This window comes from Poecile atricapillus, chromosome 2 (genome assembly GCF_030490865.1).
Source record: "Poecile atricapillus isolate bPoeAtr1 chromosome 2, bPoeAtr1.hap1, whole genome shotgun sequence".
NCBI classification, from domain to species: domain Eukaryota; kingdom Metazoa; phylum Chordata; class Aves; order Passeriformes; family Paridae; genus Poecile; species Poecile atricapillus.
The window spans coordinates 33,992,799-34,064,887 of NC_081250.1; the positions used below are offsets into that span (position 1 = coordinate 33,992,799).

Here is a 72,089-nt window from a genome sequence, read left to right on the forward strand (position 1 = left end):
TGGCGAAGAGGGGCGGGAGCGGGCGCTGGAGAAGTCCCGTGGCTGCCATCCCATTTCCCTCTGGCTCCTCCAGCAGGCCGGGTGGCTGCAGGAGCGCCCCGGGGCTCGCCCTGCCCTGGGCCCGTGGCCGGGGAGGGCAGTTCCATGGCCGGGAAGGTCAGGTCCATGGCCGGGGAGGGCAGTTCCGTGGCTGGGGAGGGCAGTTCCGTGGCCGGGAAGGTCAGGTCCATGGCCGGGAAGGTCAGGTCCGTGCCGGCTCTCCGCACCCGCCCGGCTCCGGGCCCGGCTCGGCGGCCGCCCAGGGGCACACACGCACCTGTGCCGGCCCGCGCTGCCGGTTCCTGCCCCTGGGCAGCTCCGCGGTCCCGCCTCGGCACCTCTACGCGACTCTTTCCACCCCGTCGAGGGCGGACGGGGATGGTTTTTGGCAGTTTGTATTTCTCTGCTCTATGGGGGCATGGAGGGGCTTTTGCCGGCAGTGGGTGAGGAGGGAGGTGCGTGGCCGGCAGGGCACATGTGAAAAGAGTGCTGTGTCCCCTCGCCCCGGCTGGCGTGTCTGTGTCACTGCACGCGTGCCTCTGGCCTTGTCACACCCTATGCTCACTCCTCTGCTGCAGCGAGGAGGGGAGCGGGGCGTCCTCTCGCATCCCTGAGCGCATCCCACCTCTGGCTTGGCTAGGGCCGCCTTCTTGTGTGGGTGGGACCCCGCAGGGACAGCCCTGGGAACACGTTTCACAAAAATCAACGCACCATCTGCACGGATCTGGGATCATATTCGAGCAGGAAGAGGCAGCTGGATTCGGCTGAGTCCTCAGCACTGCTTAAATGACCTTCGTCCAAGTCGTGGGTGCTCCCAGTACCAGCCAACCACCTACCAGCAAAGCGCTACTCGATGCCGTGATGTGATCCCGTCTTCTCTATTAGCTTTACATTTCACCAAGCACACACATTTTTGCTAAAAGTTTATTTGGTAAAACCCCAGTAAACCCGGGGTCTAGAAAATGCATTCTGGTGCCTAGAATACATTTCTCAGGTATATATAATACGTGCTGTCTTTAATGACGAGAGACATTTGCTACTCTTCATGTTAGATGGAACTAATGTCTTTCTAGCCATACCGTGAACACATTTTCTAAATAGGAATTATACAGTGTTTTCCTTTAAACATAACACCAGCCAAATGCAGACTAGTTGATAACTTGCATCTCTGGGTAAGCATATTACTCCCTTTTTGCTGAATCATGAATTTTTCCAAAGCTTATTGTATTTTATGTCTTCTTTAGATAAGCAGTTACATATGTGACTCTGTTGAAGGCTAAATCCCATTCTTGCATTCGCGACAGCTGACTATACTTCCATGATGCTATTTACTCTGGAATCAGCTAAAAACTGAGACTTGTGGCTCACCAGGAAAGGCGGGAGCGGAGTCAGACCCTAATTAACCCACACACAGCGGACTCCAGCGGTTCACATCTGCCCACGCCTGGACTTAGATCTTCTCATAAGGGGTTCGGACTTCATCTGCCTGAGTGCGCCGGCTTGGAGCCCTTGGGGATGGCCGCCAGCCAGACCACCGGCACTGCCTGGCACTGCCACCCTGTGCTCCCACACGAGTGGATGTGGAGGTATAAACTCTTCCACTCTCGCCATAGACAGAGGGATGGGGGAAGAGCGGGGATGGTTTCAACACAGCAAAAGTCACCCTGTTGTAGTCCTAGAGCCTTTGCAGAGATATCCGAAGAGAATGAGCCAGGCTGGTGCCAAGGGACTGGAGGGGAGCTGAGGGCGAACGCCAAAGTTCCCACGGTCCAAAGACAATTCGCGAAGTCCCGGGAGTGAAAGTATATTTAGTCCAATAATGGCAGAGAAAAGGGAGTGGTTTCATAGCAACCCCTTTGACATGCAAAATAATGAACGGCTCAACAATAAAGGTTCGTCTCTAGCCAAGCATGCCCCTTGGTGTTCTAGGGCAGATACCTAAAGGAAGAAATTCTCCTGTCCCCTCTCACGCAACCCGAGGCCATTTTCCTGCAGACGCAGCTGCCGTGGTGCCAGTGAGCCAACATCCTCGCTCGGAGCCGCTTCCTTCCTATTGTGGAGAAGATACTCGCTGCCTGCCAGCAATTACCAATTGTCATCCACTTTCACAAGACCATATTTCTTTGCATTTTCTCTTGATGCGTGTGGGGACGATGTCAAATCCTCTGTCATCTCCCAGCGCGGCCCGCTGCCACACCGCCCTCCTAAAAAGAAAAAGGAAAAAAAAAGAGAGAAAAGAAGAACCCGACCCCCCCCCCCCGTCCCCTCCAACAGCTGGGTGTAACATAAAGCTACATATCATAGGTCGTGTTGCAAAGGAAACATAAAGGCTGGTGCGCCTTGCTCGCTGAAGTATCTATATCCGCTGAACGCTGCTTCTTGCTGTTGCCAGGTCAACAAATTCTCAGTCCAGGGGCTCTCCCTCGAGAAATCCATCATGCCATGCAGACGTGGATCATATCTGAAACCTGTGTGTGTGCAGACATGAGAAGCTGGACAAGTTGAGAGGATCAGGTCATTGGTGTAGGGACCAGAGGGACGAGGGCACATCCCACTGCCCCGGCCCGGTAACCCACCTGCTTCTGGGGGAACACTGCACTCCAGCTCCCAAATCCGTCAGCAAGTTTTACCCCAGGAATAACGTCACTGTGAGCTGATGAAGGCATGAACAGACACGTCATCACCATTTTGTGTGATGTAGCTATTTGGCAAATAAAGGAGTGGGAGCTTGCTTGACTTACTAATTTTAGCGGGATTCTGAAGGGAGGGTTCCGGGTCTGTGACTACTCTGCAAGTCGCTAAAAGAGAGGTCAGAAGTTTATGCTGATGTTCCTACGAAGTTTGGGCAGTGCCTAGCTAATTAAGTAATCGTAATTTCATAATTAGCTTTCAATCAAACTCTCATTTTCTGTAGATGGCACGACCGTGGCAAATGAAAAAAAAAATCTCCGTTAGATGAAAAGACGAAATTATGTATACAAGTATCTCAATCAGAGAATTAAGATAAAATTGCATTTATCGGGGGGTTGTCTGTGTGATCTATTGTACTACTTTTTTTTAAACAATAACAACAGGATCGAAACCTTAAAAACTGTGAGCAAGAATATCCTAGCTGACATAAAAGTTGCCTGCATATAAAAAGAGAATCCCATATAACTCCACAGCGGAAATCAGTTAGCAAGTATCTTCTGCCCGTTTTCAAACATCAAATGTTCTTGCCATATGTCCGTTCTTATTTGTATACCAGCTAAGAAACCTGAAACGTATATATGCGATATTAAAACAAAACATGAAAGATTTTCTCAGAAATCTGTGAGAGGGGAATGTAGGTCTGAGGCGGGGGTTGAAGGAAGTAAAAAACCTGAGCGATGCTATTGCCAAAAGCTTTAATATTGAACAACACAGCTGAAGCTTTTATCACGGTACGAAATTTACAGCCTAATAATTCAAACCTGTGTGCGCATTGCAAGATGTCTCTTTGCCCTGCTGGGTATCCAAAGAGAGACAGTTTTGCTTCCGAGGTGAGGAGCGTTCCTGCAAGCCGGGGAAGTCTTTGGGAACGACAGGTGACTGGCAACTTGAGGGAGAGAAAGGGTCAAGGAAAGAATAGAAGATAAGGTTATGGAAGATAACGGCTTTTTAGGATCAGAAGAGATTTCTGATACCTAGTGTGGAAATATAACTGTGGCATCTGTAGTCACTAAAGGAGCAAACCAAGAAAAACCGTATCTGATGGAAGAAAAACGTGTGGGCTGAAAGAACTATAGTTTAAGCATTCACAAGTCGGAGATCTCCGAGCATCCTCATCATTAGGGCAGATGATGGGGCTTCCCACATCTCAGCTGCAACGAGATTAGACAGCAAGATGCTGGAGTGATCTGAACTCCTTACAAAAGGAAGGAAGGTGGGACGGAAGGAGAACACCCAATTAAGAAAATACCCACTCAACTTTCCGCAAAATAGAAGCAATCCTGGCACTAAATCTCACTGTATCTTGGAAACGCCTGCCGTGCCCAAAGAGAAAGAAGAGGGCGCCTGCCGTGCCCACCTGTTTGTTGGACAGAGACAGCCTGGGACCCCCGGGCACGGAATGATCGGTCGCTATAGTGCCGGTACATATTTTAAAGCTCAAGGTCAACGCCTCTCCCTCGCCTCTCCCACTTTCCCCGGATACTCCGTCCTCTCCCCGCGCCGTAAATGAAAACACGAATTTCTGCCATGGCATTGGGGTAGCCTGGAGCCGAGCTCTACGTGTGCTTTACCCATCCCCCCTCCCGTCTTTTTTGCCTACTCCTGATGAGATCTGTGACCCAGAAAGGAGCAAAAAGTGTTTCGGGTGAGCTCGGGTGTCCGCCGTCCCGCCGGAGCCACGGGTCTCAGCGCTCCGCGTGTCCCGGCTTGTTGGGGTGGCCCCGCCGGGGGCCGGGGCAGGCTCCCTTCCCCTGTTGACGATAACCATCAGGGATTTGCAAGTGTAAACAGAGCCCCAGAGGCTGCGGGGGGTGGATATCCTTGCTTGGGTTTCGAGTACCGCCCGTGCCAAAGGGAGCGAGGCACCGGGAGGAGCAGCACGGCAGGTTGTGGGGTAGCCCCTGTGGGGCTGAAATCGGTCGGGGGCCGGTCTCGCCGGAGCAGAACCCGGGCGGGGCCGGACTGGCACTGGGAGCCTCCAATAGGGGCGAGAGGGGCCGCGCCCCGGGACGCCGCCACCGGCGCTCGGCGCTCCGCTGCGGGGGCTCGGCGGACGGAGCGGAGGGGCCCCGGCAGCAGCGCTCCGCGGGGGCCCGGGGACAGCAGCGGAGAGGAGAAGAGAGGAGAGGAGGGCAGCGGAGAGACCGAGGAGCCGGGGTAAGCTCCTTCCCGCGGGGCAGAGGGGTCGGGCTGCAATGGCGAGGCTTTCCCACTAGATGTCTGCACAGCTAATGGTAGACGAAAGCTCTGTCCTTTCCCGGGCGTATCCCCCAGAGCCCGACCCTTCAGCCTCTTTCTGAAGTCTGCCACCCCCTTGAGAAATTAAACCCCTTTTCTCCCTACCATCCCGGGTTCTTTTCCTCCTCTTTGTTTCTTTTTTCTTTCAAGAGAGTGCTGGAGTTTTGTCTAGAATAAAATACGGATTTCTCCACAGAGGAAGCTCTCTGGTCTGCGACTCATGTTATTGGAATCCTTTTATGACCTTTGATGCGTTTAAATAACACGGTAAAACTGTGCACACACCTCGGTTTGAACTTTAATCATCCCAAGTCAAGGACATCCAGGTGGTAAATTACTTTACTTTGACATTTCTAGTTTAGAACAGTATGTTCTGTGATCCCAGTCGCAGGTCAGAGAGACGTTTCTAGTTTTCTCACCCTTAGAAGCGCAAATATACTTTACCTACAGATATCAGAAACTCGTCTCTCCTGTTATCTTATTTAAAAAAAATAATTATAACCAGAAACAAAAATCTAGTCTCCTGGGGTTCTATTCTATCGGGCACCTCCAGATTTTCCACAGGACTGAGAAAACGATCCTCGCTGTTAAGGACCACCCTATCTTTCCTGGAACATGTGTGTACATAATGTGCTATACAGGAATTCAGACAAGTTTTATGTATATATATATATGTAGAAGTATATGTTTGTGTGTATGTTCCCTTTCTGCAAAGAGTGATACTGTAATAGATTGCTTTAAAAAAAATTAAAGTAATCTGCAGAATTTTTCTCTCGTGTTGGTTCGGTATGAGAACCCAAAGCGAGTTTGGTTCATCATGAACAAAATATTATAACAAATTATGTAAGTATCTTCAAGAGAAACCCGGAATGCTTTATTTTGTTTGCTGCTAGCACCTGGTTTTAAATCAGATGAATTTGAGTGAACATGTATAAAAGAGTGGAATTTGTGAGCCTTTTTATTGTCAATAAAAATTAGTGACAACTAAGTTTCGCCTTGATTTTTACCAAGGGACCTCTGGTCAGCCTCATCTTACGCTTGTCTTGGAAGCTGTGGAGCACAGGGACCTAAAGCCAAGCCTTTTCACAGGGAGTTTTAGGTCCCGAACTAGGTCATACGAAAGGCCTAAGCATGGGAAATTCCGTCCGCCTTTGTTATTCCCTTTCATGTCCGCTTTGACCGGCTGAGATTTTACACCTACCAGGAAAATTAAAATATGGTTAAATATGAGATAAATTTTGAGGGAAAAATAGCAGGAGGGAGGTGGCTTTGTACAGCTCGTTTTGGGGCGGGTGTTCAGAAACACACGAGTCCAGCTAAGGAGCAGAATATCAGGGGGAAGAAGTGAGATTTCGGCTCCACTCGGGAGCCTGAGCAAGTTCAATTCCTCGTGAACAAAGTAGTCGCGACCTTTTCAGCACAAAAAAACATGCGGGTGGATGGACAGTCAGCCCTGGAGGACCGGCGGGAGGGATAGAACAGAGTATCCACACTTTCCTCCCGGCTCTGCCCCAGCCCTGTGGCGGTGCCACCCTCCCCACGGCCCCCCGGGGGACGAACGGCAGAGGGGGGGTGAGAGAGGGGCAGGCTTGATGGCACAGAGATCTGGGGTCGTGCACAGACCTTTCGACACTCCTGAGACTCTTTACCCTATTTCCAGAAGTTTAAACGCTTTGAGTTCCAGATGAGCATTTTCTCAAAACTTTTCGGGATTTTGTGAGTTGTAGGGGAGGAAGTCTCTGCTCCCCGCTCTCTCCCGGCCCCTGGCTACACACAACTGCCTTCCGTGACTGGCCGTGCCAGGCGGCCTTATTGTCTTGTGTACTCTTGCTATTGAATAGAGATAAATAGGAGGGAACGAGACACCGTGACCATAATCGCCGCTCCCCGAAAGATAGAAGGCTGTTCTTTTCGTTCTTTTCGTTTTTTTTTCTCTTTTTTTTTTTTTTTGTGGGCTTTTAAATTTCCTTTTTTTTTTTTTTTTTAATTTATTTTTCTGTCTCTGCAATCCCTGAGTTTAATTATTGAACTGTCCATTCTCTCCTCCGCTTCTCATTAGGAACTTAAGATGTTTAATGCTGGAAAAATACATCACTTGTTTTATACCCGGACAGAGCCTTTACTTGTGAAAAAAAAAAAAAAATCTGGAAATAATTAACTCGTACAGTTGAGAACATTATGTTGCTTTTACTGTAAACGTGTCCTTACACCTTTACAAGACGTTACAGAGGACTTACTCAACTAATTGAAACTGTTATATAGCAGCGTTATGTATTCAACATACTTGTTACATTTCATCTTTATGGACTTAAGAGTTTTATTCCTTTCACAGTGTTGGGATTTTTTTTTTTCCAGCAGCCGCTCGTTTAATCTTCAAGAAGGACAGATATTCGAAAAGTTATGAAAAGAGACACAATTTAGAGTTATTTTCTCTGTATCAGGGTAAGACGGATCACACCGTCACGGACAGAGCATTGAAAAAGGAGAAAGCTCGGAAAACCTTAAGAGTCAAATATTTCTGTCTCATTCCAACACCCCGTGAATAAATACATATATATGTACCGGCTGGTTTCTATGCTAGCTCTATCGGGTGGTGGGACCTCCTGTTTCCCCTCTCCCGCTTTAGCTGCACCCTTGAGGTGGGGAAGCGGGGCAGGGCAAAGCCTCTCTGGCAGGGAGATGAGTTCATCCCGCTAAGCAGCGGCCTGGGGTGGCGAGGGCAGCCCGACCAGGAGCGTATCCCTCCCCAGGTCTACGGGAGCGGGCACTGCAGAGCGGACCATTTGTGTGTGTGCACCCAGAAGGAGCAGAGAGATATCCGCAGCGCGGATCCTCTCTCCCGGGTCTCCTGCCCATCCTTCCCGTCTCTCTGTCCATTTCCCGGCGAAGGGGACTCACTACGGCGGACAATTTACCCTTCATGCTTATAGCGAGGGAGCCCACAAGGAAGCGTTTTCATCGCTCCCACCGGTGTCACGCCTTCGGGAGCTGATGGAGGCTTTTGTCCAGCCCGGAATAACTAGCACTCACATAGGCCAACACAAACGCCCGATTCACGGGGCACCTGGAATAGGGACCAGGATGTGGGCTGTGCTCTGAGCTCGGATTTGTGCAGAAGCCACAGTCCTGCAATTATTACGTTGTGTTATTTTCAGTGCAGAGGGCAGGGACTATTTCAGATGAATAAATTCGTCTCCCGCGGAGTTTGCCCCAAAAAACTCTGTCGTGGCTGATATTTAAAGGCAGACCCTGGTGTGTCAAGGAGAAGGGCAAATTGAAGAAGGGAAATCTGGTAGCAGGAAGTTCACTTACACGAGGAGGAGATGTGCGTATTATCGAATTTACTTGTACAAGCCAACACGCCTATACACCCACAGATGTGTTTGTAGATGACAGGGGCTCTGTGTGTCTTTGTAAAGATGTTTTACGAAGAAGCGTTTCCAGGGAAATGTTGAATTTTCAACACTACAAGCGAGGCTTTCCTCTGAGAAACCAGTCCGCATCCCTGTACTTCCCCTTGGCTGCCCGAGCAAGGAGCCGCCCCGGCGAGCAGGAGGTAAACCTGCACCTCCAGGCTCACACTATTCTGTATTCCCGCGTTCCTGCACTCCTGCGGCGGGCGGGATCGGGGCCGCTCAGGTGCCGGCAGCTCCCGGCGCAGGGCCCGGCTGCCCGCCGCAGGTGATGCGGGGAGCGCGGCAGCCGAAACCAAACCTGTGCCGCGCTCATCGGCACCGTCTCCTCCCGACAAAGTGGATGTGTGATTAATGCCGACCGACTGCTGCCCCCAGCCTTGCTCCCTCTCCCATTTTCTCCTCCCTCCCGCCCCCTTCTCCCGAGGTTCTCCGCTGGTTTCAATAAAAAACAGGATCTAAGCTTTCTCTCCTTCAAATCAAAGAGGTGTTACGATTGGCGAAACGAGGGGCAGATGGGGTATTTTCAAAGATGTTTCCAAACAATATGAAGCCGAGACGCCCTGTTTCTGGGGAAGCGATGTTGTCCAGTAAAACAATGGCAGCGAATAAATCAGTCATCGGGGTCCCTGTCGGGATCCTGGGGTGGTTTAACCCGGGTGGGTGACTCTTCCTCCCCGATCCTGCTCGTTAGAAGGTTAATAGGAGGCATCGGCGATTTATCCCGGGGTGGCGGAGACGGAATAGGATGGGTAAGGTCGAGGCACCGGGGAGAGCTCTGTTTTTAGGAGAGCCTTGTGGCAAGCGAGGCTAAGTGCGGCCGGGGTGCCCGTGGGCATGGCGCCGGGCATCGCCCATCCCGCTCCTGCCCGCTCGGAGCACGGGCAGCACCGCGGGGCTCTCTCGGCCCATCGCCACCGCGTTAGGGCTGGGCGCGTTGTGTTGTGTTCACCCGGCTGTTTAACTGGAGTTGACGCGTTGACGCTGCTCTTTTCTTTTATTTCTTTTTTTTTTTTTTTTTTTTTTTCCTTCCTTCTTTCCCTCCCCGGACACCACCCCCCACAGCCCCCCCCCCCCCCCCGAAGTTTAAGCGGGTGAAAAGTAAAATTTATAGGCCTCTGTGAAAATTTGAAAATTAAAACAAGTCTTTCAGGTGTAAAATACACCACTGAAATACAGTTTTGAGATTTATTTGCTCAATTTTTAGTCGGTAAACTCCATATTACTCCAAAGGGAAAAACTTCTCTCGCTTACAGAGCGCACAAGGCAGGATTTGCACTCGGGCAGAGGAATCGTTCTCTGAAAGAGGAGGTAAAGCCCTTGTTAACGCGACTTTTTTCAGCCTCGAGGCCGACTGTCCCCCTGGAACAGTGTGAATTTTCTGCTGCCTTGGTTCAAGGGAAGCAATAGTTTTGACGGCCTTCACCACGACTGCAGCCGGAAGGTTTTGCATGAAAGACGGAGAGATTAGTGCCCCAGAGCTAGACTTTCTGCCGGAGAGTTTGGAGTCGTGAACAGTCGCGACGTTTTACTAGTCCGTGTGCGTTTTACTGCAGAGCTCGACTGCTCTATCGAAAGCGATTCCTGGAGGGGTATTTTTTGCACTGGGTTTCATTTTTACGTGGTCACTCGTTTTAAATCTTGATGTGCTCAAAATCAAGGTATAACCGTTCTGTGAAAAACAACCCACCCCAGCTCTCTACTGCTAATGAACAGAAATTATTCCACTTTCATCTCACCCCTCAGAAATATTTTTACTTAGAAAGGGCTGCCTGCTAATTGGGGTACGCAGTTGCCTTTAATCTCTAACACAGTGCTTGGAACATACCCAGAATGAATTAAAATAAGTCTGATACACAAGAAGAAAACATGGCTTCCCAGTAAAACTCGTTTTATGATCACAGCTTGTGTGCTACGTCAAAATGTTAAGTTTAGGCATTTAGGGCATAAGGAATAAAAACCCCTTTTGAAAGTCACTAATGCTCACATTTGGTACTGTTTTAATCTTTTCTATTAGAAGTACAAGTAAGGAATACCTTTTGTTCTAATAAACTGTGGATGAAGTACAAATTTGAACGTTTACATGTAGCTTGTATGCCGAAATTGTCACCTGAGCCTGTGAATAAATATATGTATTTCTCCTGAAATCAGATTGTGGGAGATTATCAGACCACCATCCCCACAGCAGTGCTCTCTCCTCTTCCATGGTACTGATAGGAAGGAGAAAGAGCAAATGGTGTGCGTGTGAGTGTGTGCATGCACAAGTGTGTGTACAAGAGGGATCTCTGCCATCCTGTCGTGCAGCTTTGCTTGAGTGAGCTGATCACAGTTTCATGCTCAGCGAGTTGCCAAAAAACCCCCAAAACCAAAAAAAATCCCCGGAGGTGGAAATGGCTCTGATAAAGCCTGTGTCATATGGCTTGCTGTGCAAAAGTAAACACTGTACTGAACACGTAGAAGCCCCAAAATTGTTGAACCTTGTTCCTACCAAAGAAATTTTGTTGAATTTCTATGGTAGGGAAGGCCATTGGCTTGTTTGTTTGCTTGTTTGTTCTATTTATAAACATTCCAATGGAGCTTATCCACAGAGCATCTGCATGCCCGCTGGAGTCAGATCTGGTTTCCTGGGTGAAGTTGCATCCTTATTCAGTAGCAGCATGCTGGAAATGTCTGCTAAAGAAGGAATCAACCCTCCTGCAGCCTGTGGCACTCCTGTTAGGGACTGGATTCTGCACCCTTCCTAGGATACATCCACACAGCAACACCAAATAGTTAAATGATCCTGAAAGCCACTCAAAATAACAAAAGGTGAAATGTCTTGTGTTTGTCAAAGGATTTCGGAAAACAGGTGAAGAATTAAGATAGGACTTAATGCTATGCATTTTGCATGTAAATGAAATATTTAATCTGCCATTTCATCTCTCCTGTGTGTCCAAACACCTTCAACAGTTCTTTGGACAAATATTTAGTTTCCAAGCTATAAACTTGTCTAATGCAAAGAGAAGGCTTTTAGGATCTCCAGTTCAAACTCGTTTGTACCACTTGTGGTGCTGAGAATTATCAAACCGGCAAGCTTACCTTTCCCACGAGTGGTAATTAAAAGAGAGCTAGGGGCTGTGAGGGGTGGAGTAAAAGAAGGAATAATAGCATTCAAAAATTGTGAGCTCACAAGTTGTGATTAACATTCTTCCTAGTTTATTTCTTTCTTCAGTTAACTTCTGATTTCCTCTTTTTCCAACGCCTCAGCATCAGCTCTGTCTGTAACCCTGCAGCATATTTAGAGCTCTTATTAATGTAATTATCAGATCTGTTGAGGAGAGAAACTCTTACAGTATTTTCTGATCTGTCAGAGGAGTTATTTAAAATGAGAGCATCTGTGCATTTCCTGACATCCAAGGAAATCCCACAGAAATTAACTGGTATTTTACTACACTGGGTTGGGATGAGATATGAAAAGGAGAGAGAGAAGGATGATCCTTTTGGAAGAACCTCCACAGAGTTCTCTACACTTCCAGGCAGGAGAAAACCAGCCATGATGACAGTGAATTAGTGGCTTCTGACAGGCAGGTGAGGGGCCCCTTTCCCAGTCACAGTCTTCAGATGTGGGGGTTGAAGGGGGAGCAGGAACCTTTCCCAGCGACCCTACACTACTTAGCATTTATGGACGGATAAAGCTGAACATTGGACAGGACTCCCCAAAGGAAAAGAACCTTTCAGTGTAGCCATCAACCTGTCATCACTGCAATAAAGGTGTAATGCACAGGAGTGCTGGTAAGAGCCCAGGGTTTATTTCCTGGCCCTGTCACATGACATGGGGCCAGGGTTACCAAAGGTTACCCCCTCACATGGAAAGGATCAGTGGTCATCGGCTCCAGCAGCTGCTTGTCTCTTCTCCTGTCTCAATTTTATATTCAGCTCATGCATGTGCCTTGTTAAAAATGCAAACCCGGCAACCCTGATCAGCTACAGCCATAGAGATGATGGATGAATTGCGTGTTTGCCCACAGCCTGTAACACCAGCTGGCTCACAGCCAAAGGCTTGAACACCTTTCTGCACCCACCTCCTGTCCCTGGAATGGTTCTTTTTCCCAGCTGGTGGAGACATATCAGCACGTCACGTCCCAGCGTTGCAATGCTTTTTCCAAACGTGCTATTTGTTGCCTTCCAAGCCAGTCCCTCTGCTGTGATCTGCTTGCATTTGTGTAAAATGGGATGTTTTTTGGCTGAGCATTGCAGGGTCAGACCTTCCATGCTTGTGGTACTGTGAAACCAGCATCAGGAGTTCTGTGGGAAAGCTAGACAAAGACTTTGGCTGTACCATTCCTTGTCACGAAGTTCCTTGTTACATGAGATGTGCAAGCTCTGTTACAGCCTCTTGGCTAGTGCAGAGGGGCACCATGGCAGCAATGAAAGGGAAGGCCTGGAATCAGGAAAACGGAATGGGAGTAACCAGAGACTACAGAATTAATAAGAAAGACTGTTTTCCACAAGATGTTGGTTACGATGGCTTTGCTGTGGCTTCCTCCAGACAAACACTTGTCAGACAACACTGTCCTACCCAGGATGTGGGTGTAGGTAAATGGCTTTCTATGAAGCCTTGCAATAAAATCTACCACAGAACATTAGAGAGTGCAAAGTATTGGTTATAGATCTTGGAGGTTTACATTACTTTTATAGGGAGTTTGGGTTATATTTTAGATTTACTTAGTGTTACAGAGCCAAGCAGTGGTGTTGCAGACAGAAGATATTTGATGCCTCCACAATCAGACCTATGGCTGAGCCCTTTGATTCAGATTCCCACCCAACTGTACAAAATACCAGAAGTAGGGTGGGCAGGAATGCCTGCACTGACTCTGTTCCAGAATGGGCCTGATCCTCCATATGGATCAGGCAAATCCAAACTGGTTTTGTGCAGGCTGATAGTAGGAGGCTTCCAGTCACTCCTCCAATATTGAGGATTATTAGGGCTAATGACCACTGAATCATATATTTTCATCTTTATCATTGCTACCTCTCTTTAGCACTATGAACAAGACCGTGTGGAGTGTGGATAAAGCATAGAACACCAAGATGCTCCCTGCCCTAGAGAGTTTTTCTGTTAAACGTAGGAAAAGAGTTAGGTAAGCACTGAAAGACTTGGAAACACAAGAGAGTAGCTTACCTTATCTGCTTGAGGGTACAGGTGGCTTGGAACAGAGCTGACAGCAAGACTTTTCCATGAGAAAGTCTTAAATAGATGTTTAAGTTGCAATGTGTTGGGATTTTCATTTAGATTTCCTGAGAGGGAGAAAGAAGAAGTTTCAACAAGAGCAAAACAGGGAGAAAAATAAATTGTTGCAAAATAGAAGTGCAAGAGAAAAACATGAAGCTTGCCATTAAATAATCATTTGTTCTTCCAGTTAAAATCTGTAGTGACAACTGGGTTGTTTTCACTTCAGATATTTTACAGCAGCTGTATAATGCCTGGGATGCCCCTAAGCAGATGATTTGGATTACAAACTGGATTTGTCCCTCTTCCAGGGGGAGACTCTTGGAGGAGTACTGTAAAGCAATCCTGATAAACAGGATAAAGGGGTGGGTGGTTCTTATAATCCTCAAATATCAATATTAATAACAAAGAAATAGTTCTTTAAAATACTACAGGCAATAATGTTCAGAGTTGGGTTTTTTTTTCCGTAAAAAAACCTGATAACTGATCACTACTGCAGTCATCACCATGAAGTAACTAATATTAGCTCGATTTTATGGGCTAGGAAGTGGAGTCAGAATGATTAGGACTTGCCCAAGGCCACAGAGCTAGCAGCCAGGCAGGAAGAAAACTCCAGATTTCCTGGCTCCCACTCTCCTCCTAAATTTATCCTCCACACTCCAATGACATCAAAACAGTGGACTTTTTTCATCGAGATAAAAAAATATCCATTTTTCAAGTGGTTAAAATATGTCATGAATTTGCACCCAAAATACTCTCCACAGAATCAGGCACTGCTGGAATGTGATTTAGCATGTTTTAGAGCACCTTTGCCATACCCTGCACAACAGGATACAATGGAGAGTGGCCAGAGCCTCTACTCTCTGAGCTAACCAGAATGGGATACATGGAAGAGCTGCACTGTGGGACTGTGCAAGTCAGAAACAGTGGGAGAGCAAGAGCTGCCCGAGAATGCACAACACGGAAGAGGATTTTGGATCAAGGGATCCCTGACTTGAGTAAAGGCAAAACCCCCTGTCGTTTCAACTGAGGTATTTCCCGTCCAACTTCATAGGTAAAATGACAAGTAATGTTTGGTTAAACCGTTCAACACATGACATGCCCATTCCTGGGCCATTACAAACCCAGTATATTTATTATCCTCTAGATGGTTAAATACCTATTTATACAGAAGTGAGATAGATAAGCAGGCATGACTACATAAGCAGGAACATCCACAAAATGCAGCATTTCACTGAGGGATGTGATTGATAATTTGTCTTGGATTAGGCTGATGTACATGTTGTAGTAGGTTACAGTTGTTTTCATTCCAGCTGTAAAAAAGGGGGATGCCCATTCCTCAGCCTGGTGTGTTAATTTAAACTGAAATCGTGTTAGGTTAATTAATAACAGTAGCTGTGAGAGAAGCAGCTGAAGGTAGCTAGCTCTTCTGCCTCATCAGCAAAGCTGTCAGAGCTCAGGAATTAGAGAGACTAATTAGTGTGTTCCAACAGTGGTTTCTAAAATCCTATTTTCCATTTAATTTCAATGGACCAAGAGGTGCTGTGTCCATCAGTTGTGCTGTCACAGCTGAGAGGTGGTAACTTGGAGCTGAGCACATAATCGTTGCTGAAACTTCCTGTCAGGAACACTGGAGGTGACTTGCTCTTTCCTGCTCAGGTGAGGCCTCCTCAATTGCAAAATAAATTAGTTTCATCCCTTTATATCCAACCTCTGTGCAGAAGTGGTCTGGGTTGAGGTCTGAGATGAGATTCCACACGTAGACTTATGGTAGGCCTTTAAGCTCAACTTAGTTTCATTTAATTACATTTGGATTGAGATTAGATGAATTTAATGCAAACCAACAGAAGACACACTGAACTAGGAAGTTATTGAAATGATCACACTGTGCTAATGAGCGTCTACTCCTGAAAGCTCATGCAAATTAAGATAGGATCTGAGTGTAAAACACAATGGCCCTCCCAGAGAACCTCCAAATGTGAACATTCTTGTTCTGAACAAGTTCCTGTGTTCTTCCTTATCTCCATTGGCAGCTCAGGTTTGTCTAACCAGGAAATTCACCTTGGGCAGAGATGGGGTGTGGATCTGAAGTGAAACAACGAGTCCTGTGTGGACATTCTTAAGCATTTCCATGTGTGAACAAGTTTTTACCCTCCAGTCATCCAGAAGAGTCTGTATGCTGAACCCTGTCAGCCAAGTTCCACATATTTCAAAGTACAAATTTCTCTGTGAACTTGCCTGGTTCACAGGTCAGACCGACCTTCTCTGTTTTGTCATAGGTAGACACCTGTTAGCCCAATACAAATGCCCACCGTGTTTACTGTGAGGTGTACAAATAATGAGAATTGCTTTGATTAACTTCTACTCCATTCAGGCTGTGCAAAAACTTCCAGATAAGATTCGGAGAGAGAAGGAAGGCTTAATACTTTAATTAGTGCACCCAAAGTGCGTCTGAAGTCTTGTACTTACACATTAGAAACTCCAGCTCTGCGGGGTTGATAGGAGATTACTGGGCTTTAGGAACAATCTTTTACTGGTCTTAAGGCTTGATGCCATGGAAAATACAGCCTGTGGACAGTGCATCTGCCATTCATGTAATGTTGGTGCCTCTCCTCTCCCTGCAGGGCTTGGAAGATACCCGATGTTTGTTTGGAACATCCCTATCTCATACATATGCTCCTGTCTCAGGAAGGAGGAACTGGCTTGTGTTCCAGACTGCTTTCATTGGGACACGTGCAGACCTCCCTTTATTTATCAGAGGTATGAGGAAGACCCATTTGATACCTTTTGGGGCATTTACCTAATGGAGATCTATTTCAGAGACATTTCTTGTGTGGGAGGTTGAGACGTTATCTCCAAGTCTTGTAGTATCAGCAGGAAAATACTTGATATAGACACAGCTAAGGAGTAGAGACAGTAAGTAATATTCCTGTGTAAAGAGATGAGCTGAGGATCTGCCCCCTACTCAAAGAGCTATCAAATTGAAGGCACTCCTTTCCTTATTCTCTGCATTCATCCTGATATGCCTTGGTTTCCTTTCAGCTCCTCATGGCTGGATTAGGACATAACCTTTAGAAAATCAGACACTTTGGTCCTTTCAGCAGCTGCTCTTCCACTGTCCAGTTTTCATGCTGATATACCCATTTGATTTCATCCTAATCCACACAAAATTCGAATTTCTTAGAGCTGGAAGAGTTTTGACCTATGAGGTTCTGAAGTGGTTATTAGATGGGATTAATGCATCTGCCATGCAAAGATTCTTTCAAGAGTGTTCAGAGGTTTTGGTTTTGAAGGTCTTTGGGGTTGGTTTTTTTTCCCCCACAGAATTCACTTTAATAGATTTCAACCCTTCACAAGACATTACTTTGTATGTGCATGTGTGTGAGTGTGTGCATATGAGTGTGTGCCTGACCCTCTAACCTGAGTACAGTAATTTAAGGGGTTGTTTTACAAACCCACATTTCCAAAGCCCTCGATCTTGCACGGATCTGGCATGGAAAACTCAGAGAGCAGCCAGAAATCAAGTCCTCTCTACTCCCACCCTTTTTATTTCTGTGAATGAGTATGTAAGAGACCAATAAATCTAAAACTGTGCAGGCGTGGAGGAAATCATAAGAGTCAGCCTGGTGATATTACCATGGGGACCTGTGAAATCACGGAGGATTTATACAAGCACACACGGTGATGTTGTCATTAAGAAAAAAAATTAAATGGGAGGATGGTGGTTCTGCTCTGTGCTGCGTGTGGCAGCCATCTCAGACACATGATTTGGTACCTCCCCTCTGTGCTCTGCTCCAGAATGCCAACCCAAGGGCAGAAATTTTTCCAGCCCCACCAGTGTTCTGGAAATCAGCTTCTGCTTGGGCAAAAACAGTTCTGGCTGCTTGTAAAGCAAAACAGTTCTGGCTTGGTGTCTTTGACATTTGGGGAAGGACTTATGGGAGAGAGAGGTAATTTCTGCTGCTACACCCAAATCTCATGGAGACCACGTAGGCCAGACTCTGGGCAAATGGGTACTGGGACCAGCTGCACAGCCTGGGCCTTGGACTAATGCCCTTGAGGCTCCTGAGCCATGGGGGTGCTGCTGACCAGCCAAGCAGGCCAGGCATCTCCTTGAAGGGAGATGGAAAGTTTTGAATCCTGTCTACCTGCCCAGAGCTTCTCCCATAGCTCCAGGGCAATAGGACTTTCACAGTTTTCTTTGTATTTACAATGTATTTTTTCTGCACTGGGAGAACTAGATATCTGGACAGATATGGCCCTGGGCAGCCAGGAACCTCCCCTGGGTGCCAGGATGGGGGACTGGTGCAGGAAATAGCTGTAGAAACAGCTGGGTGTCAGGGGGGCAAGGGCTGAGGAGCGATTTTTCCCTACCATTCCCCATCCAAATGCCCCTGCAAAGTTGGTTCACTCCCTTCTTTGCAAGAGAGCCCCTAATAGAGGATGAGGTGCTGGGTTCAAAGAGGATGGATGACCCCACTGCACTGTGCCCGAGGCAGGGGAGGAAGGGGCCAGGAGATGCTGTGGGCTCTGGACCTCACCCTCTCCTTCCTGGCCGGGGCCAGCAGCGCTGCCTTCAGCCCGCCTCGCCCACCACAGCTGATTTCCCAGGGCGCTTCGTGAGGCGCCCGAGGGAAAAAAACACGGCAGGGGATTAATTGCAAACTCCTGCCTACACCCCGCCAGTTTCGGGGCCGGGGGCAGGATCCGAACGGTCTGGTTGTCTCTGCTGGGGGAATGTGGGAGATAATAACCTTCTCTCAATTAACATTACCCCTGCTCCCGCTACAGCCGGTTGGCTCCTTCCCGCTGCTCGGGGAGAGGTTTTCCTGCGAAGCACCGCGAGCAGCGAGCTCAATCTGCTCTGCTTGGAGCTCGTTGCTGCTCGGGCCAAATGGATTTGAGGTTTGATGTCTTAGTCGAAAATCCACGGGCGATGGGATGAGACCGCCCCTGAAGAGGCAAACTTCGAGCTCCCATCTCTCGATTCTCCCCTCCGTAGCCTCCAGGCATGTTCCTTCCCCGCGCTGGGGGATGACTTGGAGCACACGCTCGCAGTTTTAATCCAATTGCCAGTGACTTTCCTGCACCCAGCCTGGATGCCAGGGAACGTTTCCCTTTTTAGTTCTGTGTTTCCCTTTTTCTGTTCATTTTGTTCTGCTACTTCTCTCCTCTCCTCTCCTCTCCTCTCCTCTCCTCTCCTCTCCTCTCCTCTCCTCTCCTCTCCTCTCCTCTCCTCTCCTCTCCTCTCCTCTCCTCTCCCTCTCCCTCTCCCTCTCCCTCTCCCTCTCCCTCTCCCTCTCCCTCTCCCTCTCCCTCTCCCTCTCCCTCTCCCTCTCCCTCTCCCTCTCCCTCTCCCTCTCCCTCTCCCTCTCCCTCTCCCTCTCCCTCTCCCTCTCCCTCTCCCTCTCCCTCTCCCTCTCCCTCTCCCTCTCCCTCTCCCTCTCCTCCTTCTCCTTTTTTGCCTTTTTTTCCCCTTCTTTTTTCCTCCTTTTTGCTTTTTTTACCCTTTTCTCGAGAAAAATACCAATTCCATAGGACAGGATGGACTCTTGATGAAGAACTGCAGTGCCTGAAATGTTATCCCCATCCCTGGGGATGGGCGTTGGCGCCGGCGGGTCCCATCGCCCTCCCGCCCTCGGATCTCCCCCAGTATCCGGGGAAGCGTCCCGCTTTCTGAGGGCTCCGAGTTTGCCGTTCACTCTCCCAAAACATGGATGGGGGCTGAATCCCGTGATCCTCTTCTAGAGAGCAGAGCTATAGGCGGAGAATAACCCCCATAATATTTGAGAATAACCCTCAAATATAAAGGTGTTTCAAAGTTTTCCCTACAGAATCATCCTGTCACAGTGCTGCCCAAAGAAGGACATTAATCCAGCAAAGTCATTCGTGTTTCCTACGGGGCTAGAAATATTGTAATAAAGGCGCTAAAAGAGAAAGGAGCAGCCCGTGGGATTTATTCCACATACTTTGACTATTAATTATACCTTTTATTTATTTATTTATTTATTTATTTATTTGTTTGTTTGTTTATTTTTTAAATGCTGGTTGTCAGCAAGACCAAAAGCATTCAAAACGAGTTTTGTGGACTGAGAATCACAAACCTTGACAGGTTACCGTGTATCCATAGTAAAAGGCATGTATATACTGGTGCCTAGATGCAGTCTTGCTGGATTTGAGCAGTTTTTCGAAACTGCATTTTAATGGAAGAGCAAGAGGGGGACGATCACGAGCAGATATGCCATGTATATGTGGTCGTGTGTATCTATATGTACACACGGGGTATGGCCCACACACCGGATCTAAACGGCGAGAACATATCATGTCCTAGAGGAAGTCAATGAACTCGATTAAAGCAGAGGCATATTTATTTCGTTGTATTCTGGCTCCAGACATCTAAACACCTGACTGCTTGAGACAAAGGCAGATTTTCCGGAGACCCTCCGAGAGCAGCAGAGAGTGCCAAGCTGCTCCGGCCAAGCATGCTGCCCCGACTTCCCCGGTACCGCCCTAGCAGGACCTCTGTGAGTTCCTCGCCTCTGTTACCTGCAGCAGCTCTTTCTCTCCCCGGGCGCGTTTTCCGAGACTTTTAAGTTAGTCTGGGCAAAATGTTCTTGACTTCGAGGGACGCTGATGGTGAGGATGACGTAATTTCTGAAAGAAGCAGCTAATTAGACGCGGGCTGCGGAGCCGTGGCCCCGGCAGGGTAAGAGCGGGGCGGCGCTGATGCCACCCGGCCGCCTGGGAGGCCGCTGCTCCGCTGGGTTCCTCCCTGCCCGCGGGAGGAAGGCGGGGGTAACCTCCCGAGTCTTGGCACTCCGGGCGGGAGCCGTCGGAAGAGCTGCCTGGTCTTCTTGCTCTTTCTCATTGACTCATTCCTGGCACAAGGAAAAAAAAAAAAAAAAAAATGGAAGGAAAAAAACGGAGGCGAGAGGGCGAGCGGTCTGGCTTGTCTCCTTTCATCTCTGCGGCCCATCAGCAGTGGGGGGCGCAAGAAGACAGCAGTTAGTGTAGGGCCGCGGTGATCACAGCCAGGGACCGCCGGCTGGGAGGGTGGGAGGGAGGGGAGATGCCGACTGGCGCTGCGGGGAGGACGGATGCGATGCGGGCGGGAGTGGGAACGGCGCAGGCCTGAGCTGGCCGGGGAAGGCAGGGACGCCGTCCTCCCCCTAGCCCAAACTCCTCCAGGGTTCTGTCGTGCTCCTTTCTCGTCTTCTTTGTCGATGAGACTTGCCTGGGACTCCGGGATCAGCTCCTAAAGGAGCGTGCAAGAGGCCGGCAGAGAAGCAGAGCCACAGAGCGCGGGCCAGGCAGCGCAGGGAAGGCCTGGAGCGAGCAGCTGGCCCCGAGTGTGTGCCATGGCTACCTGCTGCAGCCTTCACGGCACTTACCCCGTGCCCTGCTCACTGCTGCCCTGCATGGCTAACAAACTCCTGCATGACAAACAAGCTCCTGCCTTTCTCTGCCGGGGCCTCCCAGTACGCGCTCGTTTCCTCTTTTGGAAGCAGCTAAGCCCGGACACTTGGGCTTCGCTTCTAACATTGTCTTTTCTCACGCCAGTTCTCAGGCAACACAACAGGCAATCACACGAACCGTGGCCAGATTTTTCTCTCCACGCAATGTCGATACGCCCCCTATTCCCAGCAGAATCGTGGTGATCTCTCAGCCTGCGTGCAGCTGCAGTGCCTTTTTCCACTGACCAGCACACCCACCCTGCACGCCGGGCATCCCGTGCGACCTCCTGGGGAGAAATCCATCGCACCGGGCGCCCATGCGGGCCTCAATTTTCTCTGTGATTCTGGATGCAACACGGTCAAGGTCGGGCCCACCTCGGGATCCATATGAGAGAAGATTTTTTCCTCCTTCAGCTCAGCCTGGCAAGCAGGAGGCCTGAAAGACAAGCCCTCCGAGGCAAAGAGTGCAAACACCCCCCGGCACTGTGCCTCTGTGCCCGGGCATAGAGAGGACAGGCAGGCTGACATTCGGCATTACTGCTGTATGTGTATCAAAGGGTTAATGCAGTTCTGTTACAGCGCTGGGTAACTCAGGTTGCCTCATTTCCCGCCCAATCGTTTCACCGTTTCTGATCATCAGTGACCAAAAAGCTCAGCTGAAATGTTTATTGGAAACTATTGGTAGTGATAAATGGGATCAGAAGTCAGTCAGAAGTTCCAGCAAAATTTCTGCCTTCTTCTTGAGTATGCATCAATAAGTGTGTGTGTGTGGGAGGATCCTAAATTAATCTGCTTCCAAGTATTTTATTTATTTTGGTAATAATTTTTTTAGACCAAAATGTTTTTATATATATATGTACTATATCTATATTATATAATATAGTATATAATTAATATATACTATACTTTGGTCGAAGTTTTTAGACACTCAGAATTTCCTACATGTTCCTGGGCTGCACTTTTTGGCAGAAGCCCATGACTTTCTGTGAAAGTTTTCTACATCTGTGCTTTTGCCCTGATTGCTGTCTCACCTGACATGCATGGTGTGCCCAGAGCTGCGCTCTGAGAGACCAGAGAGGAACAACGGGGCAAAGGAGAAGGATCCCCAGCAGCACAGCTCATCGAGGTCACAGACTTTGCTCAGTGCAGATTAGCTGCCTCTCCATGCCCACCTTGTCTCTGTCCTTGTCCAGGGGATAATGGATTTCACAGATGGGGGATGGACAGAAAGTGGTCAGGCACCGGGGATACAGTACCCAGAGTGCAAAGCTGGGATTTCTGTCAGGCAGCGGTGCTGAAGCACTTGGACATTGCTCAGAGAGTCAGGGTGGAGATTTTGTTTCTGTGGAACAAATCTAGCCAGTGGATTCACATCCTCGTCCCTGGGGGTCATGTACAGAGGTACAAGCCAAAAATAAACTAGGCCGCCAAACCTGCTGTTAGGGATGCACTGTGAGAACAGATCTCTCAGCTTGGCTAGCTGTAAGTGAAGATTTTTGAAAGTGGGACTGGAAGCTAAGGGGTTAACATTCATTGTTAAAACTATGTACAATTTTCATTCATCAAGCCTTTCATGCCCCTATTTGAGGTTTGATATGTGTTTGTTTTGGGGAGAGTTTGAATGAGACGGTGGTGTCCAGTATTTGAACCAGCATTTTGCATCAGTGCAACAGCTATTTTTAGGGACACTCAGATTCAGTGAGGAGTGAAAGAATTTTCATTGAGATGCCTATTCTTGATGACTGGGGTTTCCTTTTTCTTTCCTCCCCCCTTTCCCTGCCCCTACTTCTTCCCCCTTTCCTTCCCCTTTCTCTTCCCCTTCTCATTATGTTCCCTTCCTGTTCCCTCCCTTTCTTTTTTGTTCTTCTTTTCCTCGTTTTCATTTGTTTGTCTCATATACAGCTTTCTGCTTCTTGTCATTCTAAACAGAGTCTCATGATGTGTGTAAAGAGAAAACAAGAGGCAACACGCCTGTTCCCATGGGGCCAAATCTGCTTCTTTTCAAATCTAAGGGGAAATCACCTTTTCATTACAAGAGACACGCTGTTGGGTCTCTGGAGTAAGTTACCCACTTCAGGCATTTCCCTAATGGTGAGAGGTCCCAGCAGATCCTGTACCCCTTTGACACCCTTATCTCCAAAGGAACTTTTCTTTGGGATTTCTCACACACTCCCCAGGGATGGAAAAGGTCCCCAGGATCCAATATATGAGCTAGGACTTTTTCAACCATTTTCTCTAGGCAGAATTTCCACCTCTTAGCGTCAGTGCCCAATGCTCTGAGCCACACCTATGCTCCTCTCTGCACATGTTCATGAGGCTCCGTATAAAAACATCCTCATCATAGTAAAAATGCCAGCGTTTGGCCTATCTGGAGCAGAACCAGGCTGGAAAGCGGCAGGGCTGCAAGAGGGCGCAGAGAGTCGCTGGTTCTGGCCGTGCGCCACTTGCTTACAGCAGACACAGCGCACTGCAAATGCCCCTCGTTTCAAGCATTTCCTTCAGGGAAGGGCCAGGAGACCGTCTCTCCGGGACATTACCGCCTGCCTGGGGGGGACAAAGGGAGAATTAGCTGGGGTGTCCCGGCGTGCAGCCGGCGGTGGGGCCGGGGCCGGTACCGGAGCCCTGACGGGAGGGCGGGCAGCCTGCGGGGCGGCGTTCGGGCAGGCAGCACCGCTCCTCTCGGCCCCTTCTGGGCCTCCAGTTTGTTTTAAATTAAGCAGGACACCAAAATACTAAATTGGGTGAAAGAATGTGTGTTCGCCTCTGGCATTCCTGCGGTTTTCTCCTGATAATGCCTCATCCCCGCTTATGTCTCCTCCTTTGAGCACTCCCCTGAAACACCTCAGTGTTTCTCTAAGAGATATTTCGGAGCACCAGGTCTCAGACGACGCTGTCACCCGCAGGGGGAAATCTCGAAAGTACACAGCACGAAGGGCTGCTAGCTCAGTTCTCGTTAAATCAAGTATTTAAGAAAAAAAGTCTAGTCGCGAGAACCAGTGAAATACTGTCGAATTTTATTTACCTGTGCCTTCCTCTGAATGATTTTTACTCCATAAATACCTTTTTGTTCTCAAATCTAGAAGTTTGCCCCTCAGATCGTGTTTCTTCTGCTCATTCTAACATTAAAAGGTTGCCGCAGTTTTATGGCTCTCGGCGAGTCTGGGAGAGATAGGAATTGAAATTGAAAGCCCAAATTCCTCAGTATTTACTCACTGTCGTTAGTAAAGCAGAAGATTTAGTTTCCACAGTCAAACTTGTCCTGAATATCCTATGAGAGGGAGTCGTGCACTTCCCCGCGCCCCCCACGACCCGCTTCCCCTAGATTTTGGGTTAATAAAGTAAATATCTCCAGAACCTATGCGATGACAATGAGGTGTTGCTTCGGACAGCCAACAGGTAAAAAACCCAAAGAATCTATCGAGAACAGACAGATGTTCTTCGCGGAGGTGCCGGGATCCGGCATTCAGAGATACAGGGAGGCAGAAATGTGTCCCGGATCGGATCCTGTAAATACCATGACATGCTTTCCTAGGCACATCCCACTCACGGCTCTGTCCTCTCTCTCCTTAACGCCACTTACGTGTTACGTGCTGTCATTGTACCAGCTTGTCTTTACACACAAGAATAATGCGCCTATTATTCTCTTCTCTCCAAAGCTTCCACCTCTAATCATGTCGTAAAAAATAGCCTTAATAAAACAGTGATAATTACGCCATTATTGTTAACACTACCCATTAAAAATTTAAAAATAGGTTTTCTGGTTTGGTCACCCATTTGAGCTAGGTATCACTTTTTGCGCCACTAAGTTGTTCCGTGGTATGTCAAAACTTTCTTCCTTTTTTAAAGACGTCAAGACCTCAGGGTTTTTTAAGAGAAACTGATTGTGGGTTCCCAGTCCTAACTGGACAGTACCGGTCAAAAGTTATTGACACCCTGTTGACTGGCTAAAAAAAAGAAATATCCCGCAGGGAAGGAGGGTGTGATGTGACTTTCTTTCTGCAGGCTTAGCACTTTCAAGGAAAATGCCTGATTTATGAGCATATCACTCTATCAATGTTTTAATGTCCCCCTACTATTTCTCGTTTTGGGAAGCGGGGGGTGTGTGTGTTTAATTTGCTTTTCACATACGGGGCTACATTTCAGACAGTGTTAAGGTAGGATTCGGTGTCCTGATCCCGCCTTGGCCATATATCAGCAACGAAAGCTGCAAACTCGGAGAAATAAATGAATTTGAAAAGTTTTGAGCGTATTTATGGTATCCTGGCTGTGACCTAAAGAGTGACAGAGAATAGGGCTTAAATCTCCGTCTGGAGCATGCAGGAAAAAAAACCCACCCACACCCACTGGCATACACTTTCCAATCTGCCTGGAAATTAATCCCGAATGAGGGAGTCTCCTTTCAAATCGAGCATGACAGATCTGAGAGAAACACTAGACAGAAGGCAGCGTGCCGGACCCCGCATTCCCGGTGAGGGAAAACTCCTCTGCGGCGGCAGAGGACGGGACGGGACTCCTCGCTCCGCCACGTCGCGTCACTGGCTCGTTGACATGCGAGGGGCCCTTGCGGCGGTACTCCTCCTGGGGGATGGAAAAATAGACATTTTAAGAAGCCTTTACTAATCCAATCTAAATGACCCCAAAAATTCCAGTACTTTTTTTTCCCTCTCCCCCCCCGCCCCTTCTTAGATTCCACTTGGGCCTTTAACTCTCTGTGTTTACCCTTGGCAAATTAAAGCATGAGTTGTTGGGGGAGGCGGGCGGACGTCTGTCCGTGCGGGGGTGCTCCGCAGCCTCTCCTGCTGCAGGCTGCATCAAACCTTCCGTGGCAATGACCATTGTCTCGGGCACAACAAAACCTCCGACCCGGGGTACAAGACGGGTGGCTTCTTGGTGGACACGCATTAAGAATGGGGTAAGGAAAGAGGCAGCGGTGACTCCTAAACGAAGATGATAAAATTCCTGGGCATCGGCCAGCATAATCCACAGGAATCATCCCCAGGGCTCCAGTCTGCCAGAGGGAGGATTTCCCATTGATTTCCTCCCAGTCGTTTCCATTGCCCACTCTAGGAGTGCTCCCTTGCACTCAGGATTCAGCTCCCGATTACGGTCTTATTTAAGAACGGACATGAATATCCCTCTTCTTACTACCACCAAACTCGTTGTGATGCGGAAATCCTCTCTGTCCGCCATAGATACCAGTCAGATTCTTCCCACAGGGCTGCTTGGCCGAGCTAGGGAAGAGGCTGGAGGTGAACTTCCTCGGGAAGCTGGGGATACCGTCGGCCCAGGGGGAGGCTGAACCTTCACACTGCCCGTGGAGGTGTCAGGAACAAGAACACACCTCCCCTGCTTACTCCGACAAAGCGCAAAACCCACGCCGCCAGCCGTGGGAAGCGGCACAGCGCGACACGGGCGGAGCGCTGCCCGAGCACCCCCGCCTCGCCTTGTCTGGCCTTGCCCCACAGCTCCGGTCCGCACCGCTCCTCTCAGCGGGATCAGCGCTGCCCTTCTGCTCTGCTCAGCACCGAAGACGGACTGCCTTATACATCCATCCATCCATCCATCCATCCATCCATCCATCCATGCACCCGGACCTGGTCCTGCTTCCCCGACTCCGCTCTCGCACAGCCCGCGGAGCCGAGCCCGGCTGCGGCAGGGATGGGCGGCAGGGATGGGCGGCAGGGATGGGCGGCACGTCCTCACAGGGCACACGTCGGTCTAGAGGCTGCCAGGGGAGAGAAGGGAAAGGGAATTTAACAATGAGTTTTTAAGAATTTTGCAAGCTCAGGAGCAGTGCAGGCTTCACAACGTGTGGTGGAAAGCAACACTGTCCAAAGTGTGTTATATGCATGATGTGCGTTTGCATGGACAAATTGTGGCCACAGCCCTGTAAAAATTCGTGGTTTATCACCCTGAAAATAGTATGCTTATTGCCAGGAGCACTTCTTAATCCATGCATCCAGCAGACCGGGAATCTTGTTTGCTTGTATGTTTGTTTATTTGTTTGTCTCTCTGCATCCTGCTCACAGGGCTAGACGGAAAATCCCAGCATGTTTCCTATTGCTCTGCCTGTTCCCCACCGAAGCAACGTCACCTCAGATATGCCAGTAAATTCCTTACCGGGTTGGGATTGTAATTGGTTGAGTGTTTTCTGTATCCTGACTAGCCAATAACATACCGAGAAAAAAAATTTAGAACAACCTAGCTACGACAGATGGATAAAAATTACTTGACACTACACGTGTCAGGCAATATTAACTAAAGATGAGATCCTTACCGCATTCGTTAGAAATATCATAATACACCAAAAAGATTACATGTGCCGTTGTATTTATGGTACAAGGTCCCTTATTTTCCGACAAGTGCTGTCCAAATGGTTGCCCTTGTCATGTCTATTTTAACAACATCTGCTCACTAGCATAAGCTCTGGCCTTGATAACTTGCATTTTTCTGAGCCTGAATTATTCTTGGCAGAGCTTCTTCTTGCATTTCCCCCACCCCCACCCCGAAAGTAGATAATAATTTGTGCAAAACATTTAGTTAAAAAGAAGAAAGGAGAGGAAACACAAAACCCTCATAAAAGCATAAGAATCGTAGAAAAATGGAAAAAGCAAAGGAAAAAGTAAGAGCAAACGATAAACGGCAGATAACCAGAATAACTACAATTACAAGAGAAGTAGTTGAATCTTTTCACAAGTCAGAAACAATAAATACATATCAGAATTTCCAACTGGTAAACTAACATTTTAATCTCAGCAAACAGAAAGCAATGACAATTATACCGATAGGAACCGATATTGACCCAGAGAAAGAAATCAAAGCTATTTTTACATTCAAATGTCAGCAGCGCATTTCTTTATCCTCAAGTTTGCAAAGGATTCTTAGAAGCCTTATATATGCAGTTAGGCGGAAGCCGATTGCCAGCAATAAATAATGCATCCAAGGAAGAGGCTTGAGTACGTATCTTCTCACTTCCAGGATGCAGCTAAGAATCTTCGCCTCAATTCTACATCAAGGTTGTGCCTTAAAGCAGTCAAAGGGCTATTTAATTGTCAGGCAAGGCTTCCCCCCGCGGAACTCTCTCCGCATGTTACAACATCTTTGCAGCTCCGTATGCATCTCTTTTTCACACTTCCCTCTCCATCTCAGGCTCCTACACCTGGTGCATCACGCATTTAGCCCATTCGCTCCGGCTCTTCCTTTCATCTTCCCAATGGCAGACGTTTCTATTTATCCACTGGCAATCAATGTGTGGCGTCACCGGTGGTACTGTAATGACGACTGCACCATTGAGGATGACAGCTTAGAAAGAAGAGGGCAATGGTGATCCCTCCCAGAGCAGCACAGCCGAGTGTAGCGCTCGCATCACAAGGTCACCCTATCTCACCGCTGGCTCCTCTGCATTGCCAGGAGAGGGTTGCTGGGTTTGTTCAAGGCTGGGGCGGGAGCAGGAGGGAGGGGGGGAAGAGATCTGGATTTTTTTCTCCCCTCCCTTAAGCAAAGCCACAATGGAAACCAGGAAGGAGATGGTGATGTTTCTGGAGGGGACTACTCTTGGCGCTCTAGTTGGCAAGAGGGTGCCTAATTTGTCCGAAGCAGTGGGGAGCCCCGCTGCGGAGCCGCAGGAGAAGATGATCCATCGGAACTGCATCAGCCCCAGACCTGGCCCCTTGTCGTCCCGGGAGAGAGGAGGAGGAGGAGGAGGTGGCGGAGGAGAAGACGAAGAGGAGGTGGAGGTGCTGCCAGGGACAGGGACGGTGCCGGAGAGCCGCTCGGCGGCGGCAGCACTGCTTTCGGCCGGACAGCAGCCCCCCGGAGCCCCGGAGCTCCCCTCCAGCAAAGGGCAGCAGAGCAGCTCGGACACCGAGTCGGATTTCTATGAGGAAATCGAGGTGAGCTGCACCCCGGACTGCGCCACGGGGAGCGCCGAGTACCAGCACAGCAAAGGTACCCAACTCCTTCCCATGCCCCCAGCCCCGCGTCCGCTCCGGGGCTGGGTGGCAGCACTGGTGGGGCGGGGGGGACTGCCGGAGAGGGTTTTCCCCTCGCCAGCTGAGCGAGGGGCAACGAAATCGGGTGTGTGTGTGTGTGTCTGCGCGTGTGTGATCTCTTTCCCGACTGATTGCTCACCTCCCTGCCAACGGGAGACTTGTTTGGGAGTCAGAGGACACGACACCGGGCAGCCCCCGCGTCCCTGGAGGGGAGCCAGGCTTCCCGTCGTGGATGCGTCAGGTCTGCAGCTTGTCCCGTAGGATCTTTTCGGCCAAGGCAGCCACGCGCTCTCCTCTTCAGTCTGTTCTATTTTATTTTTATTCCTCCCCATCGCCTAGACAGTGCATACTTCAGGAAATCCCTTACGATCCTCCACACCGGCGGGTTTTTTTGTATGTGTGTGTGTGTGGGTAAGATCAAACGGGTTTTCTGGCCAAGAGCTGTTTGTGGTTTTGCAGGGTGAAATGTGCCCGGGCGAGTGCGGAAGCGTCCATAAAGATCATAAAATCGCTTGCCGACTCATGCCAGCCCCGAGTGCGGTAGCGAGGGCCTTGTTTGCACGTTGGGTTTAAAAAAAAAAAAAAAAAAAAAAGAGGTCCAAATTACCTTGTCACTTCTATGTCTCGGTGGCGCCAGCTCGGAAATGGTCCCAATGAATTAATTGCCTTTGGTCTCGGGCACAATGAGGGAGAGTTGCATTTGAAAGGAAAGGCAGCGGACAGGCCCCTTTTCCCCCTGCCCCCACTCCCCACTCCCTATTCCCACCTTCCCAGCCCGGCAAAGACGTCCCTACCCTGACAACAACCCACTTCTCCCCCCTCCCCGTTCCTCAATCACTTCAAGAAGCCAGGAAGCGTAGAGAGCTCTGTCTGTCCTCCCTTGTCCCTTAGAGCGTAGTTGAAAATGTACCATCCTGTTGTTTTGAGGCTGAGCGGAGATCCCTAAGGCCTCACCTTCCCCTCAGAGAGAGCAGTCTCTGTCTGCTGGCTGCTCCACTCCCGGGTCCTTGCTGGCCTGGAGGAAGGGACAGCTGAGCCGTGCTACATGGACGGCGGGCACACCTGCCCTTTCCTGACGCTCAGGGTCGGGGGATGCTGCGGCGCTCCGGTTTCCCACTGCGGGGAGGGAGTGGGAGGCTCAGCGAGCAGACACCGCCATTGCGGGGGGTGTGTGTCGGGGAGGCTGGGGGACAGGTAACCTCCCAGCCAGAGTGAATAAGCCCCCCCTCAAACCCTTAGGCGGTGTTCCATCCCTCTTTTCGCCGCCCTCCTCCCCGGTCCTTCTTGGATCTCAGTACCCCGATCCCCTCAGTGCACCGGGGCAAGCACGGAAACGCCGCATGGGGCGGAACGGGGGGCTCGAAGTGTGTTCTCTGGGGAGGCGGACGGCGAGCATCCCTCCGTGCCCGCCCGCCTCCGAGCATGTGTCGTTGCTCCGGGCTCCCCTCGCAGGGCCGTGCTCCGAGGCGCTGGCCGGCAGCCCCAGCGGCGGGGGGGATCATCCCAAGGGCAGCGGAGGCAGCGGCGGCTCCCAGGGCTCGCTGGCCTGCAGCGCCAGCGACCAGATGCGCCGCTACCGCACCGCCTTCACCCGCGAGCAGATCGCCCGGCTGGAGAAGGAGTTTTACCGGGAGAATTACGTGTCCAGGCCCCGGAGATGCGAGCTGGCGGCTGCTCTAAATCTGCCAGAAACCACCATCAAGGTACACGCAGCTCGGACATGTTTCCAATTAGCACGATATAAATCTGTATGGCCAAACTTCCTTGCAAAACTCGGGAAAGCACTTTGCCAGCATAACCCTCCCTCTCGGCTCCCCCCGCCTCCCGCCCCTTTCCTGGCCCTGCCCGCACCCTGCAGCAATGCGGGAGACGGGACACGGCTCCCGGAGTCATCCCGGCCAGCGCCGCTAATCTGCCCTCTCCATAGCGGATTATTTTTAATCCTCCCTTCGGTTCAGTTCAGATCTGGCTCAGCTCTTGGGGGAGGGAAGAGGAAACCAGTAGCAGATCTTGTTTCGATCTCTCTATGCTTTGCCTTTTCCAAAACATTTGCACATGAAAATAAACCCGGTAGCAGCAATCCCAGGTAGTTCTGGATGCGAAATGGCAGCAATGAGGCAGAGCTGTCCGGTTTGGCCGGGACCCAGGGATGGGGGCTGGGGGGCAGCAGGACAAGCCCTAACAAGCAAAAAGGAAAACAAGCGCCCTAAAAGGGCTGCTCCTCTGGGCTTCCCTATAGATTTTTATAGGGGCTTAACTGATCCCTCTGTACGTGATGACAACTCCCTCTAGGAGGGGAAGCTGGCGCCGGTCTCCGCTCCCCGGCAGACCCACGTCCGCCGCACCGCCCCGGGAGTAGGGCCGGGGGCCAGGCGGAGCGGGGCGGCGGCGGGTGACGGCTCTCGCCTCTCCTCTGTCCGCAGGTTTGGTTCCAGAACCGCAGGATGAAGGACAAGCGGCAGCGCCTGGCCATGACCTGGCCTCACCCGGCCGACCCGGCGTTTTATACGTACATGATGAGCCACGCGGCAGCCACCGGGAACCTGCCGTATCCATTCCCGTCCCACCTGCCCCTGCCCTACTACTCGCACATGGGCATCGGCGCCACATCGGCCTCTGCCGCCACCCCCTTCAGTACCCCCCTGAGGCCTCTGGACACCTTCAGGGTCCTCTCCCATCCGTACCCGAGACCAGAACTGCTGTGCGCCTTCAGACATCCCTCTCTGTACCCTGCCCCAACTCATGGACTCAGCAGCGCCGGGGGCAACCCCTGCTCCTGCCTGGCATGCCACAGCGGCCAGTCCAACGGGCTGGCGCAGAGACCCTCCGGATCAGACTTTACCTGTTCGGCCACAACCAGGACTGACTCCTTTCTCACTTTCACGCCCTCTGTGCTGAGCAAAGCCACCTCAGTTTCCATGGACCAGAGAGAAGAAGTACCTTTGACGAGATAAACCTTTGTCTCAGGGTTATTAAACACTCATCCCTTTCCCGGACTTCTCTTCGAGTTAATGTACCTACAGCCCATGTTTATTTAATGGTGTTCTCTCCTCGGCCGTGGACAACCACAGAAAAAAAAAAGAAAAAAAAAAAGAAAAAAAAGAAGAAAAAAAAAAGAAGAAAAAAAAGAAGAAAAAAGACTAAAAATAGCTCAGTCTTAAAAGGATTTACATTCCAAGGGGGGAAAAATAAAAGAAACAGGAAAGAAAGAAATTACTAGTGATTTATCTCTCAGAAGGAATTAAGGCACGAAGGAGGAAGAAAATCAACTCAAATGAAATATGCTCCAGATAATCACCTATAGAAATGTGCTGGGACTTTCTTTTCCGTGGATAGACTTCTTCCCAAGGGCTGGGGCTTCTGCGGATCACAACAAACCTTACGCACAAACCTGTGAGACAGAGAAGGAAAATCTGAAATATTTGAAAGAAACACTGTCTTGATAACGAAATGGCTTGTGCGCATGAAGAAGGCAAAGATGCAATCCCTCAGTGTTCAGAAAATAAAAACAACAGGCAAACAGGAAAAAAAAAACAATAAAAAACCAACCCCAAAAGGTTTCCGGTTTGCAACTCGGCAGTACTATCCATTTGTGTCTATGGAAAATAACAATGCTTTACCATAAAGAAAACCTGTCATTCTGTACATTACTTTCGTGGTTTAATTGCATTCTTTACCCTCCCTTGTCTCGTCCTTCGTTGTGAGCAGAAATCCAGTATTTTATTTCCTCTTTCATTCCAACTTTTATTTTTAAGAGGCAGACTGGAACTGGCAGGGGAAAAATACGAGCTCCTGCCTCTTTATGGGTCAGAGCTATTTGTCCTTTAAATAACAGTGTCCTATTATCAGTCGCTGTAATGTGCACACACTGACGAAATTAGCAAGTGATGTATATGTAAAGAGGGTTTTTGAATATCGAATGTACAATGCTCTGTGAGCAAAGACCCCGTGCCAAACGCTAACAAGCCGCCAAGGGAAGAGATTAGAGGTGACAGGGAGCACAACTCCTTCAGACAATCACCAGTCTGTAAATTGGAGCAAAGGCGATTTCCCTTTCTTTGTACTTCAGCCTTCAGTTCTCTCATTGCCTTTTCCTTGCTGTGTCTTCTTTTTATTATTTTTTAATTTTATTTTTAAGTAATTATTTTATTTGTTTGGCTTAGTGTTCCTTTCTCCATCCCTAATCTTTGCATTTGTGTGTGTCCTTCACACTGATCACCCTTCCTTCTTGAGGAGTATTTCTTTCACAAACTCACTCACTCGTCTCCTATCCAGAAGGTATTTCGGAAGAAGGTAGCATCATTGCTTTTGCTTGGATTTCTGTAACCCTAAATTTAAAAAACACGGGCACGGAGCTGGGTAGTGGTTTCTTCCAAAACCGACATTATTTATTTCATTCTATTTTAAAATAGCCCAAAAAATACACCGCCATAATTTGCTACCATGTCGAAATAAAACTTAATTGAACCAAAAAACCCACCAGATAATAACGACACGTTTTAACCACCTCTCACCCATATTTTTATCGTGCTTATTAAGAAAAAAAAAAAAAAGCTTCAAGTGTTGCTTAAGACGAATTTCACCGTGCAGTTTCTAACAGTTACAGTTCAACAAGCAGGAAAATAAATGCTGGACAGAACAAAGACATGTTGACACCTCTGTATCTACTTAGTACTAAATTGCTGAGAAGCCTCTGGTTTATTGCCACACCGGAGACTTTTTGTCTTTAGGAGAGGGAGTGCATTGCAGTGTTTCCCTATAGCGGATGGAGAGCAGGGAAGAGACATGGGCGTGCCAGGATATATTTTTTCCAATAAAAAGTATAGATTATTACAGCTTTTAAAAACCTGATCTAAAGCCACAATCTTTAAATCATTAAAGATTATAATCAGATTATTCCAATTATAATCAGATTATTCCACCCTTTATAAATGAAATTTTCTCATGGACATGGAAAGCAATGGACCTTTTCGGACATTCACAAATAGATTCTCCCTCCCCGTCCCCCCACTCCCCCGGAAATAACAATTGTAAACAACGTCCAAGGGCAGAGCCGAACAACATCTGAGCTTTGCAAGTCTTTTCCCCTCATTTATTTTGTCTTTTATCAGACAGAAGAACCAGTCCGGTAAAATAGGTGCAGCAGAGCCAGCGCTTGATACCATTCCCACAAGGACCCCGGGAGAAGAGAGCGCTGAAGAGGTCGGGGGAGGGGTAGCACGTCAGATGAGCACTATTCACCAAAAACGGGGTCTTCTACATAGCCCAAGACCCCTCGTTCCTCGTCCAGGCACAGGCACCTGCTGGTCCGGGAACGCAGCCCAAGGTCCAGCCGAGGCTGCTGCTGCGATCGCGGCACCAGTTTGGTCTTTCAAAAGAACTAGCTCAGATAATGCCAGCGGCTGGCGCACAGGGCAATATATATACATATTCAAACACGTATATTTTATATACTTAGGTGCGTGTGAGAGAAAAAGAACATTTAAGCCTCTGATTACCACTTCCACCCATGACGGGGACATCCTCCCCGTTAGCAATCGGGGAGCAGGGAGGCAGGGATAGTGACAGGCAGCCGGCACGCTCCCCGCTCTCCCCCGGCTCCAGAGCCGCCCTCCCGGCCGCCCGCTCTCGGAGGATGCTGCGGCAAAGGGTGGCTGTGAATTTCTCCGCGGCTCGGTCACAGGGCAGAGATTGCCTGCGACAGGTAAATAGGCTGCGGGTCGCGGTAATGCCAAGAGTATTTTCAGTTAATAGGGGAGGGAAAATGAGGTGTCTGGAGCGATATTGGAAAGTACAAGATCGATGATCCGTCCTCGTGTCCAATCAGCAGCCTTTAATTGACTGTATTTTCTAGGTAATTGAGCCGCTGTGCTCCTAAATTGAAGTGGAAGATATAACAATACATCTCAGTGGGAGGAATTACTCATTACTTCATAATGAAATTTTCCATTTGCTGCGTGGGGCCGATGCCATTAACGCCTTCGCCGCCGGTGCTGGTGTCCGCGGCCCCACGTGGGGTGTTGGCTCCGGACACGCGTGGGGCACTGACAGTGGCGAGGGCGCACACAGGGCACCCAGCCGGCAGCAGGTCCTGCCTTTGGCCCCGAGCCACTGCCACCAGACGGGGGGGGGCGGTTCCGTGGCCTCGCCCCGGTTGGGGATGAGACCCTTCGAGGAACTGGGGTGAGGCCCCGGGGGAGCTGGCGATGGGCACCTGGCCCCTTGTCACCAGCGGGAGTGGAGTTGTCTTCGGGGCACCCCATGTGCTACATCAGGTTTGCTCCCTGGCCAGCCAAATTCAGCTCCTAAAGTCCGTCCCTCCCACCCCCTCCTTGTTAGCGTTTGATTGATTGCCTTATTAAAGCGTGTTCTTGTAAGTGTGACCGAGCTGATTGCACTGCATATGTTTGGGATAATGCTCATTTTAAACAACTGAATAATAATACTACTAATAAAAAAAGGACCAGAAGAGGAAGAAGATGAGCTCTAGAGAACGGGTTAAGCCTAAACGATCCCGGGGAGCAGCGCTGTAATTCGCGCATTAAATTGCTCCTTTACTATCAAATCACTCAGCCCATCTTTGTTGTTTTATCTGTCACCTCCTGTACCATTAAGCGAAATAGCAACGAGATTGACGCTTACTTTCCCGTCTCAGACTATATGTTTTTATTAAGGTTGTATGATTAAACTGGATCGGATCTGCTTTCCCAGCACTACGCTTTACTTCAGCGCCTAAATCATTGGCAAATCGTCTCTCCATACTCCACGTTTTCTGCTGGGTTGTTCGGTCATTTGCCGGCACCTGCAGAACAGCATGCGGCTCCTTTAGCTTTTTGGCTTGTCTATCTGAAAGATTCTTTTGTTTTCTATTATTCTCCTGCTCGCCTGGCTACTCTATTTTACTACCGAGTTTAGCCCCTGAAAACACCCTCCACCATATGTCACCCCAAGGCTCGCTGTCCTGCCTCTTACAATAGTGTCACCCTGGGGTAAAGCCCACGTCAGGACGAGCTGAAGTCTCTTTAACACGAACGGCTTCATTTAGGCGCATCAGGTTCCTGGGTGGATGTAAAGGGGGAGAGAAACCAGTCCCACGCGCTTTTTGCTTCATCCTTCTACCCGGAGCCCCTTCTATGTTGCCCGCTTCATTCAGATCTTCTCGCTTCTCCCTTTGCAAGGCGGGAGCGTCCCGTCCTGACCCTGGAGAGCTGGTGCTGCGGAAGGGATGCGGTTACGGTAGGTTAGAGAAGATCCCCGCCGGGACTGGTCCCTGTTTTAGGACGCTTTTCTTCTCTCTCTCTGAGGTAGGAGGAAGAAGAGATAGCTAGTTCAAAATCTTCTAACAAGAAAACAAATAGATCACAACCTCTGGCCTCCAATTCACTGTTTGCTCCCCCCGCCCCACCGCTTTATTTATTTATTTATTTATCAGTTAAAATGAATGTATCTACGACCAAGAATGTAGTGCAGATTTACACTAATATTTACAAACCTCATTTTAAAGAATCTCCATCGGTGTATAGCATGCACATGTACACACAAAGCAAACACATGAAGTGATTTTCCCTGCTGTCTTCTCTGCAAAGAAGTGCCTGGGACTTCAGAGACAGAAATTGCCACTTAAGAACATCACATGAAAGTATTAAGTAATTATTTAAAACAAGGCTGTTTAGAAAAATATTTGTGTTTATTGCAGCTGCTCGATTGGCCTCGTTAAATCTGGGGAGCATTTAAATTGTGTTACAGTCTCATTTAAATCCAGTTTCGTTCCAGCAGGCTGCAAAGCCTGAATAGAACCAATCACTCCATAATGATGATGAATGAGAAATTAATTCAGATACAAGCAAGACAATTTAGGCCTTCATCTGTTTAAATAGCCTTCCAAGATTATTCGCAATTGCAGGTCACAGATTTAATCAATTGTCCAATCTTGTGAAAGTCATATCCTTGCATCTTCATCGAGATTATTTATAGCGCAGTGAAGCCCAGTGAAAGGTATACGCTCTTAACAGGAACAATTACTTAAGGAGAAGCGTTTGCAAAATGAAAAACAAATGCCTCCGTGGGCAGTAAATGATCAAACACTTCCTTGCTCTCCCGGCACATCCTCCCCGGCCTGAGGAAAGGAACGGAGTTGCAGGTGGGGAATAAAGGGGACCATCACCAAACTCCATCCCTGCCGTATCGGCTCTTACGCTATTCAAGGCAATCACCCGCGCTCCTTCGTGGGCCACCCAGTCTAGTCTCTGCTTTGCTGCTGAGGGCGATGGCCGCAGAGAGGACACGTTAAAAATCAGCTTTTAACCACGCAAGAATAAGCAAACTGCGCCGCTGCTCAGCCAGGGGATGCCAAGCTCTCCTGCGGGGAGACCTGTCATTTTCTGCTCTGACTGGCTCCTATTCGAGATCTATAAATATATATATGTACCAGCAGCCCTGTTTTGGACCAAGCCCTGCACACAGCCGGCCTCCCCCCGGCGCGGTGCTCGCCCCGCTCGGGATGAAGCCGGCAGAGAATCACTGCAGCTCTCCTGGCTGCTTCTTTCCGGCTTGGACCAGCCTCAGCTGGGAAACCCGAGGTCCCGAATAAATCAGGGTTAATAAAACCTCTACAAAGTTGAAATAAACCACTTTCGTAATGGGGAGAATTGTTTAATTTCTCGAAAAAGAGGTGGATAGCGGGGAAGCGACCAGACTTGTTTGTCGGGGTTCCGATGTATAACTGTCTCCTCCCGCTTCTCAACCTTTTCTCCAAACACCTCCCACGTACCTGGAGCCCTCATTCCCCCTGGCAATGAAGCCTTGTCTGGGGCTGCCAGCTCCTGCCCAGGCTCGAGGGGTGATCCCGGGCTCGGAGAAACACCTGCTGGCCCGAAGAGGCTTACCCCGGTGCACAGGGAACACAGTGTCCTCCGGCCCCGTCTCACTCCTGGGGACGAGGGGCTCACCGGAGAGCCCCTGGGAGCCACCACAGTCTGAGCACAGAGAGGAGTGGGTTTCCTGGGTGGGAGCGTGCCAGGGTCAGCACAGGTGACTCAACACGAGGTGAGACATCCTCGCAGTGAACCGGGAGCCCCTCACCAATGGAGCTTTTCCGCATGGAAAGGGGCGCACTCATCCTCGGGCGCTGCTGGGGTGGGGAAACGCGAGGTTTTCGGGCAGCAGAGCGGGCCAGAGGAGTCGTGCGGGTGCGCAGCCCGACACGGGAACTTGGAGCAGTGCCTAAAACAAAAGCCTGCCTACAGGACCCCCAGAGCTCCAAGGAGCCGCTCTCAGCGACAGACTTTGATGTATCGCTGTCCAATTAGTGCCTTTAATTGGTGTCCTCTGGGACAGGCAACCCGGGAGCTGAGGCGGCGAGAGCTCTCTCGGCAAGTGCTGTCCGCCCGCTCTCAAGGTAACAGATAAAGAATGCGGCCGGGCGGTGTGAATCCTGCATCCCTCTCCCTCCGAGCGGGAGCGGGGAAAGGACGAAGCAAACCCGAGGCCAGCTGCTTGCAAACCACCCGAGAAGTCCCGTGCCCACGGACAGGGAGGGACGTGGGGTGTAGCCGCTCCCACATTTATCCCGGCCCCGGCGATCGGCGCCCCCCGCCCCGCCGGCTGCCGAGGGGGGTCACCAGCATGGAAACGACGCTGCTTAACACATACCGCACGTTCCTTCCAATTTGGCTAATGAAGGTCTCCTGTTAAGCGTAATTTTAGAGGTTAAATGAGGCTGACTGCAGATTTAAAGACTCTTGATAAAACGTCTTATTTGAATGACACCAATTGTATATATAGATGCCGTTACAGCGGTCCAGATTTAACCTTTGGGGAGGAGGAGGAGGGAACAAAGCAAACAGGGAGGGAGGAAAACGCTTCGCCAATTTATTCTAAACCAAAAACGCTTGGTCGAAAGAGAAATTGATCGCTTCATTCATCAAATGAATAAAACACATTTCTGAGATCAGAAGGTGCTCGAAGAGAGTGAGAGAGAGAGAGACAGGGGGGAAAGTTCGTAGTTGACAAGAACCGTCAAAATGAACAAGAAGTCATTGGAAGCTCACCTTGAAGTAATTCTGATTTTCTTTTATTTTAGTCTCCTTTCCCCTTGTTTTCTTTGTTTTCTTTTTTTTTCCTTTTTCTTCGGGTAGTTATAAAACGTTTTAAGAAAAAAAAAATCACCTGAAGCCAGAGGAAGATGAGATTTTTTGATTAATAAGGAAATCAATTTGGCAGAACGGAAAGGATGCTGACTTCTCAAACTCGCTGTTAGCAGACGCGTCTCTGGGGAAGGCAAGCAGTTCGAGGCTGTTTTGGGAGCCATCAATCCCTAGTACCCGGGTACACCTCAAAACTAAGCCACCAGAATTTTTACAAGAAAGCATCTCTGATCGATATTTGTAAGCTGAACTATTTTACTTGCTCTTCTGCAGCTGTGTTTTCAGTGTTAAAATATTGTCATTTCACCACGTTCTTCCCGAGCAGCAATACAGGGTTACATTAGAGGTGTCTTATGTGCATTCCCCAGAAACTGTGTGTATGTGGGTCATTTACTGCCACCAAAAATCACAGCCTGAAAATCCCACTCCTCCACTCCTTACAGAGACCTTAATTTGCACCGGGATGGGTACTCTCACTTTCTTATTCAAGGGAAAAGACCCTAAAAGACTGGTCAGCCAGTTTTCTCAATAGCTTGATTTCACCTTGCTAAATTTGTATTAAATAAACATTTTACTCTCTTTGTATTGCTTGCCTGGTACCAAATTCTGAGAGTCCTAACTTGTTCCAAAATGCATTTTTGCCTAATAGGTGAAGTTTGCTTACTGCTGTTGCAGTACAGGATCGAACAAGAGTTTCAGAACAAATAAAGCAACTACTATTACTAAATCCACACCATTAATATGAATCACTCCTGGGAATTATCCTACAATTATTCTAACGTTTACTCAAGCCTGTGTACTTCAGGGAGGGAAGTTTTCTCTAATGTGGAGACACGGAGTCATGGGTTCCAAATTCACTTTTCATAAATCACCTAAGTAAAATTTAATCCAAACTCAAAAGGTCTGATTTACTATATAGTAATTATGTAGTAGCACAGTCTTGCCTCCTCTGACAACTAGAAATGAAGCAGAAAATAATGCAGGAAAGAGAAAGAGAAAAAATAAAGGGAGGAAGGGGAAACTCCTAACTTTGCCAGTGTTTATGCTCCCCTTTCAGCCAACCGAAGTGTGGAGTGGGATCTATTCTGGAGGCAGGAGGGCACTCAGCCTGTTGACCGGTGCTGGTTTGGCTCTGAATGATGTTCTAAACCTGCTCCTGTTTTAGCAGAGATGTGGATTTAGTCAATTGCTATCCATGTGTCTGACCCATCTACTGATATTTTGTATTATATCCCAGTTGCCACTTGTATCTCAAGGGCTGTGTGCAAGCATTTGTAAAATACTAGCGCAAGATGGGATAAAGGACATAATGACCTCCATTTTCTGATACCTCTCCACAGAAAAAAAAGAAAGCCGTGTTCACTAGTGGGAACTGTTCACAGTTTGTTGTGGTTTCTCCAGATCCAGGTGCAGGAATCAGAGAACACTCTCTGTGTTATCTCCCAGTGCTGATTTCCCTGGCATTGTCCCAGAGAGTATTCCCCAAATCAACATTCCCCAGCAAAACCCAAATTGCACTTAACAATAATGATCAGCCATATTTAACTAACAACATAACTAAGTTTTAATGTGTTCAGAATCCTAAGCAATTTCTACAGACAAGCCAATATTGGTGTTTATTTTGTCTTTAGTGACAGCTTCACTTTTAGCCAAAAGGAAGATATTCCAAGGTCTGACTTTGAAGTTTCTCAAAGCCCTGCTATGCAATTAGAGTGATATTTCTAAACTGGAATGCATGGCTTCATGGTGCTATGGCAACAACATATCATCGGTGTGTAACTTCACCAAGGGCAAAATCATCTACCCTGATAGCCCCAATCACTTTTTTTATGCAGAAGCATAATTCTCACAACAGCCTTTCCTTGAGAAAGTGGCTGTAAATTAGAGCATCTGTGTGCTTGTAATTTCAGTTTGTCATCATTCCTTTCAGCAAGGGATGGTACCTGATGTCTCCTGTAATCTGGCACACCAGTAGAAATCAGAGAGCTGCTGTTACATCATTATATCGTAAGTGTACAATTAGTTATTTCCTAGACTTGTTAAACTTTCACTTTATAAACTGATAGGTTAAATCTAGAGGAATCTAAGCTTTATCTGTACATCACAGACCATTAGATTTCTTCCAGTTAATTTTTACTGAGTGCAATATGATATATTTGACTTTCAAAACAGGTACTTGATGTGACTTTACTTAGCTCATGGAGAATCTTGATAGTATATGCTAGCCATGGTTATATTGGTTAAAGCAAACAGAATAGACCAGAAAAATAAAAAGCCTCCATGTTTCTTTATTTCTAATAAAAATTGTTCAGTAATTTATCCTTCTGTTCTTCTCAGCTAAGTTACTGAACTTTTATTATCCAGCATTTTCCATTAAAGAAGTTTACATACAGTAGTAAAGTACCCGTCTATCTTTGCTCTGACAACTTAAGCAAACCTGAAATTTATGTGAGGCACTTTATTCACTTACTGAGTTCTGAGTGAGGCTTTCTCTTACACTGTCATCAGTTTTACAGCCTCCTCTCTCAAAGCATGAAAGCCATAACTACCTACACAGTATGAGGGTATTTTGCATTTGTTCCATCAGCAGCCTGTCTTTTTATTTAATATTTCTTGTCCAGGCAACCAAGAACTGCAGTAGCCCAAATGCAGTTCTGCAGCACTGACATAGGTCTGCAAGTTTACACATTTCACTATAACACTGCTTTTCTCCACCTCTGCCTTCTCAGATGTGCTCCTCAGTATGTAAGGACTGGGTTCCTAAATGTCTTATGTTGTATTTTGCAATATTTAGAATATTTTTTTTTTGTCAGCTCAGATTTCTCTGTGACATTCATGCACTTTAGCTGTAGGACTGACCTGATACTGAGAAAAACAGATTTATTAGAGGAAAATAAAAAGGTTTAATAATAAAATAAAGACCATCGGATAGTTCTGCTGTATGAACAGTCATCCATAGACATGGTGGTAGCTGTGTAGGTATGCAGATGCCACATACACCACATGGCAAGTGCATCTTTGACACAAATTTGATTAACCTTAGATATGTACATATTTCTGACCACCTGATTACAGTAGCCAGTAGTGCTGAACATCCCAGTCTGTGCAGAATCGCATCAGCCACTGACACTCTTTTGTGCTCTTCAAATTAGCCCACTTTTAACTTGCTTTAAATAATTGCTGGCACCTACTCATTGAGGATACTGCAGGGATAATGTATAACATATTAAGAGTTAAATTCCTTACAGAAGTCTAAGCCGAGACATTTATAAACTAACCCCATAATCTCATTAAAATAAATCAGACATGCAATTCCAACATGTATTTTTTCATAAAAACTATGTTAATATACATATTTGGGAGAGGAATGCAAGTTATTGAATTCATATTTTGTCAGTTTCACTGTTTTTTTATTTTAAAAACAATGTCCAAATTCACGGATTAATTCTCTAACCCAGTAGCTATTGTTTAATATCTTCTTTAGTTAATAATCTTTTAAAAAGTGCTTAATATTCCTCTTCTGTTAAGATTACATCACTCTGATTTTAAATTGAAGATTAAAACACTGATTTTGCATGCAATGTAGGCTAATTGCTATGCCATACAGTTCCCTCTGCATGTTGTATGGTGATTTTTTACTTCAGATTTTTTTGCCTTCATTTCACTCTCTCTGAGGACTGTTCTTGAGTCAGAAACTTGCCCTCCATGTAGATATTTCTCATATGCAATGTATTTCCGGCCTCCAGCCGCCCACCAGTTTCCAGTTTTAAAATTAATACATCTTAACAAGATCCAAAAAATAACTTTTTTTTTTTCCATGCTGGACATCATGCCTTTCAAGATGTGGATTTATCCATGATTTTTAGAAACTGTCAGTGATGGTTTATTGCTAGCCACATGAGATAAAGTTGCACACATGCTGAACTTAGTTTATCCAGATGCTACTATTTTTATGCCTAGAGATTGCAGACAAAAGTTTAAGAGGTAGTGCATCTCATTCTTGGGTTTAATTTGGCGGTTTTTGACACACACCTGTCAGCACCCTGGTCTTTGTTAGTTAGTACATCAATCCATATGCTTTTGAGACCAACTGGTTGTAAGTTATAGTTAGAGTTGGTATTCCCTCCCTCCTTTCACTGTTCACATGACTACTCCCATCAGGTGCTAGTGCTGATCACTATCTTCTCACTTCCTCTTCCTTCCTCTTCCTTGACTGTGCTATCCATACACCCTCCCACTTTTGTAAAAGAATTCCAAAGAATTAACTTTCTTCGCATTGTTTGGTACATTGATTTAGACTTTGTTGTTTATTGTATCATATTTGCAACAACTTGAAACACGTTTGTGTCTTGCAGCTGTCTTCCTTGGAGTCACTGTACCAAAAACCTTTTGCTTCCCGGCCACTCCCCTCACCCATGAACAAGACACACTCTTCATGTAACTTCTCTCCTATTACTACATGTTCCATTCTTCCACTGGAGCAGAAGTTCAACTTCAGACTAGAAGTTAAGTCCTGAGAACAATCTTGGTAAGAGTGGAAGAGCTTGTAAAACGCTGGTATGGATATTCATCTAGCCATGCTTCTTGCTTCATTCTCAAGTCCCCAAGGTCTTTTTTTACCCTCTACCACAAGTTGCAGTATCAGAGGATGATCCTCACAGGATGATTTCATGAAAAATCTGCTTATGTAGTGCACTGATTCTAATTTTTTAACATGATCATATTGGTCACTTCAATGTCTTTTTGGCTGTTTGCGACATGACAGGTAACCAGTTGTGGCATTTTTATCTCTGAATCCAGTTTGATACCATGCTTTGCAAAGCCTATGACATTAAGCATTTGATTTAGCGAAAGATAGCTACATCTCATAGCCCTTATTCAATAGCTTAGGGATTTGTTGGTATCACTATATTTCATGTCAGTTCTTTTCTGGTGACTACATTCCCTAGAGATTTCAGTCATCTCATGTCATTTTATGCCACCATGGAGATCTTCAGTGCAGTATTTAGTGATGGCAAATTAGAAGTGAAGGTACATGGATGCCCTAAAAGAAATCTTAAATTGTATCTTTGAATCTGGATAATTATTCCAGCATTTTTCTGAATATTCTTCCAATAAGTCTGCAACCTTTTCAAAGTGAAGATTGAATTATAATGATGGATTTATGCTACATATAGTTAAAAATCCTCCTCTCTGCTTGTTACCTCCATTTGAATTACCACTATGAGCTACCACATCACCTTGGTAATTTACGTTCAGTTATTCTCAGTCTTTCAGAGGTTTCAGCCATTTCAACCACATGCTGCTCCAAATCCACATCCTGTGATAAAGTCAAATGTGGAAGCAGATGTGGGACCATTTACCATGTGATCCAGGTAATTTTGTTAAAGTGACAAGTCCTTAAAATATATTTCTGTCTAAAGAAATTCACATTATTTTCCAGCAATTCCTTCCATGAAAATATTGATAAAATTAATGAGCGGTGGTGACTCATAGGAGAACTGCTGGAGGAGCTGTGATAATTCTCCCTTAGGTGAGGACTGTCTCTTCTGTTGATCTATTGGTTATCTGGCTTTCAACTTATTAAACAAGAGTTATACTCAAATAGTTTACTTTTCATATCAGAATCAGTATTAAATCAAGGCATTCAGAGTCTGTCAGAAAAATGCGCATATCTTTGCCAACAAAATTTATTATAAAAAAGAAAAAAAGGCAAGCCCTATTAACAAGACTCTTTCTTAATAAAGCAGACATAGAAAGAAAACCCTTTTTGTGACAATTAATGGTTTTGCTCTCTTGTCATTCTCTGTTGATTGCATCTTACATTACTTTTTCTATGGCTTTGCCTGCGAGCAACCATTAATTTTAACTTTAGTATGCTGATTTTTTCTCCACCCTCTTTGAAATTGCCTCAGACATGTAAGAAAGGAAGTCTAGAATTCAATTCTATAGATAGGTTATCTACTCAGTTTGATCATCTGTGTTTGCAGACTGCTCTTCAATCAAGCACACTTGGGACTTTCTATTCCACAATTTCAAACACTTCTGTTAGCAGGCAGGCCAGAACAGCTTTGCAAATGGACTCATTTTGATCTTGCTATTTGAAATGTGCAGAGCTTTGAATTTTAACTTTGGACACAGCGCTTGTTGGGATTATGTTGTATTCAGCTCCGCTGTCTATTTGGAATTCACTTTTTATCCATTTCTATGCAGTGTCGGAAGACAACCTGCTACGGGATATACCACTGTAGATTCAATTAAGAGGCTTAGAAAAAAACCTTTGTTTCATTATCAGAACTTCACCCTCCAGCTGCATTTTCTTACTGGAGACCGGTGCCAACACCTTTGCATGGTGTCAGTTCTCTCCAGGGGTATTGGAAACACAGCCGGTCTTTACACCATGCTTCCCCTTGCAGTCACACATTGTTTGGGCATGTGTTTCCAATTGTATGCTTCATTCTTTCAGTGCTTATTAGATACTTGGATTAAGAAAACATGCTTTCTGCTGTGTTTCAAATACCTTCACAACTTTGAATTTGTCTCTTGCATTAAAGTTGTGGTGGCCTAGTTATCCTTTATTTTGTCACAGATAGTTTTGTTTAGTCTGTTAGTCTGTTGGCATTCATGTGATTTGGCTTTACCACACAGACTGATGACTTAATGGGACAGATATTTCAACAAGGAGGTAGTTTCTGCTAAACAGAATTTATTTCCTTGAAAGAGCTGGTTTTTTCATGGGTCTTCTTTTTGATGTTTTGTATAACACATGTAATTCCTCTTGCATTTATCTGTTTCACTTAAAATACCTACATGAAACTTTTTTGTTCTCCTAATCATTCACTAGGTTTGCATCTTTCTTCCTTCTCTTTGCAGTAACACATTATATGTAAGAGAGCACTACTGCTTCTCTCTCCTGTTGTATTTCCAACAGTGTAATTTTAAAACCCCTTCTGCCCCTCACACTAGGTCTGTCTGTACATCAGTGAAGGCATCTCAGACTTCATTCTAGTGGAGCAGTGTATCTATCCCCCAAAGAAGCTCTGTCCAGCAATTGCCTAATTCCAGAAACATTTTATTCGGCTGCTGCCAGATTCCAAACATTAATACAAAGAAAATCAAGGGAACAAGGGCTAGGACCTAGAGATCCCGAACAGTTTGAGAGACTAGGCTATACAAAGATAACTTTTTTTTTTCCTAAAGGAAACCCTCACACACAGGCAGAAACAGTACGTGGTGAAATCTGGTTGGTCCCCAGTGGGAAGACATGACAGTGCAGCAGTCCTGTCCCAGGACACAGGCTCCTCTGAAGGAGGGAATGTCTCTCTGTGCTTGTGCCTTCACTGTGCTCTTGGAGAGGAAGCGCCAGTGCCTAATGCCAGCTTCTGGATTCACTGCTGGGACCTGGGGTATTTCTAGAGCTCCTGCTACCTTTTTTTACAGCAGCTTTAGTATGCCATCAGTATTTGTAACAAAGCCTATGATACTAGACCTCCCTGTTCTGTCAGGTGCTTGACATAGGTTTTTCAAAAATGTAATGAGGAGACACATGCCTTGAAACCACTCTTATGCCCTTCTCAGTAGATACATACTTTAGAGTTTAGTCATGACTTTTTTATCCTAATCAGATTCAGTTCTCTACAATATTCATTCATTTCCCTTGAGGAAGCCTTGAGTTTTTAGGCCAAACATTTGAGTCTGGTACAACTTTCTTCCTGTTTCTGACAACATTTGTATTTTAAATGCTTTGCTTTTATTCATCTATCTTCAAACCTCAGCATTACATGTAACAAATTCTGAAGTATTATTGATAAATGCACTACCTTTCAGACCATCCCTTGAGCTTTCGGAGAAATGGCAGCCACAGACAATTTATGTCAACGTTGGATAAAACAGAACTTGTAAATGCAACATTTCTGCTGCAAGACACAGGCCTTCTATAAGGGCAATTAATAAGAGTTGTTAATAGCAAGACCTAATTTTTAAAGAAGCAACTTCAGACAATCATGAGAAAATGAGATAAATAATCAGCTCAAACGATAAAGATCAGCTGTAGCATAATTGCAGAGCAGCATCTAAGGACTCAGGAGATCTAATGCTTTTCTCTTCATTAATCAGAGTAAATATAACATTACAGATGTTACTTACTCAAAGACTGTTTTGTGTGCATATGCAGCACTTCTCTGAGAGCAGAAGCCAAATTGTCTATTGTAGAAGAGTCTCTGATATTTTTTATAGCAGAATTCATAAGGACTTAGAAGTTGAGACAAGCCATTTTAAAGCTACTATATTGTTTTGGTGAAATAAATAAAATATACCTTTCAAATGTTGAGGAAGAGCACTTGCTGTTCTCAAAAATCTCACCCAAAAGACAAATTATACCAGAAGGAATGGCTATAACTACACTTGCTTGTGGTACTTCCATCTGGGGAAATTCTATAAGGAAATTACAGCCCATCTTGGAGACAGTTAAGCAATGCAACACTTACCTGCAGTTTTGGAGCAGGAGGTGTTCTGTTGCTCATAACTGAACGAGCAATCATTCAACTTGCCATCTCTGTGTGTGCCAACAAAACCCTAAACCTCCTCTCCTCTAAACTGTGGGAAGTTAAGTGACTGCAGGCTGTGCAAGGAGCCACCAGCTATAACATGTCCCTGACAACCCTGCCTCCTTGAACTAGCCTGGTGCAAACAGTGGTTCTCCCTGCAAGCACAACCCCTCTCCTCAGCTGCCAGTTTAATACTTAATAGCTTGTCTGCATACCTTCTATATAGGATTTCAGCTTGGTCTTATCATCTTGCAAGCACTTGGGTTTAAGCCTTCTCTGCCCCTTCCCACTGGGAAGGGATCTTTCACCTGTTGTGTCATAGGATTAGATGAGAAAGGCATAAGGGTCACTAGATGAGAATGGTGTAAGGCACATGGGCAAACCTAACCGTTCCACATTATTTGTTCTCACTTTTGAGATCCTGTCCCAGCTCACAGCTTAAGCTCAGGAAAAATTGCTCCTTTCTTTTTTGGAAACCAAGTTGCTGGCCCACAGGTCATATATTCTTGCACATAGCAGTACAATATATTTTCAAAGGAGCAAAGATCTTCAACATATTCCCCTTTCCCACACTTACTTTTTCTCACTAGCTCCTTGCTGAAATATGTAGTCACTGATGTGAAACAGAAAATCTGCCAGTGCATGATGCTCTCTAGCCTTGTGTTTTGTTGTAGGCTGGATGGGTCACCCTGCCTGTTACTGTGGTTGCCTGATATTTCCCATGACATGATCTTCCTGTGAGTAACTTTCAACTTTGCCAAAATCCATAGAAATTTTCTATGTTGGGTGTACAGTGCTGGGTGAATTTATATATACACACATATTCATGCAGAAAATAAACTGCCATTTCTAAGAAGGAATATGGAGAAAAACATGGTGTTCTTCCCATGCTAAAAATTTCAGCTGACCTTTTATTTGGAAAAACATAGGTCATCTCTCCCCTATCTTGAAATCTGACAGCCTTTTTTAATTTGTGGCTTTTATTCAAGGTTGCACCTTTTATCATCCCTTTGAGATGCTCCCCAAACTTGCCATCATGCAAGTCATTGAAAAATTTATGGCTCTCAAGAGGTCTATAGGAGTATTTTAAGGCTGAGTGGGCTACACAACCATCATCTCTTGTGTTTTCAGTCTTTGGCCCACTGAATCATGACTTCTTTCCTGGGCTGTGACACAGGAAAGTCCCTCTACCTCAGAACATTCCACAGCTTGGGAACAAGGACACCAGAGAGTGTCCTGTCTGAGAGGCATGAGATAGGGGGTGTAGGCCTACTAAAGGAAATAAAGCACAGGGATATAAATTTATTTATTTATTTATTTATTTATTTATTCTGATGTTTATGAAAATAGGTACTTATTTCTTAGCTACATTTTGAAATGAACAATGACATTTTAGATGGAGACAGATCCTTTTGGTGATGGCAGAATACAACTACGACACTTTTCTGACTGAGCCTCATAGAGGATGTGGGGATAGGTAGAAGTTCTGGTTCTATTGGAGGAGTCAGATGTGTGAGGAACTTTTCAGAACTGCTGACTTGTGACAGTTCTGGGATAGAAGATGCAACTCTTGGCACTTGGTAAATTTTACAATAAAAAAAAAAAGCAAAGAACATACAGAGTTTAGAGGTTGTGCTTAGGTTCTGCCTAACTTTTACTTCAGGAAACAGTCCTTGGATGTGGTTGTAAATTTCCTGAAGATTCTCCTTGCATGGAGTTGGCACCAGACATCTTTCCCATCTTGTAGGCCTTCCTACTGTTCAGTCCTCTGTGACACAGAACACAAACTTCACTCTTCCACCAAAGCCATCCTCAGTGGAAGACTGACAGTCTTTTATATGGTAGGAATATGTTCCCAGGGTCATGCCTCAGCAGTAGGCAGAACCAAGCTCTCACAGGGCAACTGCTTCATGACCAGGGATCTATCCCAGATGTTAGCAAGACTCACCCCAGGGTCTTCTAAATATCTATGATGGATTTCTACCATCAGCTCAAAAAAGTGTCAGAGACTTCTTTTTAAGTACTATGAGAAGGGCTACCAAGAACTTGGCTAAATGAGACACCATTCCTGGGTTATCATAACAGGCTGCTGCAGCTGTTGTGAAACTGTAGGTCGTGCAGTTTGAAATATGATGGCAAAGTTCATTAATAATTCCCTCTTCACTGCAAAGGTTTTGAATGACATACAGTACATGCACTCTGAGTGCACACGGTGACCAGTGCAAAGAAACAAAATAGTAAGTACTAGCTCTTTAGGTCAACAACATCTTACCTGAATGACAAAATATTTCTGCTGAAAAAACCAGCACATAATCACATAAGAAAAGGTAGAGTGAAACAGTCTATTTAATATTTTGTGTTTCCTAATTTTGGTTATTTGACCTTGCAACTTCAAAGGTGTTTGTTTATTCTTTATTTATTTGTTTGTTTATTCTTTAATTCTTTTAGTTTCCAAACACTGTTTTATGCTTCGTTTGTCTTCTGTTGTTCCCACTTCCTAGGTGCTGATTTCCTTCCTCAGTCGCTGTACTGAAGCCTCTTGGAGTGTGTACTGTCTTTTCAATTAGTGTCTGTGTGGTATTTAGCACAGCAGGCAACTGAATCTGATCCCAAACACATCATTTACGTACCTCGTTTGGGTCACCTCGCACCTGCTCATGCGATTTGTCTGGCCAAATGCATAGGTAACTTCTGTGCAGTTAGACACTGATTTGAAAGTCAGTCAAGGGGCTAGACAGCACATCAGATATGATGGATCAAGAGTTCAAAGAATGCCATAACCCAGAATCACTGCTGCTGAACCACTTTTGGAAAGCTGATCCAGTCACTGCTCCATGAAAGACTGTTCCTTGCCAGAGGTTAAAGGAAGAGTATGTTTGTTTACTGGGAGAGATCAGGGAAGAGAAAAAAAGAAAAGAAATAAAATAAAAGGAGCCAGTGTATTGTGTCTCATATTGACACAAAGGACTTAGCTTGTGAAAATGAGTTGCAGCAAAAGAAAACTGCCAACAGGCTTCACTGCTTGTCAGAGCGAATGAAGTGTACACATAAGCCCGTGTCTGAGAAAACTAACTAACTAACTAACTAACTAACTAACTAACTAACTAACTAACTAACTAACTAACTAACTAACTAACTTTCCTGAGAATAACAACTGTGAAAGCTTTGGCCTGGGATGTGAGAATTTCTTACATGTTTGTTATAAACATCACATCTTTAGCAATAATTAAACTTAAAAGTAAGGCAGAAGAAGAGAAAAAAACCAGAGCTACAGTCATCTACCAAAAGGATTTGAATTTGTGATGAAGTAGTACTATTTCCCAATATGTATTATTTTGAGAATGTGATCTGAATCTCTTTGTAGGTGTAGAGTATAATAAATGTGGTCAGCAGGAGTTGCAAGCCTAATACACAGTGAAACCCAGACAAGTGTGAACAAGAATTGAGGAAACACTAGCAGATCCACTAATGGTTTCATTATTGGTATGTACTGGTGCTAAATAAGGCAAGGATTTTACCCCTGAACTTTCCACTCACGTGGAGATGAGTTTAGGTCTGCAGTTCTTCTAGTTACTGCTGACACACACTGTGAGCTACACAGATGGGCTCTTGGAGGCTTTTTTTGGCTTTCACATAGCGATGTGGTTGTGATTTTTAACAGCAAGAGCAATGCACTTCAGCGTGAAAGAAGACTGACATCTGACTGTGAAGTGATGATTTTTTTTCTGATGATTATTTAATCAAACAAGAGAACTGAGTGTCAAACAAGTACCAGCAATTTATCAAGAGACAGTTGTAGAAGGAAGCATTCTCTGAATCATCAATGTGATAATTACCACTGACATTTCCCCAAGGGGAACTGCATTTTTAATTGTTACAAATATAATCACACTTCTACAGAAAAGTGGGAACAGAATCCTTTTGAGGCTTTTCTGGAAATAGAAATGTCTAAAGTTTCCATATGGAAAAAATTTGTGATAAGAAATTATTGTGTGCACCAGAATAAATATGTCATTGCAAAGGTTAAATAAAATACTGGCTGCTGTACTCTAATTCCAGAAGAAAATATACTTAATAAGAATTTCTGGGTTAAGTCCTGGCCCTGCTGCAACTGCTGCTTTTTTAGCTGGGCTGAAGTTGACTTCAGTTTTGATGGTGAGGAGAGCAAAGTCTCTGATCATGCTGAGTGAGCAGGAGCAGTGTCCAGCCTGTGTGCACACAGGACATTATCTTCATGGAAACTTAGGGAAGGACTGCCAGAATAAGAGTCCAAACACCTCTCAGGGCAAACCTTGACTCAGCCATTCACAGTGGTTGTGGGCAGCACCTCAGCTGGCCCACAACACACAGTCTAAGGGACCACAAGGGCTGGCCCTCTCCATTCACAGTGCAACCACTCTAAGCTACTTACACAAGGGACAGATCAGAACAAATCTGCTGATTTTTGCTTCCCCTCAGCATCTTGTTGCAAACAAAAGCCCTTAGTTGCTCATATCCCCCATTTCAATAAATCAGGTGTATAAATTGTGGGATTTTTCTTCATCCAGGATGCCAGGAGAGCGAAGATCTTCAGCACAGACATTACCTCTTCAGGTGATAAGGCTGGTTATCACTTGTAGCCTGCTGAAATCAACTGAGTAGCAGTGGTGGCACGAGGATAAGAAACAAGTTTGTTGTAATAGATTGTCTTTTAACTGCACCAGCTGATCTGGATGGAAAAACCAGAATTTTTATCAGAGCAGCAAAGCCTTTGTTTGGTCAGCTGGAACAATTTACAAAAATCTGTTTACAAAAAAATTAAATCAGGTGTTTTAGATGTTTTTATGTTCTCTGGAAGCACAGAACAGTGGGGTAGGGAAAGGCTATTTAGACCCTCGCTAGTAACATCATATTACACAATCATCATCTTGGGCTTCCCAGCCCTTCCACTTATTCAGGAGCTGTGCCTTTCCCTGTATCAAGCAGGTAACAGACAGGTTATTTAAACTAAACTGTGATTTATAGGAAGTTGCAATCTTGTTGTTCAGAGCTGTTGATTTAGCTAACAGATGTTGAACATCAGCAGATGATACAACCTGATAACTGATCTACACCATCTAGGATTTCAGCCTGCAAATTTATGAGGGAAAAAAAACCAAAACTGTTCAGCTAAGAACTATTTTGTTCTACTCCTTTTTCATTAAGGACCTTAGCCCTTCTTCAATTGAAATCAATGGAAATTCAGCCCTAGGTTAAGCAGACACCACTCAGTAACACTGACAGAATGATGCCAATTTAGCTAGGGCTGCATTTTTTCTATTGGATTGCCCTTCATAGCTAAAACCAAAAGGGATGTTTATGTCCTGGGTAAAGAAAAAGGGATTGCACAGAGAAGACAAACAAACAGTAAAAATACACTAGCTAATCACTTCTTTAGGTGGTTTAAATGGAAGAAATGGTATATTCAGAGTTTTGAATAGTTTAAAAGATCTCAGTTAACTGATTACAGCAAGAATTAAAAAAAAGTTTTTTATTATTGAACATGATATGAAATTATAAAAAAATGCTGAATTTGCACACATTTTTAGTCTAATTTTACAATTAGAGATGGCATGTGCAATTATTTGATTTGTCATGATTTTTGCATATATACTTTTTGCATGCAACTATCTTGGAAATTGTATAAACAATTTAGATACATGGAGGAAAAAACCCAGCAAAACAAAGGGAATCAAACCAAATTGAAAACCAACCCCCTCCAAACCCCCAAACCCAAACAAACCACTAACCCCCCACTGCCCTGAACCAACTATTTCTTTTTATGTGTGGGAATAGGACTTAACCTTCTTGCAGGTCTGTTTTATGATATTGATTATTACAAGAGTCTCTTCAGTGATGGATTATACCCATACTGAAAGTTACCCTCTTTTCCTCACCATCATCTCAGTCATTGCTGTGAAGCCAAATGGATCTTTCCAAGTCCAACTTCAGCTTCTGTGACCTTGTGTTTGCTGTGGGTCTACAGCAGGCATTAGTTGTGCTAGCAGTAACTGGGGTTTCCAATCCACACACTTCTCAGGTCAAAGTGTTCTGACCAGGTGAATTCATCCTGTTATTGCCAAGTCCTTCTGCTAATGCAAAGGTTACAGCTTGCAAAATAGGTATTCAAAATGAGGTCAGTACTTCAAAGGGCTCAATGTATGCAAAGCTATACAGGTGATGTTAAGTCTTTGCAGTAATGCATGCTACTTACATTTCAGAGACTACTAAAAGCACAAAGTACTTTCAATTATAAAGACGCTTTTACAGTGATAAAGCCTTGGGGAAAAAAACCAAAAAAACAAAACCCAAAAAACCAACCAACCAATCAACCAACCAACCAACCAACCAACCAACCAACCAACCAACCAACTAACCAACCAAAAAAAACCCCAACACTAAAACTGAAGCCCTGAAGAATTTATCAGGAATTTGCTTACTTCAGACTAAAAATATATTCCAGCTTCATACTACCACTTTTCCCCCAGTGTCTTGAGATCTTGCTTACAGTGTAAAGTTGGAAAGCTATGAGATCATTCTCCTTTGCAAAAAAAGAAATCACTAAGCACTTCATGATGTCAGTTGATTTGACTGATTGCTCTTGATGTGATTTGACATATCAGAGAAGTGTGATTCATAAGCTAAGAGGGAAGGACTTTCTAGCAATTTGTTCCCGACTTATAATGTGACATCAGCGCTTCTTGAAATTTAATCCCGCATACAGTAGGCAACCCATTTTCTAAAGATCCATCTCCATTTATATTGCTCCAGCTAATATTCCTTAGTAAGCCTTTAGACTTTGGTCTGCTTAAGATTAGAATTTCCTTTTTTTAAAATTATGAACATTTATCTCTCATCAGAGAAGATAAGTGCACCTTAGGAGAGACATGAGAGAAAGATTTGTGAGATCTAACAGATTTGTACAAGAGAATCATGACAGGTATTTCATAATGGAAAGATACTTAGAAAGATAATTCTTTTGCATACAGATGAGTTTGCTACCTTAGCAGATGTTCACCTTTTAAATAAAAATAAGCTTTTAGGAGATCCTCTGAAATGTCACAATTATCCCCATTACTAAAAGATATCTTGATTTACACTATTACAGTTGAAGAATTCCTAAGCAATAGATTCTGAAAGCTGTACTTTACCTGACCTGCAAGACATTTAATTAATTCCACATTTTCATTGTAGACACTGCAATTAAAATAATTCTTGACTACCTCATGGAATTTTAAACATTTTCAAGAAATGAATTGAATACAAGATAGTGTGTGTGCAATTCTGCAACTTGGTCTCCCAGCTGTGCAATAAATTGCAGGGAGAAACAATTAGTGTAGAGTCATTTGTTAGAGAATGAACCAAAAATGTATCTAAAAATGCCAGTACTAAATGTGCTGACAATTAAGAGCAAATTACTTAGCAAAGATGCCATGTGTTCATATGTTGCTTCAGCTACATGCATATGATGTCTAGCACCACATTTTTGTTTAAGGTATAATTGCACATTTTGTTCAATTTTGTATCTGTACTGAAACAAGGTGATATGATGCCAACACTTTTTAGGCAGGATTCCCCAGTGACTCCAGTTATCACCATACCTTTTCATTCCAAGGGTGAAAATATTTATCATTAAATGTGATGCAGGCCTTTCTCATTCATGTTGCTGATTTTTCCCTTGCCCCACTGAAAGTTTTATAGGGCAACAGAAGGAGAAACAGAAATGACTTAATGTGGAATTGATGTTACATGAAAAGATCTCAGGGGAAGCTGTAAGGCTGTCATTGCCCAATCAACTGAAAATTAGATGAGACAAAGCATTCAGTAACCCTTTACAGAAGACATTCCTGCATTGGTTGGGATTTTGGGATGACCTACTGGCTCTCAAGCTCACGCAGTCTACTCAGGAGAATAAATTGTGGTGAGTCATTCATTACATGTTTTGATAAAAGCACCTAGACAGACACACAAAATTTGGCTTCACAGTACACACACAAATCACTTTCCCCCACCACACAAAGATAATTTGAATATATTTAAGTTTACAATTTTCAGATGTGCTTTAGTAATCAGGACCTGATCTCTTCCCCCTAAATAAGGACATAATGTGTCTCTATAACTGAAATAGCTTCTTTCTTTGAAGTCTGAGGAAGAGATAGCACACTGAGAGAGGCCGTTGGCAAAGTTTTACCATCAATGTTTTACAAGATACAGTTTTATTCTCCCACAGACTGCTAAAAGCAATGTGTTCCCACTTACCTGCACTACGATATGAACTAACTGCATTTTAGAATGAAGCTGAAATCAAGATGAAATATGGAGATGCAAAGGAAGAACAAAACTAAAGCACAATATTCATACAAAGTTAATATAAGTCTGAAACTGTGACCTAACTTTCCAGGCAATACTACACTAGAAATATATCCTTCATGTCAAGAAAACTATCTGTGGAACAATAAATCTGTTGCACTTTAGTCACATTTCAGTCTTCTTTCAAGATAATTTAATTTGCTCCTTCCATATAGGTTTTGAATTATCTTGCTCTTGACTCTGGTATTCTGTTTCCCTTGACCAAGAAGGATTGGGTTAGAGAACACCCAGGTGAACTTGACATCCACAAGTCCATGGGCTCTGACAGGATATTCTCTATTCTTGTTCAGGTTCTTTCATTTTTTTCTTTGAAGGCTCACTTATTTCTTCTGGGCCAGCAGTCTATGAATTCTGTCTTCCCTGGGCAACTGTCTTAGATTATTTTTATTTTATTACATTTTGAAAAAAGTGCTGTAATTAATTCAACAATGCATGACTCTGTGCCATCTTATTGTCAGGACAATGCAGTGGTTCCTATTTAAATATATAATGCAATTATATAAATACACATATTAAAATAAACCCATTTTGGCATGGCTGTATTCAAATCTGATCCAGCTTGCCATTCATTCATTTTTCCATTGAAAACTATTTTTCTGTAATAGCTGGCCAATAAACCTTTCCTCCTGTTGAAAATTGTGTATATTTATGTTTCCTCAGTTTATTGAAGAAAATATAAAGAGCTGTTTTGATTGTGATCTATAAATGGGTACAGGTATTTTAATAGAAGTGAGTGTTTCAGACCATCAAATAACATCCAAGCTGAATGTATAGAAATTAAGATGTGAGCTAAGATTCAGTCTTTAAAGAGTGAGAGTAATTAGCCTTTTGAATACCTTTAATAGGTATACAACAAATGCCTCTCTATTTAAAACCTTTAAACCAACACTCCATATGATCCTAAAGTGCCTAGCTCTGACAGAAGTCCAGAGCTCAAGACAGGGATTCCTGGATGGGTCATAACAGACCAGTCAAGATGCCTGTCATCCTTAAAGTCTGTGGCCAAAAACTTGGTCCCATTCAAGTAATTGAAAACATCCCTTATTTCAGTGGGGTCAAGAGTTTAACCTGGGCATGTATAAAAAATAGGACGAGTGGTGAGCAGACAACACCCAGACCTTCCTCTGCCCCTCAGTTCTCATGGGCCTGTGGTGGAGGCCTCATGCCATCAACAGTTTCACACGGTTCTCACTAGCACTGATTTATCAAGTGAAATGATGGCTGTAAATGTTTTAAATTGCACACCCTGTTTTCTTGCCTTGCAGAATAGGAATGGGGTTTGAAACACACTTTAGGATAAACAAGTACTTTGCAGAGCTGAGGTAAAACATTACACTCAGTTGGTTAACAAGGTGGTTATTTTCTTGTTAATGAAGGAGAGGAGAGAGTATTTTTATTTTGTTTGTCAGGTTAGATTTCCTGAGAGGTTACATCATGTGAAAGAAACCTTTCAACTCTTTCATGCTGCAGCAGAATTTTATGTTGTGTTCTGGCCTTCCCATGAGGCCAGAAACATATTTCTGAGTGCAATAACCTTGCATTGAAAGTCTACTGCCTGCCAACTCTAAAAACTAAGATTCTCTACATAGCAGCCCAGGCTCCTTGCCACAATCTTGCCTTGGAGTGTTCACTTCAAGAGGTGCTTGTTTTTCACCACATCACTGAGCAGAACACTGTAGAGTTTTTGGCCGCTTTGCTTGTACCTACCAAATTGAAAGTAGGTTGGATTTTGGGAGTAGACATATGCAAATCCAGAGGTGTGCTGAGAAGGAGTTCTTTTTATTTTAGAAACTAAAATACCTCTGAGGACCTGTGCCTTTGATTCTGGGAACTAAGCTGAAAACACTGGCCAACTAATTTAATGTATGTCTCTTTGAGTAGCCATCAGATGGAGGAATCATGGATGGTTATCATTAAAAAGAAAAGTAGACAATGAATGCTCTACTGAGAAACGTGTTTGAATTATTTTAATAAATTATGCAGGGTTTTTTAATGTAGGTGATCATCTGGCAAAGGTTAGGTTGAGCCCATCACTCATCTCACTTGTGACCTGTCAAGCACATTAAAATACAAACATCTACTAGTAAGAAGCTAATGCCTTAGACTACTGCATCTCCTCACCTTCCTACTACTCTGAAGTTCCCAAATGAAATACTAGGTCCTTTTCAATAATGACCACACAATCAAATGATCAACTATAATTAAAACAAGAGATTAATCATTTTTGCCTGCATCTGCACTACTGCTTGCACAGTCCACGTGCCACTATATAATTAAGCATCTAACTGCCAAACTCTCTTTCTGAATCCAGCATTTCTCTCTGTGTATCTCCCTCTCATCCATCCTGACTTGCATGTTAATATCAGACTGGAAAATGGCAGAGAACCAGGATCTGCTCCCACAGAAGTCAACAGAAAATCTCACACTGGCTCTAAAGCTTACTTCCCCCATGTGTGCATGTTTACCTGCTCATGCCTTCACAGTAAAGATATTTTCCCTAAAACTTAATTATGTCTAATTTAAAGGAAAACCTCACACCCCATAAAATTGTCTTTGCAGCATATCAGCACATTCTCTTCCCTTTAGTAAAAGATTAAGAATCCATTGATCCCAAAACTGTCAAATCTCATCCAGAATAACAGTGCCTAATGCTTAAAGCTGGCTTATAAAATGTGGGGGGACAGATAAACTGTCTTTTCCCCTGGGTTGTCTCTTTTTCTTTTCCTTTCCTTTTCAAATGACCCTCCCCAAATAATAGAACAGTGGTTTATGTTTCAAATGTACCATATGGCATGACGCGAGCAGAGTTTAATTACACATTAGCATATTCTTACAGCAAGGGTAGGCTGTTTAAAGCAGCTTGACAAAACAGGAATTAAAAAAAAATTGAATCAACACTTTTGGAATAAACCTGTTTTAGTTATTATGACCATTTATGAAAACTGTAACTGTGTGGTCTCACTAAACCTTGACAGTGTGAGATTGTGAAACAGCAAGAAAAACGAAATCACCCTTTTTCTTGTTGGGGTTTTAACTAATATATTAAGGACCACTGAAATATATGAATGACAGCAACTCACGGCTCCCAGAATTACCTGATTTTTACTCTTTCTTCAAATTTTGAGGTAAAAATAAGTAAAACTAATGATAAGGTAAATATTCCTTTAAATTGAAAAGTAGTGAAATTTGCTGGTCAAGATTTACCCTGCTTTCTGTCTCATTAAGAATGCTTCTTTACTGATACACTTAACCATCCTTGTGCTGTCCTCAGCACTTGTGGATGATCAATGGCATCATTTGGTGTCTTAAGAAGAAGGAAGCAATTAGCAGCAGATTTATATGAAAGATTTCTCTGAACGTGAACCCTCTCCTACACTTTGCTTTCTCTCCTATTATTTTCTCTACTGTTGCCAAAGCATCATGTTTTAAACTACCTTTTAAATAAAACAAACTAAAAAATACCTATGCAGACTGTGTACATCACCCACTGCCCTCAGATGGTGCTGGGAACATGCTTGTATTTGTTGACTAAAAAAACAGTTTTGGACATTTTTGCAAATGTTTAGACATGAGTTTCATGGAATTACTTGTGCTGATAATCACTCACACAAGTAATTGTTTGCAGGCTCAGACCCAGCATTTGGTAAGTGGTCCAGATCTTCCCTGTACTGACATTTCAACTCCCCAGTGTTCAGCCAAGTAGGGGCATTCTGCAAACATGCTCCTGCAATCCTTTATCAGTGATATTTTCCTCACAGTTTGTCTTGAGTTGTTTTTATTTTACTTCCCATGGGTAAAATTCTTGGTTCTCTATGGTCTGGATAAAGCCTATGTACCCCTGAAGCCCACAGAAAAGGGATTATGTGGAATTCTTGTGCATTGGCCATGTGCATTGGCTGGGTGCTGGCTCCATGCACATGGATGAATGGCATCCATGTCAAATTTTTAATCTCCCCAGAAGGCTCTCTATAGTGATAAAGACGACTCATGTTTCATGGAGATTGGTGGACAAGCAACATCTGATCAGGCTTTTCCCATCATTTGTTGCAGCCACTGTAGGACTGAATGTTATCTCTGGAGAATTTTTAAAAAATATAAAAGGAGCACTCAAGAGTTTGTCAGTTAAATGTATATCTAATCCAATTTGTGGGATAATTTCTATTTTAAGCCTGATTTTAGCATTGGTTAATTTTCTGCAAGCAAAATAAGAGTTGCATTTTTGCATGGTATGTACAAAAATAATACACTTTCCACTGGTAAGTTGTGTGGGAAGAAGAGCACTGCTGCTGGAAAGAGTTGTGAGGTCAGGAATAGTCAGCCATTTTATCATGATCTCTTTGATAGACAATCGTGGTCTTAGTTACAGAACTTCACCATTCAGAAATTGTTCTTCTCTCAGTCCTCCACGTGGAAGTGCACAGTACATAGAAAAGCACATTTGTTTCCCCAAACCAAACTGCAAATCATTACTCTCCATGTGCAGAAGTCTCCTTGAGAGTGATCTCCTCTTGCTGTATGTACCTGGGGGTACCGTCCTTTCCCATGGTCCATGCATGGCATGATGAGCAGGGTCCAGGCAGTTTGTTAGGCAGGGATGGAGCTGATCTGAGACCACAGGACCAAGGCTCAGCCTCTGCTGACAGAGAAAGCAGAGAAGGAGGAATAACCTGCCTGAAAGATGAGAAGGCATGAGGGCAAAGCTTGCAGCCTGCAAGGCAGAGGTGCCGTGTCTTTCTCAGTAGTCTCAGTCTCACTCCTGTGCCGTGGGCAGCAGCCAGCCTGGACTCTGGCATTGATTGCAGGCAGTAGGGCTGTTGCATTGGCCTCTGCTATTTGCTGTCCTCCTTTCCTGGTGTCTGGAGACAGATTTGGTTAAGACGTTTATCCCCATTCAACTGAGAAGTTACCCATAAAAAGCACAAGTAAAATCGTCCCTTTGCATGTTTCCCCGTTGGTAGCACGACCTTCTCTGTTGCACTCTCCCTCAGGGGACAATGGCAGGAAGCACAGGGAGGATGAGAAGGTGAGGGAAGGATGGTGTTTCCCCCACCTTCTGACAGCAGGGCAGTGCACTGCCAGATGGGAACATATGAGAGCGGGGTAAAATGGGCAGGATTTTCTGGGAGACCTTGGGAAAGGACTGGATGCTTTGGGTTATATTAGGAACAGAGCTAGAAAGGTGGTGGCAGCAAATAGTGTCAGAAAAAAAATTATGTAAAGAACTTCCTGAGAGGCAAAGAAACAAGGATGGGCAATGAGAGATGGAGTGTGACTCGTAAGTAATGTAAGAAAAGGAAGAAAAAGTGCAGGGAAGTGAAAAAGTGAAAGTTATCTGTGGATTGGGAAGATCTCTTATCATACAGGCTCAAGAACAGCTGCACAGACAGGAAGTGATGCCAGCCTCCAGTCCCATCCTCTGGCCACATCTGCATGGCATTGGCAAACCTCCTCATTCTTTTAGGTGTTCATGACCAAAATTGCTTAGATTTATGAGCAAAAGGATATATTCCCTCTCTTGTTTCTCACCAGAGAAGAGGAAATTATTTTGTACACTTGATTTATTCAGGTAGGCCGACGTGTTGAGATCAACCAGCTGCATTGCTAGTAGTTCAGCTAAGCGAGCTTTTATATCAGGACAACTTTGAAAACAAATTGTGCAGTTTGGCATATTCAAAGTTGAAAGCAGGATTTCAGTTTTGCAGTGTATTTCTGAGACTTTTGCTTACAACAGAAGAGATCTCACAAAGTCCATTTTTACTAAGAACATTAGAGACAGCTAAATCTGAACCAAAAAATATAAATTAGAACTTGTCCAGCACTAGTTGATTCATGTCTGAACATTTTCAGATGAAATGTGTTTGATCCCTAAAGCAAAGATAAATTTGGGGCTAAAGATTTGGCTTCATCCAGTCTCTTCTAAATGGCTCTTTTGGTGATGTAAGCTATTTGGGGAGTACAGAGTTATGGACTGTATTTATAAATTTTGAGCTCTCAAACAAAGCCATAAATGTACATTCCATAGTTCCCAGACAAAAATAAACAGAGCTGGCTATTTCTAATCCATTCCTCCTCTCCCTTGGTGCTGAGCTGATTAGATTGTGTATCCTGAAAGGGATGAATTCAGGCTTTTCCAAAGTTATTTCTTAGAGGTTCATTTGTGATTTAATGCAAATGTTTTGTAGATTTGAAAGATATAAGACACAGCTGTTACTTTTGCCTATGACAACTTTTTTTCTGAGCTCTTCTGAAGAAAAAAAAATCAATGCACATCTATCCATTTGCCATGGGATGCTGTGGCCTTCTTAAAGCCTGAAGAACATCTCATTCCAGTGTCTCAGCTAGGGCATGATTTTGACTACACTTATCTGACACTAATTCCATGTTTAGAATACTGAGGGTTGGTATGTTTTTATCTTCTCTTTTGAAAAAGAAAATACATTTTCTGGGTCAAAATGAAATATATTGTAATGAATTCTGATAAGCCTAGAGTAGCTAAATAAATTTAAAGACTTTACAAGTAATTCAAGTATCAGTGTTTCAAATAAAATAACGTGTAAGAATTTGTTTTTGCAAAAATAAATTCCTTGTGTGATTTGGCTGAACCCATTTTACTGGCAACTGTCCATATTTTCCCCTTGGATGTTACATTTGCGCTTCAAAACCAAGTGGCTAACACCAAGCTCCCTGGTTTTCTCTTTGTACTGCTGTCAGCCCATTCACATGTAAAACAGCACCCCACTGCTTAATCCCTAATCTGCATTGAAATCCAGAGTAGCCGTTTCAAGTTTGATGTTTATGGCTCATCTTTACCTTGGAAAGGCTGTGGGTGGTGCCTTCACAGCCCTCTTCCTCTCAGTAGACCACCCTAAAGGATTAGTACATTAATGATCAGGGAAGTTTTATAAAGCCCAGTGTTTCCCACAACCTGAAGAAAAACCCTGTGCTCCTTTGCCATCAGTTATCTGCCTGACTCAAAGAAAACATGGGCATTTTAGCTTTCCCTGTTGAGCACCTATATAGGCTAGACTGAAGGACAAAATCATGTCACAGTAGCAAATCCCATTAAATAATATATGGATTCAGATAATTGACTATGCTATGGAAGTGACAATAGCCTGAGGCTCATATGTCATGTATACAAAGGCCTCCATCTCTGTTTATTCCACACTTCCTCTCTGTGATTAGACCGTCAGGGCCAAAAAATGTCAGAATTCAGTGACATTTAAAAACATGCACTGATAATAGAAGAGCATCACTGTTGTGCTGTAATCACACAAACCCCTGTTCATTACAAGCACGGGAAATTTGTGTTTAAATTGTGCTTAAAAGCAACGCAAACACATAAAGGTGGGGAAGTGCAGGTTTAAGTAATAGCAGCTCTGCCCTTTCCTACCAGTAACAGGATGGAAAAAAGAAACTTAGGCAGGAGACAGATTTGTGTTTTTAGTGCCAGATAGATTAAACTGATTTGCAATGACATTTTTTCAGACACCTCTCTTCTTGTAAGGAGAAGAATGACAGGTTTTGGTATTTAACAGCCACATTCACAAGCATGTAATGAAATATTAACCTGATGCTATTGTCCCTTCTGGAATCATAACAGTTAGCTAATGTAATAATTGATAACAACAAGTTTCCTCCAAATGTAGCCTGTTCTGATGATTCATATTAATTTGAATTGTATTAGAAGTTTAAGATTTAAGGTTTCTTCATTATTCTGTTATTATCGCCATGAAAAAACTGAAAAAAACCCTACAAGTATTCAAGCATTTCCTCATCTATTTCACTGTCAATTAGCAACACTGAAATTGTTAAGACTTAAAAGATCTGCTGGAAATGGCAACAAAAACACCCCCTTGCTAGTCTGACGGTACTACAAATGGAGGGAGGTCAATGGAGGTACAAATGGAGGAGTGTGAGCTTCACTCTGAGCAGGAGGGGGTAAATCCTTTTTTGGATGATATAGGTGCACCCTGCCTTACTGTAACTACTCCAGACTATTTGTTCATTGCCTGTGCTGATATTTTTTCCTCATTCTCTTAGGCCTTGTTGTATATCAAGGCCTGAGTATGTTGTTGTATACTACTTCCTCTCAGAGTAAAGGATTTTTTTTTAATTAATTTTTTGTGTCAGGAAACTCAGAGCAGAGGGAGTATCATGTTGTATCAAGTATCATGCAAGTAGCATGTTGGTATTTTTTGTGAGGCCTCTATTGTGTTGGCAGCCCGTATCATTCTTTTTCTGATGTCTCCAGAGGAGTCTGTATTATTGAAATGATAGTGTTAGAAAGAGAAGAATATTTGAGCTCATTTGCAAGGAAACAAAATAGACCTGTCTTCCTCTCTGTCTTCCTCATGTCTGCCCTCTCTCAGCAGCACAGAAAGGTATGGCTCATATGAGCTCTACATTTCCTTGTGTCCAGTGGAAACAAAAAAAAAGAGAAAAAGAATATGGGGTTCTGGCTAACATTAGGAAACACCTTTCCACTGTGAGGGCGCTGGCACAGCTTGCCCAGGGAGGTTGTGGCATCTTCTGTCCTTGGAGATGTTAGAAAGATGTCTGGATATGGTTCTGGGTAAGTGGCTGTGGGTGGCCCTGCTTGAGCAGGGAGCTGGACCAGATGAACTCCCAAGGTGCCTTCGAACCTCAGTCTCATTATGTGAGAAGATTTCGGCATGGATGTACTTATTTTATGTTGGTCTAAGTCAAGGCTACAATCCTGCCTTATGAAAGCACCTTAATTTTGAGGATAAACAATAATTTTCATCAGAAAATGTTGCTAATTTCTAAGCTAGATGTTTAGATTTTTTTTTTGTTTAAATGATTGATATCAAAATTAAAGAACAGCTATGAAGTTATGGCAAAAATCTCGTACACAGAAAGTGGATACATGGGACCTTAAAATTTTTACACAAGCAACATTTTTGTCTTCCATCTTGAGTGCTATTGGGTTAATGCACACAAAATGCAATGGAATCACGCATATCATTCACACCAGGGTAGATGTTGGCAGCAAGATCCACTACAATAAATCATCTGAATGCCATTTATATCTCTGATGGTTCAAAAAGAGTCACTGTAGTGCTGCAAACAGTGAACTCACAGAAAATCAGATTCTGGACCTTAAGTACCTTTTCTGGTCAAATAAATTAATAAAACTCTAAGAAAAAAATTATAATCATTTATGTGGGACTAGAACATGAAAAAGTCTGGACTACATGTACACCAAGGGACTAGATTTCAGCTGACCCCAGCTTGTTCCATCATTATTTTCAGGTGTTTTACTTACTGCACTCTAACTGATGTAGCCAAATTCTGAAAGAACAGTTCACACAGCTCAAAAATAGTCTTGTTCTCTCTTCACAAACCAGAGGATGAACCGAATAATTGTAGACGCTTAATCCTGTGGAACTCTGCTCTATTAGATTTCAGCATTAGGAAATAGCTGAGAAAAATTCCCATACTGACATGTGAATAGTGCAAGAGCATGGGTTTTATTAATTCATCCTAATTACATTATTCACCCTTTATCTATGCAGCAAGTCAAAATCACTGTTATGCTCCACAAAGACAAGAGTCATAATAAAAAACAAATATTAGAGGTGTTGTTTGACAAGATGCAGCTTATGACAGAAAATGGTTTCCTTTCCTTAAAAGAGTGTCATTGTGACCATGTTCACTGATGATTAATTGTAACCACTGTGTTTTGTTTCACTTAATTCCCTCTAGATAGGTTCACTGGATTTCTACTTTCTGCATTTCTGTGTGAATGTGTTTTTTACTGGACCTCTCACTCAAATATGAATGCTGAAAATCTTGTATGGATCTGTTTGGAAATGGTAGTTAGCTTTGTTGAAATGCAGAACATCACCCAGCTGGCATGGTGAAAGCAAATGACACTCAAGCTTCAGAGCCTTTGAGAGTATGCTTGAAAACCATTTCTTTTACATTTTTTAATGCTTCACAGCATTGCCTCTAATCATAACTAACGCTTACTTTGTGCCTAATGGTGCAAATATCATGTATGATGGCATTTTATCTGAGGTGGCATAAAACCAGTGCAAGAAATCATTAGAGAAAACACTAAACAAATGTGAAAAATCAGCAAAGTTTAAAATGAAATGTTCTCTCTTGATTTCATACATTCTTGGCATAATAATACTGTAACATATCATTATCATTAGTTGTGCTGCTTGAATTAAGGCTATATAAACCAGTTGGGTATACTCTTGTGTTATAAGGCGTTCTTGGCAGTCTGATTCCACCACAGCTGCTTTAGCTGCACTTTTATAAGAAGCCCTGGAATGAAAGACAATATATCTAACCACCAGTTTGACCCTTTCTTCATTTTGGGTATGGGTTTGCTACATAAAAACGTGGAGAAAAAACTTGCATTTCCACAACTCTCCTAAGAGAGGACAGAAACAGTAAGAAATATGCAAATAGCAAGAGATGATTCAGAGGCTGCCTGTTAGGAATTGAAACCAACTTTCAAATGCTGTCTCCAGTAGCTGGGTGTTGCAGTTCTAGTTGGGAAAGAAAATATTTAGTTGTGATGATTTTACATTTTTTTTCCTAATTCCAAATAGTGCTGAACTCTTACTTGACATCAGTGTAGTTGCAGAGAGCAACGGGCAGGATTGTGGCTCTGGGCATATATTTTAGCCTTTGAAACCATGACTGAAAGAATAATGTACAGACTAAGTTGTATTTTCCCCTCTTCTCTTTCCTCTTTTCTCCCATTAAAATTATTAGGAATTTTTGCTTGTGTTCACCATGCTGTTTCATTCAATTCAACCATTCCATAAAGCAGGCATAGACAGCTGAGATACTTTGAGTCCAGAGCTAAAATTCATCTCTTCTGACTATGATGCATATTCCATCCCCATATAAGCATTACAAATTCAATTTCACTTGTTTTATATAAATTTATTATAAAGATAGAAAGGTGTACATTACTAGGACCCTCTCACCCCCAACCAAATAATCCTAACACTCCAAGCGATACCATGCTTTCAAAATTGCAGATGCTACATTATAGGCACTGTAACATGTCAGAAAGACTCTCTTCTGAGGATTGCCACTGATTTCCATTGAGCTAAAAATGTTTGGGACCCACTCAGGATACCAATATTTCCTATCACTCTCCCAAACAGAGCGACTGGGCATGTGCATTAATGCTTGCCATATATCACATGTGCTTTTACATCACTCAAAATAAGTTTGGTGCAGGATCTCCGAGAGAACACCACATGAATATGGTTTAAAAGAGTTTCAGTACATCTGCTGCACTTATTGAACCTGCTGGCCTAAGCATAAGGGGGTGGTGGGATGCTGGTTGTGACCTCTGCGAACCAGGCTGACGAGACGGCCGTAGCAATCCGCCTGTCAAACCTTGCAGCTCCGGTGGAAACACAGACACCGTGCAAGGAAGCTTTTGGGAGGAAAACTTCAGAGTCATTCATTTGATGTCTGTGCACACTGGTGCACTTCTAAGTTTTAATTTCTCTTTCACGGCGCTGGACTTTGTGGAGGAGAGAGAGTTGAAGTAAGCCCAGTTGAGCACCCTTGAAATGCATGCTATGATTTTAAATGGCAGCTGTAGTCCATGTGAGGCAAGAGGATATTCAGAAGAAGCAGGGGCCTACTGAAAACCTGAATTTTATATCTAACAACAAAACCATTTTCTTTTTGTGGTAGCAATATCCATTACAAAGTTTTCAGGGAGTGGTGACAAACTAGAAGACAGAGAGGAAATAGAACTTTCAAATACATTTCCCTTCTGCACACTTTCTGCTGAACTGAATTTTAATTTTATGTAGAAAATACTAGCATCATATCTATATTCTGTTATATTCCCAGGCATTTTCTCAAAAGAAAAACCAACAGCACAATGCAAATTTTTATGCACCTAAGTGATATGTGCTCAGAATAGTGATTGGCCCCCTGTGGTATTGGGAAAAAATGAAAATCTTTGCTAATTAGATGCCTTTATAATAAGGAAATTTAATGGTTGCTGTTATGCAATCAAGAATGAGAATTTCTTCCATTACAAAGAGCTATTCTTCACTACTGTGCCAGAGAAACCACTAATTTTATTTTCAGATCAATCGTTTGTATGTTGAGTTAATAAATGTGAAATGTTAATGCAGTTTTAAGCAGCAATTTAGGCCTCTGGGTCCTAGTAGCCTCCCTTCTAATCAGCACACTCTGCAGTGATATATAGGGTTATCTATAGGGACAGATGAATCATGCAATACACAGAGCTGCTGTTAGCTCTTGTAATGATTCCAAGCTGGACAAGCCTCTCCAAAGAGGAACTGACCATACAAGCTTCTAAAAATCTTGTTCGTCTAATAAAATCTGTATAATTGTGAAACTTGTTTTCTCAAGAGGTATAATGCATATTTATTCTGTGTCTCAGGCCAGTTGAGCTAATAATGGTTGCAATCAATAAGAAAGTCTTTCATGAGTATAGTTCTCTAATAGACACTTTAAGGGTCTCCAGCTATCAGGTGAACCTACTACATCTTGCGGGTAATTTACCACAGACATCTTGCAAAAATCAGACAAATTATCACTTATTTTCACTCAAAGCTTGTGGAAACCCTGCAAGATCAAGGTAAAGAAAAAATACTTTATCTCTGCATTAGAATGGTAACCAGCAGGTTCAACTTTCAAAGGCCCTTTTCCTCAGGCCCTGAAACTACACAAGGAATGGTTGCATGCCAGCTTTCACATGCAGCTCAACATGAAAACATGAGTTTTCCCATGAAAACCAGGGGAGCAACACTGCATTAAAATTTCAGAGAACACATTTGAAAAATTGCCCTTAATTGTCTAGTGTGCTGTGCTTGCAAATGGATTCACTGCCAAGGTATATTTATGGGACACCTGAAAGTCATTGTTATTCTCTTTTTGTTTCTCTTGCCTGATTTAGTTGTTTGGGCTCTCTAACATTTTCCATATGCAAGGGATGGCAGGAGAAGGCTTTGGCATGAGGTTGTGTGAATGTCTGTAACTCTTCTTGATAACCAGATAACCGGGGACAAACCCTTTGGCTTTGTGAAGCCTGGGCTAGCGAGTCGTATTTTAGAATGTAACTGTGTTGTTGTGTCATAGGGCTGAAAAATTTCCTGACTATTCCATGATTCTGTAATGTTTTATTTTTCCTTTGAAGCCATGAGTCCTAGCATCAAGAGGACTTGGCTTTTCTTTAAAAGAAAAAAACCCAAAACTTTACGAATGTCTTCTTTGTGAAGGAAAACTTGAAATTGTAACTGAAAGGCAAACATGGAACATGGAGCTTAAGACCCTAAGTTGTTTTAAATACCCTGATTTCTAAACAAATGTCCTTGGTTTTGGGATTATATACAATAGCAGTGCTACACATTCTAGCAAGCACACTTTTATTATTAACTTGCTATTTTTATTTTTATGAATAACGGTGTTTCTATCCCAATGGTTATTTTAAAGTCATGCTTCAAAGCCAGCCAAGCTGAAGTATGTTCACATTAGATTTTGTTCAGGCAGTTGGGAACAGTGGTCTGTCTCAAATATACTACAAAGATATTATCTAGGATTTCTCATGTAATACCTCTGTAATTTTTTATTCAAAAATGAAAGAGATGTTGATAAACTGAAACAAAGGTGTAGACGTTAAATCTTCATATGTTGCTGCTGAATGTTTTCCCCTTACTATATGGAAAGAAAGATGCAAACACGTTCTCAACACAGAGAACCTGTCTTTGCAGACCTAGAGTAATGATAAATTCATTTGACTAATTTCCATTCAAATGTGAGATTCAGTGGGCTGATGCACACTTTACTCTGTAGAGAATAGTATGTGATAGGTGAATGAGCTTGGAAAGAAGTTTTATTGATGTGGGACTTTGAAGCTTAAATATGAATGGGAAAGTATTACATCATGATATAGAACAAATCAGATGAAAACATTGTGATATGGAACAAATTAGATGAAAACATAGCCCGTCTGCATATTAGCCATTCTTTTCTTAACCCGGGTAGCAGGTAAAACAGCTACCAAAGAGATCTTCTATATTATACACAGTGAGTATAAAGCATGTCTATGTTCACATCAGTAAAGTGTGTGCAGAGATACACAGTTTATGGTAAATTAAAACAAATTATCTTCTAAGTACAAGGCATCACTGCAAATTCAGTGACAGCTTTGTAAATGAGTACAATTCTAGCATTGCTACCAAATGGTACGTGATGTGCCTGTGGGTTATCTATTGCAGAGATTGTTGAGACCTTGCAAGAGCTATAATGGAAGATTCAGTCAGTGATGTAACTTTCCCATCTGATTGACTCCATGAGTAGTCATGCAGAGTTCAGAGGTCAAATTCAAGACTTGATGGCAAACCCAAGAAAAATTACCTTTCAGTTTAAGAGTCCAGGAGGAATCCAGCCATTGCAACAGTAATTTAGAATGGCAACATAATATATGTGCCAGTAGGTACATTGATATTATGCTAAAATATAGACTAATGGCAAATGTTAGAAGACAGGAAAGAAATCAGTAATACAACTTCTGAATAGCAAAATGCTACTGCAAATTATCCATGGAGATCTGAGGCAAATATTACCTCTCAGCATGGCTGTCCATGCAAGAGAAATCTTCACATTAAGAAATTATTCTTGGTTATTTACCCACTTAAAAATAACACTAATCTCCAGTAGAGCTATACTGGAAAAAACTGTTCTATTATGCAGACTCAGACTACACCAATAGTCACTTTTGAGATACTCCTTCTCCTTACACCCTTTAGACTTTCATTTTAAGGTCTTTTCCATACCTAACAGCAGACTGAAATGTGAGTCCTGGATGAAACCTTCTTGCTTAGCCTAAGTTTCCCCTTAAACACCTTAAAACATACCTGCTTTTCACTGTTGACGTAGTGGTCTAGGCAGTTTACACTCTCATTTTAGACAATGTGTATTTTATTTTGTGTGAGGAAAAGATTTAAAGGCAGGTAAGATGCTGGTTAAGTGGACTCCAACCCAAAGTATTTTTTCTTCTTTTACATAAAGACCTAGGTACTCACAGAGCTAAATATCAATTAAGCACTGATGTATAATTAGATAGAAGAATAATTGAAAAGAAAAGGATTTATTATTTATGAATTATGTAATTTTAATTATACCTGGACAAGTCCTAATAGTTCCTTTGAAAGCCCAGGCACTTTACACCTGCGGAAATGAGCCTTCAAAATGGCTTTATATAGACCTGCATGTGTAATAATTTAAAATACCAGCACAGTTTTTTATGGCAGTAATTTCCATTAGATTTTGCAATGTCTGGGTTCAGTTGAGAACTCTTTGGACCTTGTTTGCATCCCCTGTGAGAGCAAGATATCTGCAATTGGACGACTATAACACTTTGCATTATGCTGGGTATAAATAAGTCTGCTGCAGGATGAAAACTCCCGAGTATCAGTTGTAAGTCCTTTTGTAAAAAATATTCCATAAAAGGAACATTTTAGAAAAAAGGACATCAAGATGACATTGGACTTGTAGAGCAAAGTTCAGTTGCATGATGATTGATGAAAGCCGTGGATAACTTTTCAGACTACTCTGAAATAATAGCAATCTTACAGACCAATCCTCAGAAAATTTTGGCTGATTTTTGGACTCAAAGAGATGAAGTCTGGAGCCTGGCTGCTAAGGGATTATCACTTGATGTGGTATCCAAAAAATCTGGTTAATGCTTTGTGAAGGAAGTGATTTTTTGATGGCCTTGGGCACAACTTTGGCACGCCAATTCTCCATGCAGTGTTGACAGATCTCTGAGTGACTTTTCCAGCTTCACTGGGCTGTTTGTGAAACCTCTCATCTACCTCTGCTTACAAATACACAGCCAGAGAGCAGGGAGGAAGGAGCTTCCACCAGACAAGGGTCAGGAACAAGTACAAGACATAACATGGGACATAAAGAAGGACAACCTAGCTCATA

The 72,089-nt window shown here is 44.3% G+C and overlaps 1 protein-coding gene across 1 annotated transcript; it reads left to right on the forward strand.

Annotated features, from left to right (window-relative positions):
- The first annotated feature begins 28,552 nt into the window (after positions 1-28,552).
- Positions 28,553-31,989, forward strand: EVX1 (even-skipped homeobox 1). Its single transcript, XM_058833181.1, has 3 exons — positions 28,553-28,991; positions 30,488-30,738; positions 31,459-31,989. The coding sequence occupies exons 1-3, from the start codon at positions 28,553-28,555 to the stop codon at positions 31,987-31,989; spliced, it is 1,221 nt and encodes a 406-aa protein (XP_058689164.1).
- The last annotated feature ends 40,100 nt before the right edge of the window (positions 31,990-72,089 follow it).

Coding starts and splice junctions, on each gene's coding strand:
- EVX1 (XM_058833181.1), top strand. CDS start 28,553: ATGGAAACCAGGAAGGAGATGGTGATGTTTCTGGAGGGGACTACTCTT. Junction 28,992..30,487: donor CGAGTACCAGCACAGCAAAG/GTACCCAACTCC, acceptor CTCCCCTCGCAG/GGCCGTGCTCCGAGGCGCTG. Junction 30,739..31,458: donor TGCCAGAAACCACCATCAAG/GTACACGCAGCT, acceptor CTCTGTCCGCAG/GTTTGGTTCCAGAACCGCAG.